Consider the following 59,131-nt stretch of genomic DNA (forward strand, 5'->3'; position numbering starts at 1 on the left):
AGTAAGAAAGGGAGTAATTAATTAGCATTGTTTTTCTTTTAATTAATGCAAGATTCAAGTCAAGTTTATTTTGATAGATTACAGCAGAATTTATTTCTATTCCATTAATTTTAATTTTTGAACCCAAATAAAGGGTTGAGTATATCAGCAAAATTCACGGATTACCATCCTCTTTCTCAGGTTGAAATTTGTCATCTACTCCCTCCGTTCCAATTTGTTTGTTGTTTTAGGCTTTTAGCTTTTGCTAGAAATTCTAAAATGGTTGATGTTTTATATATTCAATGCATTTTTTTTCATTTTCTTTCCTCTATACCCTTGTTGAATAATTAATTCAAAGTTTCTCAATAAACCAACCTACCACCTAAATTAACTATCCTCACTATCTCTATTAATTACTATCCCTATTTACAAAAATGTAAGTCATTATTCTGGTCAAGTTTCTCTCTTGTAGTAGTAACTCAAATTTTGAATTCACACTCTCTCTCTTATATTTTCAATGGAGAAGATGTGAAATTAGTAGTGCGAGTGTGGAAAATGAGGAAGGAATGATTGACATGAATGAAAATAAATAGGGGTATTTTGGTGAAAATATTAATCTAATGATTAGCTCTTAAACTGTGTGCAAATGCTAAAACAACAAACAAATTGGAACGGAGGGAGTATCTCTTTCTTTATATATTTGTATTTCTTTATATATTTGTATTAAGCACTAGAAGGGAATATATATCTATCTGTCTATCTATATTTATAAGTAAAGCACACTTGAAACACTACATTAAATACATTGGTAAAGATTGCATGTATTATAGTGCATTAAGTGATAACAAATTATATTTGTAATAAATATATTAAATAAAAAGATTAAAAACTAAAAAAAAAATTGTATTGTCAAAAGCTATTCAACTACCTACATTAAATATTCACAAAAAAACATATATTAAATAATAATAGTTATAATTTTAAAAAATAACTTGAGTTGACAAATATTAAGAATTATAATTAATTATAAATAATATAATTAGTAATTTAGATAAAATAGATTTAAAATTAATAAATATTTGTTATTAAATAATTATTGATGGTTAAGATTATCATAGAGTAATTTTTCTATTTAACTATACATATATGATGATAAATAAATTAAATATATTAAAAAACAATTTAATTAAATTAGAAGATATATATTAAATATGTGTTTTATGCATGTCATGTTAGTTATAAAAAATAATAGAATAATTTAATTTTAAATTTTTTGTTCGATAATAGTTATAATTTTGATTTAAAATATGTTTTCTAATAATATTTAATATGAGTTTATAACCTCCTATGAGATTTATTCTTGTTGCACTCATTTACAATAGACTAAAAATGTAATATGCAATGGTATTTAATAAACTTCCTAAATGAAATTATATTTGATATAGTCATATAGCTACATTCTTCAATGATAAAAAATAACAATTATTCTTAGTCAGCTTTCTGTTTTGCACATTATTATGGTACACGAGTTTAAGACTCTTTTTAACTAAGTCCTTATAATTTATTTGTGCTAACCACATGTATCATCTACTGAGGGAATCATGTTCTACTAAAGTGTAGTGAAAGTTAAAGGTCTATCATAAAGTGCATTTCTTAAGGACGGAATCTCAGAGATCGAAAGAATTAATTTTAACCATTGTAATAGACATTCATTAGGTTGAATGATTTGTGTTTTCAAATTGTCTTATGAGGCTAAAATTTATCATTAAGTTAAAAAAATATATGCTCTTACAAATTACAAACTGCATATTAACTAATTAGATACTCATTATGCAATAAATAGTATAATTTTTATATGTGTCACTAAGAATATGTTTCGACATTAAATTTTTATTAGCACACTTACCATAGACTTTCAACTGAAAACACAACTTTCTTGGCCAAACACATGAAAGAAAGAGATAAATACCACTTTATAAAAGTCTTTTTACCTTTATAGATGATTTTACACAAACACAGACTAAATTATTCAACTCTAATTATATATTTTCATCATTTTACTTAATATTGAGAGTGCATTACTATTTAAACATATAATCACCAAATAAATTTTTAATATTTTTTATTAAAGAAACATAAAATATTAAATATGTGTTTTGATATACTAAAAAATTAACCCAAGAGGGGTAGCTCAGTTGACAATGCAAGCTGAGTGTGTGTGAAGAGCTCTCAGGTTCAATCCCCACACAATACACTCTTGGGGAGGGATGAGGAGCCTTAATTGTGACTAAATCTTGAATCTGTGGTATATCCAAAGGGTGACCGGTACCAAATTCTTATACAAAAAAAATGAAAAAATTAGTGTACAATAAATTTTTTATTGAGCTTCATTAATGTAATTACATTACATATGTTTATCATATTCTTAATTATCTATTATTCAATAATTTTTTCATACTACAAAAATTATTTTTACAAATAATAGACACATAACTTAAAAACAAACCCGTGCAACGCACGGGTTTAATTTCTAGTATATTTGTATTAAACACTAGAATTGAATGTGAGGTGTGAATAAATAATGACTCTTAACAAAATTTGCAAAGCATAACAAAATTTGAAAATAGATCAAAGAAAGAATTAAGGTTAAAAAACATTTTTGGTCCCTGATGTTTCAAGCTTGTGTAAATTATGCCCCTACTCTATTTTTGTCGACGTTTCTACCCCTCATGTTTTCAAACAGTGCATCGTCTACCCCTCCGTCAGTCAGACTTTCTCATGAGAGGTTCCTGAGTAGATTAGAGAGATGAAGAAGAGTATATGAAGTTGATGATGATCAAAGACATGATATAAATTAAATTTCCTTGATGTATATATCAATTATGTATGTAACTGAACTAGTTAAATGCATGTTTTGCTACTTACAGGTCTTGAGTTTGAATCTCCCATGCCCCCTTTTCCAATTTCACTTGTAATTTCCAGGTAGCAGGTCAAAAAAGTCAAATCAGATTCCGTTAGCTTTTTAATGTCTGCCTGATGGAGGGGTAGACTGTGCACTGTTTGAAAACATTAGGGATAGAAACATCAACAAAACTAGAGTAGAGGTAGAATTTACACAAACTTAAAACATTAGGGACCAAATGATTTTTAGCCTAAAATTAATCAACATCGACGTTAACGTACAAGGAATACAGATCACAATAATCAAAATGACATTAAATTATTCCAAAATACAAAACTTTAAACCATTTCACACTCCAAAGCACTTTTTTGTTAGGGACACTCCAAAGCACTTAGCGAGTTAGCGCCATAGACACCGATCGAGTCCTATAAATTCGTATCAAATTCCACACATTTTCCACCTACACAACCAACATGACATCATCACAATCACAATCCTTCTGTAAATTCTCTCTGACACTTTTGCTGTTCGTTTTCATTTCATCACTTTTTTCTTCTTCCTATGCAACTTCTCGCTTGGCCACAACAAAAAGAACACACTATTCACCAAAACTACAAGCAGAAAGGCTCATAAGAAGCTTTAACTTGTTCCCTAGGGACACAGTTAACATCAGACTAGATGACGAAAATGATGAATTTATCCCTGGGAAGATTGTGGAGAAGAAATTTTCTTTTCTTGGTGATTCTGGTCCTTCAGTTGAAGAACTTGGTCACCATGCTGGGTACTATTCACTTCCTCACTCCAAAGCTGCAAGGTTAGAAATATCTTATGTAAACTCTGATAAATGTTTCCTTTTGAGGTTTGATTTGCTATTGAGTATTTCAAATAGATCACTAATCTATTTTGGCTATTATTATTGAATCTATGAGTTAAATTAAAGTACTTTGCAACAAAAAGAATTAGTTTTCTTCATGGGATGTTTAATTAGATTAAGTTAGACTAACTTAAACACTCATCATAAATCAAACATTCCGCAATCTTGTGCAGTATGTTTAATTTAGGTACAAAACTAACATACCACATTCTAGTTTGCATAATGTAGAATTGTATATGTTCCTACCAAAAACTAGTGATGGTGAGAGAGATTAAAAGTTAGAGTTATTTTAGTTTTTTTTTTTTTTCTTTTCAAAAGTGGGGGTGGGGTATGTAGTATCTCTCAACCACAAATTGTCCAACAAGTGATGCTTTTTTGTCAAGTCATTCACACCATCACATTCACAGGTAATAGTCGTGCATGAATCTCAACCATTCTAAATTTTGGTATTTAGTGTCAGGTTGTTTCCCAATTAATAAATTTATAATTTTTCATTTCTAATTAATTACTCCATAATATGTGAACCTGAATTGGAATGTCATCTTTGTTGTATTTGCAGGATGTTCTACTTATTCTTTGAATCACGGAACAGCAAAGATGACCCTGTTGTGATATGGTTGACTGGAGGACCAGGGTGTGGCAGTGAACTAGCTTTGTTCTATGAGAATGGCCCTTTTCATATTACCAGTAACTTGTCTCTCGTGTGGAATGACTATGGCTGGGACAAGGTAACACTTAAATCCAAAGACTTTGTTTAACAAACATATCTACTATCAAGTTGTTGCACCAAAATTGTTTGTTTTTGTCAACATGAGTTATTTTTCTTTTCCTGTTTTGCAGGCATCAAATATTTTATTTGTTGACCAACCCACCGGGACTGGTTTCAGCTACACTTCTGATGATGCTGATATTCGCCATGACGAAATCGGTGTCAGCAATGATTTGTATGACTTCTTGCAGGTACCCTACAATCCCTTCTTAATTTACCTGAATAGAAACTAAAGCTTGTTAAACTCTGGAAATGTTAGCTATGTTAATTCATGTGTCTACACTCAACAGCTTAATTAGTACGTGTTTGGATCAGCTTTGTCTAAAGTTGATTTTGATAGAATTGATTTTGGTAAAATTGAATATGATAAACTGTGTTCTTTGGAAAAGTGGATTTTGTTGGCTTGGGTAAGCTACTACTATCTCTAGCTTCCAGCATTTTTAATTTGAGGCTGAAATCAAATTTTCAAAATGACACCCAATGTTGACATCCAAAATTGATTTTACTTTCTTAGAATTGATTTTGAAGATCCTCAACGGGAACCAAACACACACTTAGTATATGTTTGAAAAAAAGTAGAAATCAACTTAAAATGACTGTTAGGCTAACCACCAATGAAATATTTTTCTTCCTTCTGCTTTTCCTGCATTGGAAGTCATAACTGATATCCAAACACACTCAACCTTTTCAGATGTTTGGTTCATGATATGTTATCAAAGTCTCCATAACTATGTGATAAGCTTTTAGGACAGTGTATAGATAAAATCCACTAAAAATCTTCTTGCTACATTGACAGGAGTTTTTCAAGGCACATCCTCAGTTTGTTAAGAATGACTTTTATATTACTGGAGAATCATACGCTGGACACTACATTCCAGCTCTTGCATCCAGGGTTCACCAAGGAAACAAAGAAAAACAAGGAATTTACATAAACCTCAAGGTCACATAATTTATACTATGGATATGAAAGGATAATCATCAATTCTTTTGTCAGGGTTCTGATATTGATTCTTGATCCTGTTCAATAACAGGGTTTTGCTATTGGTAATGGGTTAACCAACCTTGAAATTCAGTACCCAGCTTACACAGATTTTGCATTAGACAACGGATTAATTACAAAGGCTGAGCAGGAAGAAATCAACAAGATTGTTCCAAATTGTGTGCAAGCTGCGAAAACTTGCAGTACACAACTAACTCCGTTCTTTGCATGTTTTCATTTTCACTTCTCCCCTTTGTGCTAGTTACAAATTCATGTCATTTCTCTTTGTGTTGTTTGTTGATTTGTGCTTGATTTGTTAGACACTGAAGGTGGGGAAAGTTGCGATTCTGCGTTTGGTGTTTGTCAAGAAATATTCGATGATATCCTATCCATTACTGGAGACATCAACGTAAATAATCATGAAAGAACAATACCTTTTTTTCTTTTTGCATGTTCTGTTTGAGAAAATAGTTAAATTTGTGATCATTTTGCTGTTTGCATTGTTTTGATGTGAATTTTGCAGTACTATGACATCAGAAAGAAATGTGAAGGACCTTTGTGCTATGACTTCTCAAACTTGGAGACACTTATGAATGAGAAGACAGTGAGGGATGCTTTAGGTGTAGGAAACTTGGAGTTTGTTTCATGCAGTAGGAGAGTGCATGCTGCTATGTCGCAGGACTGGGTGAAGAACTTGGAAGTTGGTATTCCTTCTCTTCTTGAGGATGGAATCAAGGCTCTTGTGTACGCTGGTGAATATGATCTCATATGCAATTGGCTTGGTGAGCTTAAATAAGACTCTATTCATTTAAAACCAATTTGCTTTTGGATTGAGTAAGCTGTTTTGAGATAGCATGTTTGGTTGAACGGTTAAAAACTCTATGATCACTTCGTGCTACAAACTGGAAGTCCTAATAGTATGTTTGGATCGGTTTCAATTTTCAAAGAATCAGTTATGAAGTCCAAAAGCTAAGAAGCTTCTCTTAAGAATCGATTCCAGCTTCAGAATCAATTGTAAAGTGATTCCCTAACATGCACTTAGCTTCTGAATAAATGTGTCTAAAATTAGTGAAACTCTACCATTGATTCTAAAGATGGAATCAATACTGAGGAGAAGTTTTTGTTAGTAGCTTCCAAGTTTCAGAATTGATTCTAAGTAAAGAGAAATTAATCCAAACATGCTACGAAGATGTTAAGAATGTATTGTTGATGTAGCTCTACTCTACTCATTTGGCAGGGAATTCAAGATGGGTTCATGCCATGGAGTGGTCAGGCCAAAAGGAGTTTGGGGAATCCCCTACAGTGAAATTTTTTGTTGATGGTGCTGAAGCAGGGTCTTTAAATAGTTATGGACCACTCTCTTTTCTCAAGGTTTGTGTTTATAGTTGGGATGCATGACATTGTTAATTCTACTTTTGGTAACTTTATAGTTGGGACTTGTGATGTAACAGGTGAATGGGGCTGGACACATGGTCCCTATGGATCAACCAAAAGCTGCACTTCAGATGCTGACAAGCTGGATGGAAGGGAAATTGAACTAGTGAACTTTAATCTCTAGAAGATTGGGTTATGTAAACAGTAGAAAAGACTGTAAAATTTAATTCAAAATGAAAATGCATAGAAGTTTGGACTTCAAGACCTTATAGTCAATTCAAGATCAAAGCATTCAAGACCCAGTTGAAGAAGCCTACAGTTTCCATGTCCAATTCAAATACAAGTTCAAGTGACCAGTTAGAATTGCTTTCCTACAAGGCCAGTGTTCTGTTTGACTCTTGATGTGTCAAGTTATTAAGAGAAACAAGTTGTTGGCTTTAAACAAAAATGACTTGAGTACAAAGATGTTGTAGTCTAATGGAACCTTGAAGAGGATTTCCACCAACTTGTAAGTCAAAGCAAGCATAAGCATGAAGTAGAAGAGTTAAGTTATCAAACATAAGCAAATTCATGAAATACACAAAAGGCAAAAAAACCAGTAATCTCATGAAGTAATTAAGGAAGAGCACTATAACAGTAGAGCTTAATACTAATAGAGTATATGGCACATTCTGACAAAGCTGTAAGATTAAATAATAAGAGAAACCGGATTTAAAAGTAATTTAAAACTCACCAGTGTCTCCTTGAAGGGATTACAGTAGCCACTGGAAGCTTCACTGTTACGACTTACGACTGCACCAAGAAGGTGAGACATAAAATTATTTTTAAAAAATAAATTTAAAATTATTTTTTCACTTTTATTATCACTTTTTGACTACAAAAGTAGTTTAAAATAAAAAATTAATTAATTTGTCATAAATCAAAAATCTCAAATGAATTTCACTTATTTATAATATACTTCACTTAAATATATTAGATATATTTAAAGTTAATACATTTTTTGACATTATAACTTTAATACTTAATACATTATTTGTTATATATAAAAAATAGTAATTATCTAAAAAAATAATTGAAGTGAAAAAATATTAATCTTAATTTTAAGATATGATAAATTGAAAAGTTTTATCAATAATAGCTCAAGTGGTAAGTGTTAGGGGACATTGCGTTGAGTGGGAGAGGTCCAGGGTTCAATCCCTGTAAAATGCAATTTATCTTTCCGATGTACCAAAATTATAATTAATATTAAATACTTTTTAGCGACATTTTTTAATTTTAAAACTATTTTATTTAAATTATTTATTAATAAATATTATTTTAATATTAACAAATTTTAATTTGTAATATTTGTCAAATGCACAACTCAAGTCATTCAATGTTTTTTTTTATATCGGGAAGATAAATTGCACCCTCTAGGGATTGATCCCTAGACCTCCCCCATATGAACCCATATATCCCCTAGCTTTACCACCTGAGCTATTATTCGAGGACAAGTCATTCAGTTTTAAAAAAAAGTCAATTTTTTATTAAATAAATTTAATTTTAAGTTTATGAATGTTGTTATTTAATGTGAGTAGTTGAATAGTTTTGACAATACAATTTTTTTTTCATTTTTTATTATTGTTTAATATATTTATTAGAAAATAATTTTTTTATATTGCTTATTGTATTTTAATATAAAGGTACGAGAGCTTTATATTTTAATGCATTTAATGTAAAAACTCAAGTATCCTTTTGAATATATATATTGATTGATTTTTATTTTTTGCTCAAGTTTTAATTAATAATTCAAATTTAAATATTGACACTTTTTATTTTTGAATATAAAAAGCTGAAAAAATTTACAATTAGTAATTAATATAATGAATAATATAAATGATTAAATTTTTTGTTAATGTTCAAATCAAGTGAAATTTACTTATATATATTAATAAGAGTTTAATAGATTTGCACTTACAGTGTAAAATAGTTTTACACAGTCATCCAATCAAAGCATGCCACATAGGAGAGATAATTACATTTGACTTTAATTTTAATTAAAAGAATAAGATATTTTCTGATTTGGCGGAATTCAATTGAATATCTGTGTAAAACTATTTTACACTGTCAGTGCATATCCATTAAACTCTATTAATAATTGATATTGATATTGTCATATTGATGAATATTAAATGTAATTTTCTATAAACAGTACACCCCACATTTGATCATGGTTTTGTTCTTATCCTAAGTACCAAATGAAGAAACAAGAAGGAATAGGGCAGCTATGCTTGTATATACTGCCTGAATAATTTATAATTTTTTTAAAATGGAATAATTTATAAATGGAGTAGCTGTTTTTTCAAAAAAACAAAAGTTTTACAATTAATAATATAAATGATTATAAATAACTAATTAATATTCTCATTAATGTAAAGTTCATATGAGGGTGCTTTGATGAATATTCACCTTCTTCTCTCACATGATTGAGAGATCACTATCTGTCATATTTTTTGGGATGACAATGGTCCAGCGGATTGTCTTGCGGCTCTAGGCGCTAGATTACAGTGTATTGTAACGGAGTTGGAGTCCCCTCCTCTGGCAGTCCTGCATCTCCTTTTGGCGGACCAGGTCACGGTGTAGTTTTGTTGTTTAATTTTCCTACTTACCAAAAAAAATATTTATATAAAAGTGACATTAAAGTATTCTAAAAAAGTGTTAAAAAAATTATTCCGAAAAACGAAACGTTAAACCAAAGCATTTAGCATAGACAACGAGTCCTATAAATTTGGAGCAAATGCCACACGATTTCCACCAACACATTCAACATGGCATCATCACAAACCTTCTCTAGAATCTCTCTGACTCTTTTGTTGTTTTTCTTCATTTCATCACTTTGTTCCTCTTCCTATGCAACTTCTCTCTTGGCCACAACAAGAAAAACACACTATTCACCAAAACTACATGCAGAGAGGCTCATAAGAAGCCTTAACTTGTTCCCTAAGGACACAGTTAACATAAGAGTAGATGACAATAATGATGAATTTGTCCCTGGAAAGATTGTGGAGAAGAAATTCTCTTTTCTTGGTGATTCTGGTCCTTCGGTTGAAGAACTTGGTCACCATGCAGGGTACTATTCACTTCCTCATTCCAAAGCTGCAAGGTAAAATATGATTTCAAAGTAGCTTTTATATATGTAATCCTGCGTGAATCTCAACCATTCTAAAGTTTAATAGTATCATCACACTGGTTTAGAATTGATTAATTAATTTTATAAAAGCCTGCTTCATAATTCTCAATTGAATTTAAATGTGACATGTTCTTGTGTTTGCAGGATGTTCTACTTTTTCTTTGAATCACGGAACAGCAAAGATGACCCTGTTGTGATATGGTTGACTGGAGGACCAGGGTGTGGCAGTGAACTAGCATTGTTTTATGAGAATGGTCCTTTTCATATTACCAGCAACTTGTCTCTGGTGTGGAATGACTATGGCTGGGACAAGGTAACCACTCATACACTAATACAAGGTTTCAAATTGCAGTATGCAACCTCGATCGCGCCCACAATTGCAGCCACATCACCTTGTATTTGTCTGTCATGCAGCGGCAACTGCAATTTAAAACCCTAGACTCATAGTTTACACTTAAAATGTTTGTATTTTGTCCGTGACGCAACGGCAAGTGCAACCACAACTGCAATTTAAAACCCTAAACTTATAGTTTACACCTAAAATGTTTGTGTTTATGTCAACAAGACTAATTTTTTCTATTCATTTTCTGCAGGCATCAAATATTTTATTTATTGACCAGCCTACCGGAACAGGTTTCAGCTACACTACAGATGGTTCTGATATTCGCAGTGATGAAAATGGTGTTAGCACTGATTTGTATGACTTCTTGCAGGTACACTAAAATTCCTTCTTTACCTCATTCCCCTGAATGCAAACTTGTTAAACACTGAAAATGTTGGCTATGTTTATTCATGTCTATGCAGCCAACCGCTTACTTCATGTTTGGATCAGCTTTGTCTGAAATTGATTTTGGTAAAATAGAATATGATAAGCGTGTGTTAAAAGTAATGCGATTTATGTGCAGAAACTCTCACCAAAAAATTGAGTTTTGTATGCTAATGTTGTGAAATTCAGTTGTAAAATCTCATAATTGATTATGTTCAAGGCAAAAGCTACTATCCCTTGCTTCCAGCATAATTAATTTTGAACTCATGAAACAAATTTTAACTAACATTCAACATTTTCCCAAACACAGATGTTTGGTTCATCACATGTTATAGGAGTCTATAAATAAGTGATCTAGCTAAAGGTTTTATGATATTGTATAGATAAGATCCACTGATTTCTTCTTGCTACAATGACAGGGGTTTTTCAGGGCACATCCTCAGTTTGTTAAGAATGACTTTTACATTACTGGAGAATCATACGCTGGACACTACATTCCAGCTCTTGCATCCAGAGTTCATCAAGGAAACAAAGAAGAACAAGGAATTCACATAAACCTCAAGGTCCATAATTTATACTATGATTATGAAAGGATAGTTAGTTGTTTTGTCAGGGTTCTGCTATTGATTCTTGATCCTGTTCAATAACTAATAAGCAGGGTTTTGCTATTGGTAATGGGTTAACCAATCCTGCCATTCAGTACCCAGCATACCCAGATTTTGCATTAGACAGCGGAATAATTACAAAGTCTGATTACAAACAAATCATCCAGCAAATCCCAGATTGTCTGCAAAAACTGGAAACTTGCAGTACACAACTAACTCTGAGTTCTTTCCATTTTTTTTTTCATTCTCACTTCTCCCCTTTGTGCTAGTTACAAATTCATGTCATTTCTCTTTGTGTTGTTTGTTGATTTTTGTTAGACACTGAAGGCGTAGATTGCTACTTTGCGTTCGATGCTTGTCAGGGAATATTCGAAGATATCATGTTCGATAATGTGGGCATCAATGTAAGTAATCATGAAACAGCAGCAACACCCTTGTGTTTTTTGTTTTTTGCTTGTTCAGTTGTTTGAGAAAATAATGCAGTACTGATTTTGCTGTTTGCATTGTTTTGATATGAAATTTGCAGTACTATGACATCAGAAAGAGATGTGATGTGCCTATGTGCTATGACTTCTCAAACATGGAGAACCTTCTGAATGAGAAGACAGTGAGAGATGCTTTAGGTGTAGGAGACTTGGAGTTTGTTTCATGCAGTAGGAGAGTGCATGCTGCTATGTTAGACGACTGGGTGCAGAACTTGGAAGTTGGTATTCCTTCTCTTCTTGAGGATGGAATCAAGGTTCTTGTGTATGCTGGTGAATATGACCTCATATGCAATTGGCTTGGTGAGCTTAAATTAAAACTCCATTCATTGAGAAAAATATTTTTGGGCTAACATCTTCCGAGAACTAATTCTGACTCAATTGATATTTAATTATAAAATGATTTCCAAACATGCATTTAGCTTTTGAATAAATATTTGTCTTAAATTCTGTACAAATAGTGAAACTAAACATGTTGATGTGCTTCTATATTAATCACATGGCAGGGAATTTAAGGTGGGTTCGTGCCATGGAGTGGTCAGGCCAAAAGGAGTTTAATGCATCCTTTACAAGGAAATTCATGGTTGATGGTGGTGAAGCAGGGTCTTTAAATAGCTATGGACCACTCTCTTTTCTCAAGGTTTGTGTTTGTAGTTGGGATGTATTGTTGAGCATGACATTGTTAATTCTACTTTTGGTAACTTTATTTGTGTGATGTAACAGGTGAAGGATGCTGGACACTTGGTCCCTATGGATCAACCAAAAGCTGCACTTGAGATGCTGACAAGGTGGATGGGAGGGAAACTTTGAACTTTAATCTCTAGAAGATTATGTTATGTAAACAGTATAAAAGAGTGTGTAATAGTTGAATCTTCTGTCTAATGGCAAAATCAAAATGAAAATTCATAGATGTTTTGACTTTATTTTGAGGTTATTTTGATAAGCAACTGATATTAATTTATGAATAAGCAATTATACCTCTTGTTAATACTAAAATTTGGAAATAGTCAAGTATGGAGAAAGCTAAATATTGGTGTTTAAATAAAAGAAGGAAGATCATAAAGAATGAGGACGTAAGTGTTGAGGAAAGTATAATGTGGATATTCAAACAGAAGGATAAGCCTTGTAAAGGTTTTAAGGCCCAAGAATTATCTCAAAATACTAGTTTTGCTCATCAGTTTAAAGGCCAATTCGAATGGTAAGTGTTAGAGATAACTAGGAGTAATATCCTACGGGATATTCCTTTATTTTATTATTGATTTATTTTGTAATATGCCTTAGAATATTCTTAGCATATTCTGTCATTTTATTATTATAAATAATATTGTCTACCTCACACACAATTTGTGGTGAGAGTATCCAATCTTACATGGTATCAGATTTTAGGTTGAAACCCTAGCACAAACTCTCTTCCTGTGCCGCCACCTTTCTCTTTTTTCTTCCCTCCCTCATGCCTCGAAAACTGCTTCTCTAAATTCCGTGCATGCACCCGCATCAGCATCTCATCAGCACCAGCATCACGTCATTCAGCCTTGCTGCATCATCAGACAGCCTTGTGCTTCGCGCCGCAGCAGCCTTCCTTTCTCCCTCTCCGCGCCGCCAGACCAGATTCCTGCACTTCAGGCCTCGTGCTTCACGTGCCTGTCTTTTTGTGCTGCACTGTCTCCTTTGTTGCCCGCCACGCGTCCGGCACTCGTCAGCCGCTGTCAGTTCCTTGTCGCGCCGTCAGCCTTGGCTTCTGCCGACAGCTTCTTCAACCGCCAGACCTCGTGCTCTGTGCGGTCTTGTCTCCAGTCAACCGCCAGCCGTCAGTTTCTTTTTTTTTTGGGGATCACCACTGGTTTGACTTTAATTAATTTTCCCTTCAGCTTTTGACCGGCTTGAGTTCTTTGTTGACCAGGGAGTTACTTTTTTATTATTTTGGAAGTTTATTGCTCTCTTTGAGACAGGTGTTTTTACATGGGTTCCGATGCTACTCCTCCGACTTTTTCCATGAACACTTTGGTGCATATGCTAACAGTGAAACTTAAACCGGATAATTTTCTTCTCTGGCGTAAACAGGTTAGTGCTCTTCTTCAGAATCAGAACTTGTATGATATTGTTGACCCTACCGTCGATCCTCCGCCAGAATTTACTCAACAGACATTTGCACAAACTGTTGTTCAACCACAACGCACTGGTGCTCCTTCTCCAAATCCTCTTTATGCTGAGTGGCAGGCTCGAGATCGTAATGTCAACAGTCTGCTTCTTTCCTCCCTCACTGAGGAGGCCTTATCTGAGACTCTAAGTGCAACCACTGCTCGTGATGTTTGGGTTGCTTTACATTCTGCTTATGCCTCCCGCAGCAAGGCACGTGAACTACGTCTTCGTGATGAACTTCAACTCATGCGTCGTGGTTCTCTATCCGTTTTTGAGTATGGGCGGAAATTTCGCACTATCTGCGATCAGTTGGCTGCTATTGGTGCACCTGTGCCTAATGATGATAAAGTTCACTGGTTCCTTCGTGGTCTTGGCCCTTCATATGCAAATTTTTCCACGGGTCAGCTTGATCAGGTACCCCTACCTCTCTTTACTGACATTCTTTGTAAGGTCGAGAGCCATGCTATTTTTCAGGCTTCTCTTGAAGAATCACTGGCTCCTCCACCTGCTGCCTTCCATGCGAGCAATCAGCCCCGCTCTTCTGGAACTCAGTCTTCCCCTAGTGGCAACCGTGGACCTTTCGGTGGTGGTTCTCGTGGTGGAAATCGTGGAAACTCTAATGGTGGATCTCGTCAGCGTCGCAATAATGGTGGCTCTGGTCGCCGTGGTTCTTACACTCCTCGCTGTCAAATTTGTCGTGAGCAGGGCCACTATGCTGATAAGTGTCCGGTTCGCTGGGATCATTCTTCTGAGTCTGCTAATTTGGCACAATCATTTGCTGCGGGTTGTTCATTGGACAACTCAAACCGTTCCGACTGGTATATGGATACAGGTGTCACTTCTCATATGACTCCTTCTCTATCTTAGCTGACGGACTCTCAGGCCTATTCCGGTAATGATCGTGTTCTTGTTGGTAATGGGGCTGGTTTACATATTACTCATATTGGTTCTCGTTCTGTTTCACACTCTGTTCCTTTATCCAATGTTTTGGTTGTGCCTCAGTTAACTAAAAATCTTGTCTCTGTTAGCAAATTGACTCGTAACCATAATGCTAAAGCTATTTTTTTGGATGATTCTTTTGTTCTTCAGAACCGACAGACAGGAGCCGTTCTGGGAAGGGGCCGATGTGATAACGGACTTTATGTGCTTGATCAAGGATCGCAGGCGCTGCTTACTACCAGTTCTCCATTACCTCGTGCCTCCTTTGAATTGTGGCACTCCCGATTAGGACATGTTAATTTTGACATTATTCAACAATTGCATAAACTTGGTTGTTTCAATGTTTCCTCAATTTTGCCTAAGCCTATCTGTTGTACTTCTTGTCAGATGGCTAAGAGTAAACGTCTAGTCTTTTATGATAATAATAAAAGAGCTTCTGCAGTTTTAGACCTTATTCATTGTGATTTGTGGGGACCATCGCCTGTTGCTTCTTTTGATGATTTTTCGTACTTTGTTATTTTTGTGGATGATTTTTCCCGGTTTACTTGGTTTTATCCATTGAAGCGCAAGTCTGATTTTTATGATGTTCTTGTTCGCTTCAAAGCGTTTGTGGAAAATCAATTTTCCCGGTCGATCAAAGTTTTCCAAAGTGACAATGGCACCGAGTTCACTAATAACAAAGTCCAGACTTTATTTGCTTCCTCAGGTGTGCTTCATCGGCTTTCATGTCCTCATACTCAGAATGGATGGGTTGAACGGAAACACCGCCATGTTCTTGAGCTTGGTCTTGCTATGTTGTATCACTCTCATGTTCCTACTCGCTATTGGGTTGATGCTTTCAGTACTGCGGTATATATTATTAACCGTGTCCCTTCTAAGGTGCTCTCTAATCAGATTCCATTTCAGCTCCTATTTCATGTTGCACCCACGTATGCTAATTTTCATCCCTTTGGCTGTCGGGTGTTCCCATGCTTGCGTCCATACATGAAAAATAAATTTAGCCCTCGGAGTACTCCTTGCATCTTTTTGGGATATAGCAGTCACCACAAGGGATTTAAATGCTTCGATCCGGCTGTTTCACGGACTTATGTGTCTCGTCAGAGGCGGAACTACCACCGGGCGTGCTAGGGCCTTTGCCTGGGCTCCGCCAAAAATTTTTTTTTTTCTTTGGACCAGGTATGCTTTTGGGCCTAAAAAAAATGTGAAATTAGGCAAAATCTGAAAGAAGGAAAAAATACAAGGACCTAATCCTAAACTAGTACACTTCAGAAAAAGAAAGGGGGGAAATTTGCCTAGGCTTCCTAAAATTTCTGGTTCCGCCACTGTGACTCGTCATGCTCAATTTGATGAACTTTGCTTCCCTTTTTGATAAGTGTCATTTTTACGCATATTTGGTTATCTTTTTAGGCACTTATCTTACGTGTGTGCTTCATTTATTCATCATTTTAGTCCCCAAAGTAGTGGATTAAGTAAATACTTAATTTGATGTAGAAATCGTGTAAATATTGTGAGTTTTTTGTTTAATCTTTGGTTTTTGATGTAGGTTGGAGTTTCATGAAGATTTGAGCAAGAAAACCAAGTGAAGAAAGTTGGCTCAAGCCATCACTTTACAGTAGATTTTCAGCATAGTTCGCTTAAGCCAACTTGAGTTAGCTTGAGCCAACTGAAGGCGTTTTTAACTACTTCAGCATAAAGAAAGGTTCGCTTGAGCCAACTTAGCTTGGCTTGAGCCAACTAAGGTCGGCCAAAAACTCTATAAAAGGGCAGACCACGAAATTTTCAGGATCTCTTCCATTTTTTCCTCCCTAAACATTCATAGGAGGCTGGGCTTCATGGAGGAAGGGTCCCTGGGTCTAGGATTGATAGATTGAAGCTCCGGAGCGTGGCGGCGACCGCCGAAGGACCGTGACAACCTCTCGGAGGCGATGAAAAGCTTGGGAAAGCTTCTATCGCCGTGGGTGCTTCGCCGTTCTTCTGGGTTTCATCTCTTCTTCCTTATCCCTTGTACATGTTGTTTCTATTTTTGTATTTAGATTATTGAAACTTGATTCTTTGATTTGTTGTAAACTCTTTTCATGAATGTAAATGATAATCTTTCATGTATGGTGTTTCTTTCTATGCTTCATGCTTCTAATCAATCAATTGATAATTAAAAGAGTTCACAAATTTATAAATAGATCGGAAGGTTGATATGAATTAGTGTATGCTTAGTTCAATGAAGGTAGAACACCTATGTCTTAGGTCACAATTTGTGTGTTAAAGTTTTGCTTTATGTGCTTCAAGTATCAATGATTTGCGTTAGATTTCTGAGGACTAGCATGAGATCGGGAGATAAATGCAGGTCCGGTTCAAGAGAGAAACCACTCACTGAACCAATTGTCTTAAGGTGAGAATATCTTAGGTAAGAGCAATAGTGGATTTCCATGTGACAGGTGGGGTTCTGAGTTCTAACAGGAGTTTCCGGGTGAGAACGGAGATTCGCAAGCCTAGGATACCTTGTATTAGGATAGATTGGTCATTGGGAATGTCTTTGAGAGAGAACTTGAGTTATATTATTCCTTTTGGGTTTTCTAGATGGTAAGGGATTACGTCTAGGAATTCCAACTGATAGATTCACCTAGGCTAGGGATAGTTAGGTGGATAGCTCTCGGCATCATAAGTGAAATGAACTATTACATAAGTGTTTGAGTTGAAAACAATCAAAGGACTAGGTGACGACATATCTAAATACGTTTTCTTCTTTGTTACCTCAGTAAACCTTCTTTTACTGTTTTCTTTTATATTCAAAATCACAAAAACAATTTATCAAACATCTTTGTATCCGCTCAGATCAATGTTTAACTGGTGGAACTAATGTTCACACAATCCCTGAGGACGATAAACCCGTATCTGCTTTGCTATGATTGAATCATAAGGGTTTAGTTCCAAAGCAGTACTAACAAGGAAAAAACCTTTATCACTTTTGCAGGTTCTCCCTCTTCCCCTCATGACTTGGTGATCTCTACGTTTTATGAACCAGCTTCCGGTTCTCCTCCATCTCCACAACCTGTTGTTCCGGAGAGTTCACTACCTATTGGTTCTCTGCCTTGTCCATCTTGTGATGACTCCGATGTCCTACCTGCTCTGCCGGTTCCTCCTGACGATGCCCCTCCTTCGCCAGCTCCTCCTTCCCCAGCACAGCCGGCCACCCCTCCTGTTGGGCCTCAGGCTCCGGCTGCTTCACCGCCGGCTACTCCTCCTGCTATGGCTCAGGCTCCACTTGCTCCTATTGTTGCTCGTCCGCAGACTCGCTCTCAGAATGGTATTTTTAAGCCGAATCCGCGATATGCCTTGGTTCACGCTCAGCCAACTGGTCTTCTCACTGCTTTGCATACTGTTACTGAGCCTAAGGGATTCAAATCTGCTATGAAGCATCCTCAGTGGTTGGCAGCAATGGAGGATGAACTTTCTGCCCTTCATAAGAATTGTACTTGGACTTTGGTTCCTCGCCCTTCTACTACCAATGTTGTTGGAAGCAAATGGGTTTTTCGCACAAAATTCCATAGTGACGGCACTGTTGAGCGCTTAAAAGCGCGTTTGGTGGCTCAGGGTTTCACACAGATTCCAGGGTTTGATTACTCTCTTACTTTCAGTCCTGTTGTCAAAGCTACTACTGTACGCCTTATTTTATCTCTTGTTGTGCTTAATGATTGGCAGCTTCATCAGTTGGATGTCAAAAATGCTTTCCTTCATGGTCATCTTACTAAGACCGTTTATATGGAGCAGCCTCCTGGATTTGTTGATCCTCGTTTCCCGACTCATGTATGTCGATTGAACAAGGCCCTCTACGGCCTCAAACAGGCGCCTCGTGCTTGGTTTCAGCGCTTGAGCTCTTTTCTCATGCGTTATGGTTTTTCGTGTAGTCGGGCTGATCCATCCTTGTTCTTTTTCTACAAAGGACATATTACTCTTTATCTTCTTGTATATGTGGATGACATCATCCTTACTGGTAGTGATCCGTCCCTTCTGACTCAGTTTATTGCTCGCCTTAATGCTGAGTTTGCCATTAAATATCTGGGTAAGCTTGGCTACTTCCTTGGCCTTGAGATCACTTACACTGCTGATGGGTTGTTCTTGGGACAGGCCAAATATGCCCATGATTTGCTTTCTCGTGCTCTGATGCTTGAGGCCAGTCATGTTTCTACGCCCTTGGCTGCTGGTTCTCATCTTGTCGGTTCTGGTGTGGCTTACTCAGATCCTACGCATTATCGCTCTCTAGTTGGGGCCTTGCAGTATTTGACTATTACTCGCCCTGACTTGTCATATGCTGTTAACACTGTTAGTCAGTTCCTTCAGGCTTCGACTGTGGATCATTTTCAGGCTGTCAAACGCATTCTTCGTTATGTCTGTGGCACGCAACATTTTGGTCTTACGTTTCGTCGTACCTCTTCCCCCGCTGTTCTTGGTTATAGTGATGCTGATTGGGCTCGCTGCACGGACACTCGTCGCTCTACTTACGGCTATGCTATTTTTCTTGGTGATAATCTTTTGTCTTGGAGTGCCAAGAAACAACCTACTGTTGCTCGCTCTAGTTGTGAATCTGAGTACCGAGCTATGGCTAATACTGCTTCTGAGCTGGTTTGGTTGCTTAATCTTCTTCATGAGCTTTGTGTTCGGTTATCCGCGACTCCTCTTCTTCTTAGTGACAACCAGAGTGCTTTGTTTATGGCTCAAAATCCCGTTGCGCATAAGCATGCCAAACACATTGACTTGGATTGTCATTTCATTCGTGAGCTGGTTTCCTCTGGTCGATTAGCTGTTCGTCATGTGCCCACTTCTCTCCAACTTGCTGATATTTTCACTAAGGCGTTGCCTCGTCCATTGTTTGACCTTTTTAGATCCAAGCTTCGGGTTGGTCTTAATCCAACGCTAAGCTTGACGGGGGGTGTTAGAGATAACTAGGAGTAATATCCTACGGGATATTCCTTTATTTTATTATTGATTTATTTTGTAATATGCCTTAGAATATTTTTAGCATATTCTGTCATTTTATTATTATAAATAATATTATCTACCTCACACACAATTTGTGGTGAGAGTATCCAATCTTACAGTAAACCCTTAGGAGTAGCTTGAAATGCATCTTTGTAAACACCAGGTTCAAAACAGCTTATAAAAAAAAAAAAAAAACCAGGTTCAAAACAAGCTCTAGGATCAATGTAGACTCTCAAGACCTCAAAATCAGTTTAAGATCGAAGCATTCAAGACTCGCTTGAAAAAGTCCAAAGCCTCAAAGACCAGTACAAGTTCAATTGACCAGTTCGAATTGCATTCCTACAAGCCTGGTATGGATTGAAGCTTCAAGACTAATCCAAACACAAGTCATCAAAGCTAAGTAAAAAAAAAAAACCATTCCAGATACATTTGAAGAAGATCCAAGCCTCCAAGACCAATTGAAGACAAGTTCAAAAGCCAATTCTTTGACAAAAAAAAAAGCCAATTCAAAATCAAGGAGTACTAGAGAGCGGATAGCTAATGCATTTTGCTCTTTGAACAAGGTTCTATGGTCAGTTCGCGATGATGTCGAAGGCGTACTTTACTATGTAAACCTTTTTAGAAATGAACTTATGATGACTTATTTACTTTAATATAAAGTAAAGTTTTAAATAAAATGTTAGGCCTCTAGAAGCCCAACACATCCCTATCTATATTCAATTTTACCTACTGACCTTTAACTGTGTTGGCATATTTATAGATAGATTTATTTTACATGACTTAGCCAAAGGAACCGCCCATCCGGGCTTAGGTCGATCAACCACGTGACAACTCAAAAGACATCGAATAAGAAAGGCAACCCAAGGACAACCTTGCGCTCGGAAAGCCATTCATGAGACTTTCAATAGCCTGTAGAGGCAACAATGACGAACTACGAGTCTATAAATATATATATATATATATATATATATATATATATATATAGGGAGCATATCAGGTGAGAGGAGTGGTTTATAATGAGAGATGAGAGCACTAATTGGTAACCATTGGATCAGACTAAATGGTTCAGATTTATTCTCTCGTTTTAAAACTGCACGTGACTATCTATTAAACCTTCTCTCTCTAAACTCTTCTTCCTTCTCTCTGCAACTTTCTCTCACCCTCCGCCCCACTTTCTCTCACCCTTCGATTGTTAGCAATTTCTTTCTCATTCCATCCTATTTTGAAAATTGTCTCCACTTCCATCATCTTAACCATAGCTTTTCATCTCTGTTCTTCAAATTTATTTTTCCTCATAATTTCAAACACCTAAAAGAAACCAAGGCTTAGTGGCTTACTACCGTCTCTTCTTCACGCCACCACCATTGACTCCTGCATGTTGCACCTCCGCACTTGTAGACCCTTCCACCTCCAACCACCCACTCTCCCTTCCACAATCACCACCGATCACACTGGGTTCCACCCAAACCCACCATACAGCAACCCTTGCCCCTCCGACCGCGCCACCACCTCCTTCTTCCTCGCCGACGACACCACCACCACCACCAAAATCAGGAACTACAAGACTCCCGCCAAACACCGCTCATCGCGCGAGAGGCGCCGACACGGCTCCAGATCTGTCGCCATTTTTTTTCCTGCGACACCTCCACTGAGCTTCATAATCGCGGCCTAGTTTCAGATCCAATCCATTGCCCTGGCGCCGTCTAGTTTCCCGTCGTGGCTTGCCTCCGCTCCTCCATACCCACCCAATTCAGAAGTCAGAACCCTCCGAGCATCCATCGGAGGTGGATCGTCGCTGCTCGCAGCGGTAGAACAACGCCGTCACCGGGAGGGAGATTGCCGTGTCGTGCGGTGAAGGTGGAGCGAAAGAGGAGAAGAGAAGTTGCAGCGGTGATGAGAACGATATATTAGAAAGGGAGGAATTTGGTAAAACAGGGGGGTCACGTGATTGTTAAAATTGATAAACTAATCTTAACCCTTCAATTTAATCCAACGGCTGATAACCAATACTCTCATCTCTCATTATAAACCACTCCTCTCACCTGATATGCTCCATATATATATATATATATATATATATATATATATATATATATATATATGCTGCCATTTATTTACACATTACGTTACTAAATTTTGTGTTCTTCTTAGACTTTGAGATTATCTTAGCTCTCTCAATGATCTGAGTGTCTTTTACATGTATACCCTCTACCATGATCATGCAGCTCTGCTGCAATTGCAAAGTCAGACTATGTCGTACACCACCATCGGAGACGAGGAGAATTCCACAATTTCAATCTTGAAAGAACAATAATAGCTAGTATTCTTGTAGTGTAAGCGCTTCTTGTGTACGTGCTTATTCATAAAATAATTTGAGAAACATATTGAAGTAAGTTAAAAGTAATTTATAAATAAGCATAAACTCTTATTAATAAGCTAATCTAAATAACTAGGTTTAACACAATCCTATCCTATCCTATACTATATACTATTTCAGAAATTAAAAAGTGGCAACTCTGACAAGTGTCACCTCTCATTTAATTTTATGTCGTTCTTCGTACATTTTCTCTCTCATACTATAATTAGTATTAGATGATGTCATATTTATATTTTCTGATTTTTTAGTAATTTAAATATTAAATAATTCCATATTTTAGAAAATAATTAATGTATTAATATTGCATTTAATAGTTATTAATGACATTAAAATACTTAACAAAAGTCAATTGTAACTTTTTTGAAAATAACTATTGTATTAATTTGACATTTAATGACATTAGAATAATTAATAAAAGTCAATTGTGACTTTTTTGAAAATAACTACGGTATTAATTAAGATGTATGCTGACAAAGTTATTTTAAAATGATTATGTTTATTTTTTATATTACAAAATGAAAAAAAAAATATTGAATGTAAGATCTTATGTTAAAAATGATATCAAATGTGCCATCAAAAAAATTGATATCTAATAGTTTTAAATGATTGATTTGAAAATTAACTCAAATTTTTTGTATTTTATGTTTTCGTATATACACCTAGAAGATTAAAATGGTTTTGGTATATTGATTCAAAGCATCACAAATTAGAAAAAAAAGGGAATTAGAATGTAACTAGGTTAAAAAAAACTTAAATATGTGATATACGTATTTAAAAAAGAAAAACGAGAGAGAAAATATGAAAAAAAACCTGATGTATGCTGACAAAGTACTGTTATTCCATCCGTGAATATTGGTTTGAGATCAATACTAGTTAATAGTAGATATTTAAATTTCTTAAACATTTAGTTGGTGGTTTGAGTCCTGAGCGGTGTGTATGAAAAAAAGATTTATTTTAAAAGTACTACCAACTTAATTTGGTCTTAGAGATTCAAAATGATGATTAGTCTTAAAACTGTACATTGGTGGAAAAAATATAGGATTCTTAGTTACCCTACATGAATTGCCCACAACTATACCTTCATTTTGTTCATTTTTATGTATGTCCTTTGTCATATGCAATGTTTCATAAATTAAAAAACCGTATAATTAATTACCATTCATCTTATAGATGGTAATCACGGCAAAATTAATTACCATTGTCCGTTAATATTCAGAACCTAAATAAAAGGGTGGAGCATATCATGGCAAAATTCATAGTCAAAACCAAAATTTGCAAAGCAGAGCAAAATTTGAAACGGAAGTCAAAGGAAGAAATTAACATCAACGTAGAAGTGAATACAAATCACCATAATAAAATTATAACGCATACAAAATCACAATAATAAAGTATTCCAAAAAGCAAACGAAACGTTAAACCATTCATACTCCAAAGCACTTAGCATATAAATTCGTATCGAATTCCACACATTTTCTCTAAAACAACATGGCATCATCACAAACCTTCTCTGAATTCTCTCTGACTCTTTTGTTGTTCTTTTTCATTTTATCACTTTCTTCTTCTTCTTATGCTACTTCTCGCTTTGCCACCACAGCAAGAACAACAACAACAAAAACACACTACTCACCAAAACTACAAGCAGAAAGGCTCATTCGAAGCCTTAACTTGTTCCCTAAGGACCCAGTTAACATAAGATTAGATAGCATTAACAATGATGAATTTGTCCCTGGGAAGATTGTGGAGAAGAAGTTCTCTTTTCTTGGTGATTCTGGTCCTTCTGTTGAAGAACTTGGTCACCATGCTGGGTACTATTCACTTCCTCATTCCAAAGCTGCAAGGTAAAATATCAATACCCACCCTTCTAATTTAAACTATGGCATGTTTTTCATTTTGAGGTTTAAATTAAGTTTTTCAATTTTTATGCCTCCCATGTTCTTTCTAGAACCAAAATTATCAGTCAAATTCACACAGATACATTGTTCTGCATAGACAAACATTTTTCTGTGATTCAAAGAGGTTATTTAGTTGGCATACCTCTATATCTAGTTTATGGAAAATTGTGATCAGAGATTCTGATTAAGGAATATGGAGAATAATGCAAATATTGGCAATTATAATATTTTGATAAAAACATGTTCAAATAGATCACTAATTCATTTTTTGGTTATTATACTATTCAATTATGAGTTGAAACTTGAAAGTACTACTTTGGACCAAATTTTTTCTGGGCTTTTTAACTTATCTTTAGGGTTAAGATCCACTTAGAATGGAGTTATTTAAGGAAATTGATTCTCTATAATTAGTTGTTTCTGTACTATGAATCTCCTAATGTTTGATCGGTGGACTCAGAATTTAAAAACATGTATACTATTTGATTTTGATGAAAAATTAATTTGTGGTGACGATCTTTAATTAGAGTATGTGAATGTATGTGTCTCTTGCTCCAAATGATCTTGATTTGTTATTTTAACTCTTCATAAAAATCAGTCAAACGATTTGTTGCATCACTTTATTCTTCTTCACGAGTGACTATTGTGTTGGTTGGCTCACATGTTTTTGGGTCTTTTAAATTGGTGGTGCATGGTATTTTCAAAGTGACTTCAGATCCTGAGGAACCTTAATTTGTCCTACAAGTAATGCTTTTTTGACAAGTCATGCACATGATATCATTAATATATCATAGCTAATATAACTTCAAACTTATATCAGGATCTGCTTATTTTTTCTCATATTTTATTCTAGGGCTCATAAGTTATTTATACAAGTTTTTCCCAAATTGATTTTATTTTTATAATCAATTATAGAAGGATTTTAAACATGCACTAGTTAATTCAATTACTCACATATTTCCCAATTAATAAATTTGAAATTCTGCCTTAAAATTTAATTACTCCATAATTTGTGACCTGAATTGAAATGTCACATTATGTATTTGCAGGATGTTCTACTTTTTCTTTGAATCCCGGAACAGTACAGATGACCCTGTTGTGATATGGTTGACTGGAGGACCTGGGTGTAGCAGTTCACTAGCTTTGTTCTATGAGAATGGTCCTTTTAAAATTAACAGCGACTTATCTCTTGTGTGGAATGACTATGGTTGGGACAAGGTAACACTCATACACTAATAGGTTTCAAATTACAATCTGCAACCTCAATTGCGGTCTCAACTGCAATTTAAAACCCTGAATTTATAGTCTCAGTGAAATATAAGTTGTTACAACTAAATTGTTTTCTTGTTTTTGTTTTCATTTTTGTTTTCATTTTTGCAGGCATCAAATATTTTATTTGTTGACCAACCCACTGGGACTGGTTTCAGCTACACTACAGATGATGCTGATATTCGCCAAGATGAAGATGGTGTTAGCAATGATTTGTATGACTTCTTGCAGGTAAACTAGAATCTCATTTTAATACCTTATTCCCCTGAATAAAAATTAAGCTTGTTAAACTCTGAAAATGTTGTCTATGTTTACAAATAGAATAATAGAATATAAAACTAGTAATGCATATGCACCCAATAGGTTTGAAAAAATGTCTAAACCATCTTAGAAGGACTTTTAGGATTACAGAACAGTTCCTTCCTTCTATTTTTTCAGCACTAGAATACACCTTAAAGCTTTTGAGATGTTTTGTTCATATCATAGTATCAGAGTCTTTGTTCAAATTTTGGGATAATTGATTCACGAAGGTGTATAGATAGGATCCACTAAAATTTTCTTTCTACAATGACAGGAGTTTTTCAAGGCACATCCTGAGTTTGCCAAAAATGATTTTTATATTACTGGAGAATCATACGCTGGACACTACATTCCAGCTCTTGCATCCAGGGTTCAACAAGGAAATAAACAAAAGGAAGGAAATCATATAAATCTCAAGGTCTCACACTATTTCTTACATGATTTATACTGCAACTATGAAAGGATAAATAGATGTTTTGTCATGGTTTATTTGCTACTGATTCTTGATCATATGTTATAACAGGGGGTTGCTATTGGTAATGGTTTAACCGACCCTGGGATTCAGTACGCATCATACCCAGATTTTGCATTTGAGAATAAATTAATAACAGAGGCTGACAAAGAAGATATCAGCAAGAGTATCCCTAATTGTCAGCAGGCCGCGGATACATGCAGTAAACAAACCAACTCTTACTTCTTATCACTTGAGTTTTTTCATCCTCACACACACCCCTTTGTACTGGTTACAAATTTATGTCATTTATGAGATTGTGTTGTTTATTGATTTGTGTTTGATTTGTTAGACACTGAAGGTGGGGAAAGTTGTGATTCCGCGGCCAGTGTTTGTGAAGACATATTCAATAGTATCCTATCCATTACTGGAGACATCAATGTAAGAAATCATGAAAGAACAATACTCTTTTTTTGCATGTTCTGTTGTTTGAGAAAATTCTGGAATTGGTGCTGATTTTTCTGTGTGCATTGTTTTTATGTGAATTTTGCAGTACTATGATATTAGAAAGAAATGTGAAGGGCCACTATGCTATGACTTCTCAAACGTTGAGAATCTTATGAATGAAAAGAGTGTGAGGGATGCTTTAGGTGTCGGAGACTTGGAGTTTGTTTCATGCAGTAGTAGAGTGCATAGTGCTTTGGCGCAGGACTTGATGAAGGACTATGAAGTGGATATTCCTGCTCTTCTTGAGGATGGAATCAAGGTGCTTCTGTATGCTGGGGAATTTGATCTCATCTGCAATTGGCTTGGTGAGCTTAAATAAAACTCCATTCCTCTAAAACCCCATTGCTTTTGAATTGAGAATGTTGTCTATGACATAGTGCATGTTTGGGTAGATGGTGAAACATCACATGAGACCAAAATCATAGTAGACAGTCACAAAATCTAAGTTATTTATATCATGTGTATCCAAATACATGCACAACAGCTAAATTCTCTAAAAACCCTTCTGATTAGAAATAACCAATCTTAATAGCATGTTTGGATCAACTTCTATTCTTCCAAAAATAATTCTGATATCCAGAAATTACTTAGTGAAGCTTCTCATTAGAATTGATTCCGATTTCATAATCATGCACTTAGCTCAAGAGTTGAGGTTTGCACTACCCTTATAAAGCTTATCTTGGCTCTATCTCTAGCCAATGTGAGACTTCTAACACACCCCCTCACGTCCAGGATTGAACAGACTGGAACGTGGGATCAACAACGGGTGGCCCAAATATGGGTGGTCTCCACAACAAATGGATCTAGAATAGGCTCTGATACCATATTAGAAATTGGGAGGCCTATACTCAACCACAAAAGCTAGCTCAAGAGTTTAGGTTTGCACTACCCTTATAAAGCTTACCTTGGCTCTATCTCTAGCCAATGTGAGACTTCTAACAGAAACTAAACATTTGAAGATTGTTTTGTTGATGTGGCTCTACTGTACTCAATTGGGCAGGGAATTCAAGGTGGGTTCATGCCATGAAGTGGGCAGGCCAAAAGCAGTTTGGGGCATCCCCTACAGTGAAATTCATGGTTGATGATGCTGAAGCAGGGTCTTTAAATAGCTATGGACCACTCTCTTTTCTCAAGGTTTGTGTTTATAGTTGGGATGCAATGTTGAGCATGACATTGTTAATTCTACTTTTGGTAACTTGATTTTTGTGATGCAACAGGTGAATGGTGCTGGACACATGGTCCCTATGGATCAACCAAAAGCTGCACTTGGGATGCTGACAAAGTGGATGGGAGGGCAATTCTGAACGTTACAAGTGGACAATGTCTCTCTTAATGGAAACAATCTCCTCAAAACCATTTAGCATTCTCAGATATCATAGTGAATTAGTGATCATAAGCTTTTTGTGTAACTTTGCTGCTTCACACATATATAATATTTGGAGGGTGGTATTTGTTCTAAAGTTCCTGTTCTTTGATTGTTCATTTGATTTTATGCGAGCAAATGTCATTTGATTTTATGCAAGCAAATGTCAATTCTAGAACTAACATTCAAACAAATTCAAGTATGATGTCAAGTGATTGAGGAGAGATTCATTCCTTTGTCATGTCATAAAAGGAAGAGCTTAATATATTTTATTAAAACAAGGGTAATGAGTTCATGAGTTTGTCACCCATCAACTAAACCTTGCTGTTACTTAAAAGGCTTAATTGCACTTTTGCTCCCTGATCTTTCATCTTTGTGCGATTTACCTCCCTTATCTTTAAAATGAGCGAATTCCCTCCCTCTTCTATTAATATGTGTGATTTAGGCCCTTCCGTTAGTTAGCCGTCCAATTGCTAACGGTGGTTGCTATTTTTTTATTATTATTTTTTTATTTTTATTTCTGATATGGGGGTGTGGTTAGTAAAAGGGAGGGTGAAAATAGCAACCGTCGTTAGTAATTGAACGGCTAACTAACGGAAGGGCCTAAATCGCACATATTAAGAGAAGAGGGAGGGAATTCGCTCATTTTAAAGATGAGGGAGGTAAATCGCACAAAGATGAAAGATGAGGGAGCAAAAGTGCAATTAAGCCTACTTAAAATGTTGGATCCTGTACTGATATCACCAGCATCTTGCCAAATTAAAAGTGTGCACCATTTTAATTTTATGAAGACTTCGGTATGTAAATAGTAAAAAAAAAAAGTGTGCAGAATGTACCTCTCCAAATACTATGCACAGATGTTTAGACTGGATTGACATCCTCTGCAGTTTGATTTTCAACTGCAAGAACCTAAGCCTGTAAACCAGTTTAACCATGAACTGATCAAGTGTCTAGTTCATATGAAGAAAAAAACCAGTTGACATTAGAATCAGGAAGAACAGGTTAAATTGGTGAAATTGAATTGGTCAGAACTAGTTTTATTTTAAAAAGTTCTAAAAATTCTATATTTTGAAATTTATTTTTTTAATTTAATAACAATACATTTTATGTAAATAAAAGTTTAATGTCATACCCAAATGCATGGGTTGTTATTTTTATTTATTTTCATCTTATAAAATATACGATATGATGATTTAATATAATTTAAAATATAATCAACTTAATTTCTTATGAGAATAATTTTTTTAATTATATTATACAAATATTAAAAATTCTATTTAATTATTATTAGTTCAACCACAATTCAATCACTTATTTGTTGAGAAATGTTTACCCATTTTGAAAAATTATTCTCATGAAAAACATTATTAAACTGCGAATTGCTACCTTCACCGAATTTTTTACGCAAAACAGAAAGTAAAGTAGTTCATCACATTCTAATATAAAAAATTAATAGAAATTATTTATCAATTATGATGACTTAATTTACTTCTCATTGGCCGACCCAAAATAAGTGACTTTGTTTAGAATGAATGATTAGAAACTAAAATAAATTAGAAAAATAAAATAAAAATAGTTAAGAATTAAAATGTGTCTCCCTTTCCCTCTTTCAAGTTGTACTCCACCTCGCAGTCTTCACTCTACTGAGTTCAACCTTTCCATCATCAATCACGCTTCAATCTGCAACCCCATTCTTCAAAAGATAGGATCTTTGTTTTCAATTGGTAAGAAACGACGGAAAATTTAGGGATTCAATTATGCCAATTTTTGAAAAAAGTTAGGGTTTTGGTTGGAAAATCATCCCGTTATTCAAGTTTTGGGGACTTAAATCATTCCAAGTGTCTTCCTTTTTATGTATAGTTAATCAATATTTGATTTTTCTTTTCAGTGATTCAGTGGAAAACTTGTTCTTAAGTGGGAATTAGAGCTTCTAGATTTTCCTTTGTATTGGGGATTTTTTTTGGCAGACTGTGATCTTATGGAACTTGACAGGTATTCTTCTTAATCATGTTATATGTTTTGTTGGTTTTCAGGAACATTAGCTTATGTGCATGAGCAGGATTTTCTGTTGGTATTGTGAATTTTTTGGGGTATAGACTGCTATAGTGATTGATCATTTGTTATAATATTATGAACTGCTTGAATTTCTTTCACTTGGCATTTCAAGATTCAATGGCATTTCAAGATTCAATGGCAATGTTTGTAGAACCATGGATATCTGTTATAATTTAAGGTTTCAAGAAATGTGTTAACACAATTTATTGATTGACATAAATGCTTGAACTTATCTCTAATGCTTGGTCTTTCTGTTGTTCCCTGGGATTAAACTGAGATATGCAGCAGAACATATATTATAGATTTTATTTCATGATACACTTGGATTGTTTTACAGGTTAAATACCCCAACCACGTTTGAAATGCCGTTGGAGGTTTTGGGTCATGAGTTGCAGTTTTCTCAGGTATTATACTGTTTTTTGAAACTATCTTATTTGGTGTGTGCTTTGAAGAAGGTGTTGTTTTGTGTAATAGGCTAGTGGAACTTGAGTTATGTAATTTTAGTGAAAGTAAATTAATGTGCTGTCAAAGCCTCCTTCTTTTTCGCAAATTATAGATAATAAGATACATAACATATTCTTATAAGCAAGAAAGAGCTATCTTATTTCATACACCTCATGTCAGCCAAGTCAAAAAATTTGTTTGAGAAGAAATGCAGATTCTGCTAGTAATGAATCTCCTTCTGAAATTTTGAAATCATGATTGAGCAATGAACATGTAAAACTGTTATACGTTCTCTGAGATATTGTCATATAGCTTTAGCTTCTATGCAGTAGGCATTGACTTGATTATGATATTATTGGAGATTGACATTTCAATATTTTTTTTATTTCTTTCACATATATTTTTGTATAAAATATTAAAATGTCTGACAGTGCCAATTTTGTTTTCAATAGGATCCCAATTCCAAGCACTTAGGAACTACTGTATGGGATGCATCACTTGTGTTTGCCAAGTTTCTTGTAAGTTGTGTATCCTCACATGCTCCGGAAGTTCTGTCTTTAGTTCATGAATGGAAATTTAATTTGATCCTTAGTTGTAGAAATTTACTTCTTAGTTATGTTCTCAATTATTAAAGCATAGATGATACAGATGAGAACTTGGTTCAAGACCAAGTTGGAGAATGGTGGTGGTGGTGCGGAGGATATGGAGAACTTGGATGATGCACTTGAAGATGAGGATCTAACTGTGGATCCTTACGATTATAATGTGGCAGATTTGTTAGATTAGATAAAAAAAATTCATGTTTAAGTTTTATGGTATTTGCCTATTTGGATCTAAGTACTTTGTGGCTTATGTATAAGTGTTGTGCTATTTTGGTATATGGATTTAAGTACCTTGTTATTTATGCTATTTTTTATGCATATATATGATTAACTGTCCCCTTCCAATTAAAGGCATAATCCCGATTCTGACTACCTTGGATACAAGGACACACTGTATCATATGGGAGAATGGCCAGAACTCTAAACTACATTAATCTTTTAAAAGAAAGCGTTTAGATCACCTGTATCACCAATAGGCTATTTCGTTCTACAAATTTTACATTTAGTTTCTTTTTTTTTATGCTATATTACATTTAGTTTCTGTTGCTTTGTAATATTTCTAAATTACCATTATTTTAATTCATTATGATGTGTCTTATATTGTTTTAGGAACGGAATTGCAGAAAGGGAAGGTTTTCACCTGCTAAACTTAAAGGGAAACGTGTCATTGAACTAGGAGCTGGCTGTGGTGTTTCTGGGTTTGGTGAGATTCCAAATTATTGCTAAAAAATATATTAATTGAGTTGATTAACTTTGCTTATAGTCGATTCCACGAAATGAAAAAAAGGCGTTGGTTGAAAATTGATGTAGCCTTACCCAATATTTAGTTCTCTGGTAGGTAGGTATTAGGTAATGCCTATCTGATCTACACTTCCTTTGCAGGCATGGCTTTACTGGGGTGTGATGTCGTAGTGACCGACCAAAAAGAAGTTCTACCGTTGTTACAAAGAAATGTTGAGCGTAATGTTTCAAGGGTCATGCAAAAGAGTCCTGGTTTGATATGAAACATTTGAACCATCCTCACTTCAATTATTAACATTTGCACTTAATCTTTGATGAATCTGTTATGTGGATTTGAATGATAGTTGTATTTTACTGGAAAATTCATTGTTTCTAGAGTCATTTGGTTCAATCAAGGTTTCAGAGCTTCAGTGGGGAGACGATAGTCACATTAAAGCTGTTGATCCTCCATTTGACTACATTATTGGCACTGACGTTGTAAGTATTAAACAGGCCTCTCTGCAAACAGAGAAGAATGAACATCAGTCAACTCATTATCAAATTGTTGGAGTTTAAGTATTATTCATCAACCTGTGGATCATTAAGCTACTTTCTATTCTGTTGTATTCCATTGAAGGTTTATGTAGAGCATCTACTGGAACCCCTATTGCAGACAATACTTGCTTTATCTGGACCTAGGACTACAATCTTGGTATTTATTCAATTATTTTATTGTTCAATTATGCACTCCTTACGGTAGAGTTGGATAATTCACCTTTCTTTTTTTTTTTTTAATTTTTGCATGAAGTTGGGCTATGAGATCCGTAACACACAGGTCCATGAGAAGATGCTTCAGATGTGGAAAGAAAATTTTGATGTGAAGACTGTCTCGAAATCTAAGGTATGCTATATTTGTTCTATTGACATTCATACATCTATGTGCTGATTTCAGCTTGGTTAACTATTTGAAATTGCAACTAAATCTTCACATTCTGCAGATGGATGAAACATATCAACATCCGAGTATTCAACTCTTCATTATGGGATCAAAACTTTCGGCAGAGTGCAGAGAGAAATCAGGTCAGGCTACTTCTGGAAAAGATGATCTCGAAATTGGCATGGAGGATAAAAACAGTGAGGAAAATGTTGTTATAGAAGGATCTGGTCATGTTGAAGAAAATGTTGAGGATCATGCTAAGTCAATCCCCCAAAATGGAAAGCTTAGTGAGTGGGAAGCCAGAAGGTATGGCGCAGTGGCTGCAAGGATTTTGCGAAATGTAAAAATATCCTAGTTCTGAGAATTGCTCCCAGAGGTTTTTGGTCATATGAAATATGGTAGTGGTCATGTGTTTTACTAGTTAGAAAAGGCATTGGTTGTTGTGGCTGTTATTGCATCCATTATTTCATTAACTAGTCATATATTTAGATTTGGGTGTTTGAATCTTGTAGTTTATAACATAGGCCCTATCTTCCGCTCTCTCTCTCTCTCTCTTCCCCACTTCCTTCCTCATCATCTCTTCTGTCTTCTTTGTCATTGTGCTCCTCCTTTAAAAAAAATTATTGATGTTCGAGTTCTATGTCTATCACATGTGATTGTATCTTTTCTTACCAGTATTAAATTGGATAAAAGTGAATGAAACTTTTCTCATGGACTAGAATGAAAGTCTATTCACTTTGAACTCATGAGGCATCTAAACACACTTCTTCATTGAGTTTGTGTCTTTCACTCTTTCCTATTCAAACAAATTTTGTATATTGGTTCATACTTTTTTCTAAAAGGCAGTCCAGCTACACTCACGAGTTGATCTCTATTTTGGGGAGCATTGCAACAACCTATATGTTGTGTCCCATCAGCATATATATCTTGTCTAAAAAGCATTAATAGTCTGCACTATGATCATCTCAGATGTTGAACCATTTCACTTTTTTCCCCGTTCATCGTACCATATCATAATTGGGGTGGGCTTTTGTTGTTTTTTTGGTCAGAATTGAGCTTTTAACTAGTGGTGTTCGCCATCACATGGCCCGTTTTCCGTTTGGGCCTCAATTAACTGAATTCAGCCCACTATCAAACCAGTGGACAATGATTCGAAGTTGGTAAAGGAGATTCATGTTACTCTCTAATTCTCTATCATTATTTTCTTGGACCAAAAATTATTGTTTTTAAATATTATAGTTATAACATAAATCTATATTATAATCATTTTAAACATGTAAATAATTAAATATATAGTTATAATAACTACTCCAAAAAACACTTTAAAGTTTTATATATATTTAAAAATTGACATATCTAAAAAGTATATTAATAATATTTCATCAAGCCTTATTTTAATTTTAAAAACAACTTTACCGTAAAATATTTATTTTTAAAATGGGGTCCAACTGCTTAGTTTTTTTTTTCTGGTACATGAGCTAAAGAAAGGGAAAAAACAAAGGCTGGAGTGAAGGGATGCCGGCGTCGTCTTTAATCAGGATCTCTTGTAAGCCCATCGACGGTAGCTCATAGATCATCAAATTTTCAGTGGATACACAAAGGGGTTGTCTAAAAATCACTTAATTTGTACTCGTAGGATAATTCAAGTGGTAGTAGTTGAGAATATATGAGTTGGGTAGAGGTCGGTCCAGAGATAGATTCCTAGAGGGTGCAATTTATCTTTCTGATGTAAAAAAAAAATCACTTAATTTTTCCTCTATAATCTTTCCTCATATATTCATTCATCTCATATTCATCCCTAGGCAAAACTAAATCATTAGTCAGATCTGCTGGGTCTATTGCATATTGATTACATCACTTAATTTGTCCTCTACATTCATTTCTCTCATATTTACCTCTACGCCCAAATTGATCATTAGCCATACACTCATATCTGTCTATTTTATATTTAATATATATATATATATATATATATATATTTATGGTGTTTGCTATGGTACCTTAACCCAAATCAAAGTATGGTACCCAAAATGAGATAATTCAATAATAAAGAAGCATGTACAAGTTATAATTTTGATGTTATTTTATCGTAGTGATGCAACATTTCATTCATAGAGACATGAGATTTGTAGGTTGTGTTTTTTAGGCTTTGTTCACCCGTCAATCATGGTTATTTTACGCGCATCTCAACCATAATCGTTCATCTCTACAACTAAATCATTTTTCATTAAAAAACAAATTTCATGAGATGAAATTAATTGAATAGGAAAGTGAAATGCGAAAATGTAAAATTTACCTAAAAAAATATAATAATTATCTATTAAATTACTCAATGCGGGTACCATACCCAAAATATTTTATAGGTACCACAGAATTTACCTATATTTATTGCATATTGATTACATCATTCTTGTGCTTCTTAATTATGGCCTCTCCTCTCTGTTTTATTGTTTTGCAGTCTCTGATGAGCCCTGTCTAGTTTAGCACGAGAGCCCGTGTCCCTGCAGACAGAATATTCACTGATTCATATACTCCGCGCGGTATTACATCACTATTCACTATTCAGTGTTTAATTAATACATCAATATTAGTGCATAAATCAGAATCAACTTCAGAATAATACCACAGTCCACAAGTTCCTTGACGCGTGTTCCTTAAGTACGTACGGCAACCAAACTTATGTGCTAAAGATGGACACATAATGGTTTGTGGTGGTGTTGTCCCAAAAGAACAAATCGTGACGGTAACTTTGTACTACTAGTTGTTGCCTCTGGTCTGGTTATGCAGCATATGATGATATTACATTGTAATTGTAATTACTGACAATTTAAACAACGAACATGGTGTAATCAATGAATTAACGTACGTACTCTGCACTCTCTGGAGCTGCTCGGGAATTGTTATTACAGTTTCAAAGATTTTATCGTACCAAACTATGACCAAACGATGTGCCATTCCATTAGTTGCTTACATTTCATTCAATAAATTTCAATTCGTTGGGAAAACAAGTGTGAGTATGAAATTTTAAATTTTTCCTCTGCTTTTATCCCTCTGGAACTAGTAAGAAATGAATTATATATTAAAATTTTGGAAGACTGATTTAACAAAAAAATAAGGCTCAAAAGAGTTGAAGTTGTTCTACTCTTTACAAAAATATATATGTCGTGTCTCTAATTAATGTGTGATTTCTAACATATTACATTATACATTTCAAATTTTAAATACATGTTAACACTTGAAATATATCAGAGTTAATTCAGTAACTGTATGAGTTAGTTTGGACTGGTTGTTTCAGTGTTTTTCCCACCAGTTCCAAATTTAACCATAAGTAGCCCAACAAAGGCCTGGATCTCTTTTTTGTATGTCATTGACAGTTACTGCTTTGGTGGAAACTTGTTCATTCTGACTAGGATATATTTTTGGATAACCAGGGAAGGAAACATTTGCTTCTGCTTTTTGGTTTTCACCTCCATTGGGCTACACTAGTTTTTCTCATGTAGCTGGTTCATTTGGCTTGATTTTGCTAATAAAGAGTACGGCAATGATACACAAACCCCAATACTACTTATTGACCAAAAAAAATTGACAAAAAAAAACCCAATACTACTTAACACACAACATATGTATTTAGCGGTTATTTTTTACCGTTGCAAAACACGAAGGTAAAAGAAAAACAAAAAAAGGAGTGGGTGTAGGAAAGGTTTTAAAAGAAAGTTTACAAAATAAATGTGCCATTTTGTTGCGGATTGCATAGAGGCTTTCAGCCATTGGAAATAGATTTCTCTCTATTTTCTTATATACTTTACATATTGTAGAGATTTTTGACCGCCATAAGCTTGGCGCACAACAAACGTACTTAGGGTTATTTTTAACGGCCACTAAACACGAAGGTAAAGAAGAAAGAAAAAAGGAGTGTGTAGGAAATGTTTTAAAAGAAGATTTGCAAAATAAATGTGCAATTTTGTGGCGGATTGCACAGAAGCTTTAGGGCACTGAAAATTGATCTCTTTTTTTTTCTTATATACTTTATATATTGTAGAGATTTTTGACCGTCACAAACTTGACACACAACATGTGTATTTAGCGGTTATTTTTTACCGCCGCTAAACACGAAGGTAAAAGAAGAAAAGAAAAAGGAGTGTGTAGGAAATGTTTTAAAAGAAAATTTGCAAATGCAATTTTGTGGCGGATTGCACAAAGGCTTTACGCCACTGGAAATTGATTTCTCTCTTTTTCTTAAATACTTTACATATTGTAGAGATTTTTTACCGTCACAATCTGCAAATTATGGGTTGTCAAAACTATACTTTTGAGCACAAATTATTATTATAAGAAGTATTATTATTTTTCTATAATACCCCAATAAAAAGGAAAACTAAGACAACATGCATGCATTGGTGCAAGTTGCTAAGCAAAAATGAATAAGGACTTTAAGAAAAAGGAAAATGATGGTTAGACATTCCATTTTTGTGACCTCTATTTGAAATCAACCGCGTTTTGTACTATCGCAAATTGAAGAGTTTGAAGAAAAAGAAAAGTCTTAACTCAAGTTCTTAATTCATGCATTGAGAAGTGAATTTATTTTTAATTAAGCATAAATGACACTATTATGAATATGTTGTTGAATTTTAAAAAATTATACATGTGTGGTTATTTTTAATTCAACAAAAAATTTATGACGGTTTTTAACTGCTACATGATATAAAGGTTAACAATGAATTTTTTCATTGTAAAACATTATTTATTAATAAAATTAGCCCTAAAATTAGTCTTTGAATTACGATAGGTTAAACTGGTTGAGTGAATTAATAAACAATGAAAGAAAAAAAAGATATCATTTTCAAGAAATCATTAAAATTGGGGATAGAACAAGAGTCAGACTTAGGCCATTTTAAATTTTAATCAATCAAAACAGATTCTTCTTCTGACATATAATAGACGGACTGGTGATCATGAAAATTGCAGGGTGTTTTGGCAATAGCTGATGAATGAGGGGGCATGTCATGAGATTAACGTGAGGGAGCAGACAACATAAATATATATAGAAGTGGTAACTTGTCAATCAAGGCAGCAAAGAAAGACTATGTAGTTGCTTTCTAAATAGCCAACACCACCAAATCATTACCCTTTTTGCTTTGACTATCCTCTGCCTCATTTTTTCACTACTCCATTAGGATTGCTAGTTTCCAAAAATTCAAAGTTGCAAACCTATCTTCACCAACCTTGTCAAACAAATAGAAATTTGTAAAAAGTAGTAAGTACTAACTACTAACTATTGTTACTTTCTTTAATCTGTCACAAATTACATATAGATGCTAATAATAGTATGCTTAGTAAAGTTAGTGCCCCACTAACCACACTAACCACATGTGTAGTTGTTTGCTTACTTCATATTTTAATTATGAGTCGAGAGATTCAATCATCGCTCATAAAAATTGATCGCATATTGTGGTCATCCATTTTCCGCTTAATTCGAGTATTCCGACAAAGAAATTAATTATTGTTGTTGACGCCGGGCAAATCTTGTCATCGCACATACAAAAGTTTTTATATTGTTTCTTTCCTTGTATCTCCGCTCTGAATTATTGTTGAGCCAAATGATATGCTTAAAACAACTGAGTATTTTCATACATTTGACTTATAAGAGGAGTGCTAGCAACACTATTTTTGACATTCTCTTTGAGAACTTAAAATTCATGTAGATTCTGCCATATCCAGAATGTCATCCATATAATTTAGTGGATTCGACATGTTGAAAATAATGTATTGCTAGTATTTATTGTATGCTTATAAAAGCAAATTACAAATAAATTTGAACATGCCATCTTTTCCAAAACTTGATATCAAATATAAAGTTCTCAATACTCCATTACCTTATAATATTTAATTAACTTACACTTATACCACAACACAAGGAAACGACGTTTGGTGATGTAAAAACAAGTAGAGTTCTGCAAGGTCAATACAATGGAATTGGAAATTAATTAGCTTACCCCCTGCAGTGTTTTAATTTGTTATCTGCGTGAAGTGACTGATTCAGAATTGGTTTCCCTTTACAGAGTGCATATGCACGTGTGGTGGGAGTCTGAACACCTCTGTCGTTGGGGGGCCTCATCAGAAATCAGAACAAAACAGAGAGCGGTTTGGATCAGTGTTCAGAACCTTTTCTTTCACAACAGAGACAATAAAATTAGTACTTGTATTGATGATCACTTCAATTTACACAAAATTATTCAAATTATCCTTAATCCAATTTTAATTACTTATTAGATTTGAATACTACCAAAGTTGTGAATGAAAATGAAACAATAATATCAATTTGAATGACAACAAGAAATCAATCATGACTATATGATTTTTAAAAACAAACATTTAAATTATTGAAAATACAACACTATTTAACTATTTATGAAATCACATATTTTAATTGTGTCGTCACTGGATTGACAATGACATGTTTGTCCGTAGAATCCCAGTTTGGTTAGGAGCTCTTTGACTTTGCTATCCCCTTTCCCTCTCAACTTCACTTTCACAATACCCTAATAAACTTCATTTTCTTTTGAAATGCAGCCTATAAGAGTCACATTCACAACATATATATAAAAAACAACCCTGAGCTCTAGATATTGAAAACACAACTTAATTTTCATATAATAATAATAGTGCACTAATTATTCAGTGCCATAAGTCATTAAAACATACTGCTCAATACAAAACTAGTACAACTCTTTTTGCTATTTAAGATAACCAATGAGATCGATCCTACAATTATATGTTTTGCGAAACATTTGGTAACAATTGGTTAACAATACTTAATTGCATCATGCTTGCTTCAATTTGTACGGAAATTGTATATGCATACACGCATGCATCTATTGCTAGTGATACATGTATACATCAAAGTTACTTAAATCATTGGTGTCGGCAAATAAAATTTGACTAGAAATTTAATTTTGATGCTGTTCATGCATCTGAGAACATATCGAGGAAGAGGCTTCAGGAATCAACATATATATCATATGGAAGATATAATAAACGTGATCGAAGATAATATTCCCTAGTCATATTCATTCATATCTACATACCAACCAAACTTGTGAACTAAAAGTCTAAAACCTTGCCTACCTTCCTGATGACCAGCTGCTTACTGGATTCTTCCAATTTATCCTACATTCCTACGTACACAATTCAATTCAACCAGAGATGCTCAGGGGATTCTTAGCTTCATTTATACTCAGTCCTTTTCAAATTGTTAACCCTAACACGTTTTTTATATTCATGGTGTTTCTACGTGGCCTTTTCTCTTTTTCCCCTTTGCTTTCTCCCTCCCCTTGTTCTGTTTCTTTTCTCTGTTTCCTGTTTCTTGGGGAATTGACTTGTACTTTGTTACTCATGGGCACTTCTTGTGCTTTTAATAAAACTTTGGCTTATCTAAAAAAAATTAAATATGGTTGGAATAGACATCCAAAGAGTTGCATAACAGTATTTACAACATGTGAGAATAAATTTCAATGAGCGCTACCGCAGATACATGAAAACAGTTAAGAACAAGCATGCACATCAAGTATCAAGTTGACACATCCGGCAGGAAACATGAAGTAAAAGGCCATAAAAATCCTAAAAACTCAAGTTAACAATAACCAAGTTTACTTCTAAGCGGAGAAAAATTTATCCTTGTACACAACTCTCCCAAAATAGCCACTCATTTGACTCTGCTAGAGTTGCAAAGTGCCAAGTTACCAAGGAAGCCCAAATCATGCATGGTTTCAGCGGCACCAACAGAGGATAAACCGACAACTTTGAGAACATTGAGAGAAAATGGATGCTTTAAAGATTCAAACATATCTCAATTGGAGCTGAGCAGGAAAAGTAAGCATCCAAGGCAGAAAAGGCGTAAGCGAAAATATATATATGGCCGCAGAGGTGAAGAGAAATGGTGACCGTGGTAGGGGCACGTGATAGCCGAAGCCTGTAGGTGGTGGTATGCTACCAAAGGATATGCAGAGGGCAATGTTGAGGGGGACGTTTGACAAAGGCACGAATGGGGAGATAGGAGGCGGCAATACCCTAATTAAGACGTTATTCTTCACAACCAAACCAGTGCATTACACGTGAAGCGCGGGCTCAAATTAATATACTTGTGATTTAAGGTGAGTGTTTGGGCTTAGTATGTGTTAGTGTAGTAAAAAAACCTTAAGGTCATTAAACTTCCAACACTTACACTAATAAAGCTCTGGTTTTAATCCCACCAATGTGAGACTTCTTTTAACTTTCATCGCATGAGTTACAAATTGAAAACGTAAAATTTACTTGATTTTAGTCAAGTTGATAAAATTAATATTATCATTACACTAATGCTGAGACTATTACGTCCCACACAAAACTTTCCAGCTTACATTAAGAAAGGGGGAAGCATCGTTTGTTGTTTTCGAGTCAATTATGCACAATCTATGAGTCTATACTACAATTTATGACGACACTTGTCTTTTTAATTTGATTATGAATATGGTCAATTATTTATTACTTTTTGGGTAATCTATTATTCATACGTTGTCCTTAGCTGATGGCTCATTGTATTTTTCAATTTGAAAATTCTACAATTGGAAGGAAAAGACAAATTAAAGGAAATATATCTTCCTTCACAATTACTCCCTTCGGTTATATATATAAGCAAAAAAAATATTTTAGGTTCATTCATTTAATGAATGTATGAATACATACATTCATTAAATGAATGAACCTAAAATGTCTTTTTTGTATATATATGTGACCGGAGAGTGTAACTATTTGTACAAATGAGTAACTTAATTATCATCTTTTCTTTCATTAGAGGCTAAACTAAAAAAAAAACAATTTGTTGGGAGAGTGATCTTACAACTTAGGCTGGCCCCAATTCTAATCCAAAAACTAGATTAGAGATAATAGTTGCTCTATCCATACTTTTTAAAGTTTTTTTTACTATATTTGTTTTATCAACAATGTGAGACCTGAACACAATTTGGTTAACTGTGAAAATCTTCTATGCATGATCTCATTTACTGAGCAGCTCATATATTGCAATGGACATGCTTGAGTCAAATTGTAACATTTCTTCAAGCTAGTTTAAAAGCTTCATTAGTTAAGGTTTTTGTCAGCACCATCTTACATGCATTCAATGACATTATGGTAAAATTAAGACCAAGAAGAGACCATATCCTGTCACCAGACTGATGCTGCTACTTTTGAACTTATTGTCACAACTTTACACAGCATCATATTATATCACACTTCAAGGACTACTGAAATATTTTGGGCGCAGAAGCAAGAGATTTACTCCAGTTCATAGCCCCTAATAAATCTCATAGACATGCATATGCCTTTATATTCTCCTGCATAAATCCATTATTATATTTTCTTTTATGTATATGATTGTACTTTGCGGTATTTTAAATTAACAAAGTTAAAAAGAAAAATCTTGAGTATATCCATGCAATTTACAATTAAATAAAAGATGGAAGAAAAGGATTTGGTAGTTGCAAGAAAGATGGAACAGATTGACTTTACACAGGTGATTAAGATCTTAGTTTCTTGATATGGAGATAATGATTGTCTTATAATTGTTTGATACAAGTCAGCGATTATTGTCACAGTGAATTAATTAACAAGCACATTATATTTATATAATTATCAATATGATATATGTGTGTAACAAAATGTAGGCATTATATGAATGCTAATTACAAAAAGTGATTTAAAAAGCAAGCATATCTTCCTAGATCCCTACCTGCCAACGAGATAATTTTGTTTCTTTATGACAACCACGATGACTTTATTCGTCCACATTCAATGATTTAGCTAAATTAATCAATTAATAATAAGGGACTGTGCAACGCACTAAAAATATAATTGTAAAATATTAGTGCTATTATATGAAACATTACTACTACTCCATGGATTCAATTAATTATAGAAAAATCTTCTCTTTTTGAAACATAGAGGAAAGCCTCATTTGGAGTTGTACCTACTTTGTTAACCTTGACCTATGGTTGTATTGCAATCTAGTTCTATGTGAAAATGGAAGAAAAGGGAAAGATCAAGCCTGTCCATGGATTCAATTCGTTGAATTTTATCCCAAAATGGTCAGCATATATTAATTAAACCTGAACTTGTAGAAGTATTTGAATAAATTTGGATTAAATTAATATTGTATTTAACTATAATTTTAAATTAATATTGTATTTAACTATAGTTTGATTAGAACTGAAAAGAATAACTCTAACCACGATTTGCTATCTCTATTTTCTATATGCTATATGGGATTCTGCCATAAGTAAGCACTTAATTTGCTTCGAATCTAAGGGACAAAGAGAAGAAGCGTAAAAAAGCATCCAAATGTAGATTCATCACTTATAGTATTTAATTAAGATATTATCTCAACAGTTTTCATAATAATTAAGGGCATGTAGAGAACTATATATATGCTGTTATCTGTCTAATTATATTGTATAATTTTCTTTTATAATCTAATTATTAAACGAATTAATTAAAGAAAAATGAAAAATTAATGAGGTAAAATAATTTACTTTGGCAGCCTAGGGAAGGATGCCACCAAAGCACCTCCCAAGTCGCTGAGGAACGAGAAGAGGATCAATACACAACAAAGAACGAAGAGTAGCAATTCGTGCAAGAACGCATTCAACAAAGAAAGAACTTCCATAAAAAACGATGCCATTCTAAGCTTCCCAAAGACATAAATAAATGTAATAAAACGCTCTAGCACATTTGGATCAAATTTGGAAAAAAAAATCAGCACAAAATCATGAAAAATCAAGACACAAACCTATCAAAGACCAAACCAAAAACTCCTCACAGCAAGCCGGGCAAAACTGAAGGAAATGCTCTACGGTTGCACTATAGAGCCACAAATTGGACAACTCCAATTAATCAAGTAAATAACAAAAAAATGAACCGTAAAAAAAAATTCAGAATATCTTTTTCCATATAGACAGAACATTAACTAATAGAATAATTATAAAATAAAAAAACATTCCAAAGCACTGTACTTTCCAGGAAATGCGGGGCTCCACAAATCAGGCCGACAAGCATTTCTTATTATATTATTATTTATAAAACGATGAAATTTAGATCTTTTTAGTATAATCTTATTATATAATTGTATTCCATGCTAAATTGATTATTTTATTTTATTTTTACATTTTTGCTAAACAAACTTAATCTCTTCAAGCAAAGTGTTTTTTTTTCCAACACGCCTCAAGATTTCACTCCACTTATTAATTTTTCTAAACAACAAAATTTGTGTTAGAACATTATATTGTATATATACGTTCACTAAATCAAAGTACTTGGCAATTTCTTTTAACCATTAAGTCTGAGAAAATGAATTTATACTTGAAAATGATTTTGTAAACATAAGTATTAAAGAATTATTTTTATTTCAATTCTTTGTCTTTATTGATGTCGCATCTCATTCAATTTCATGTTTCACAAATAAAATCATGTGATGCTTATAGAGTTATCTTATAAAGGGGGATTGATTATCAAATATTAGGTAAAATCATCGTAATTTTAGGTAGACCAATAATACTTTAATATGTAAATTAACAATCACATATTATATTTAAATATTTATTTATAAATAATAGCATTGGTTCATCATAGTGAAATCCTGAATGATAGTTCAAGTGGTAAGAGCAGGAGGACATGTAGGTTGGGGGGAGGTCCCAGGATTAATCCCTAGCGAGTGCAATTGATCTTTTCGATGTACCAAAAAAAATCATTGTGAGATAAAATTACCCTCATTGATGATTTTGACTACGCGGCACAAATTTATTAGTGAAATGAGAAAATATGGTTAGCTCAAATGGTAAGAGTTAGGAGAATGAAGAGCAAAGAGTCCAGGATTCGAACCCTGAAGATGGACTAATTTATTAATATTACTAACAACTAACATTTACCTATAAAAAAGTAAATCTTAATTTCTGAGTCCGCTATAAGAGATGAAACGTTAATGTGGAAGGAGAGTTATATATATAGCTCTCAACTTTTATCTAAGAGGTAGTAACTTAATTGTTTTACATTTTTTTTCTTTTAACACTCTGAATGAAGGGTTAAAATTTACGTAGATTTCATCAAGTTATAAGTGAAACTCATATAATTTAATGAACCATACATAAATTTTGACCAATTTTATGTTAATGTCTTATATCATTTGGTAACAATTTGGAGGATCCTAAAAATTGACCATCTCTTGCAAGCAAAATACTATCCCTAACTTGAAGATATTAACACTGTAACTTCAAGTAAATTAAGGGTAGTGTTTGTCCTGACCGAGAGCAACAAATTTAGGGTTTCATAATTTATGCATTGAAGTTAATTGTTTGGGTGTTTTTCATGTTTATGGAAAGATGAACTTTTTTGCTGACTTTTTAGCAAAATTAAGGTTGTCATATACTCATAGACATGGTTTTTTCGGGACCACCCTTTGGCAATTCTTGACTATTTTGTATCCGTTTTATGGACTGTAATTGCTATATTGATCTTAAAAAATCGTTTCTGTTGTTGAAAAGGAAATTAGGATTTTTTAAAACAAACTCTTGAACATTAATGTATATCACATTACATAATGGATAACTACTATATATAAGTAGGCTCATGAATTCCAGCACATCTTTATGGTGTACGAAATCAAGTAGAGTCTTACCTGAGTGTCCCTAGGTCTCTATTCCTATATGTGTCGCCAAGCAACATGAGTCTCCTCAATAGGAATGTTACAATGTGACAGGAAAATTCTCAGAATTGTTTAGCCAATTTTCACAAAATTTCTGGCGACAAAGGCTTGCTAGGTATGAATATGATGCATCATTTCTCAAAAAATTACGTTGCACACAAGCTACCATAGCATTGATAAGTCATTCCCAGACACCTGATCAAATGAATCTAGTGGCAAAAAAATACGATTCATACTTCATAGGGCCCATCCAAATATGAAACGTTATGATCATACTCATGACTCATAATATGTATGCAACAGTACACAATATACCAGATCCTCGATCCACAGTAAACAGTTCATGCGCTTCTCAAATAATTCCAATAAATTAAATTGGAAAGAGTGCCACCAGAAAAGTTTTATCTACTTTAGCACATTATTAATATCAATTTATTTAATTTTGTTAATTAGACATCTATTTGACTAGAAAAAATAGTAACGAATCATAAGAGTGAAATTTCAAAAACACACACATATTAATTTCAAAAAAAAAACACACACACACATATTGAGTAAAATTTCTTCTTTTCGATATACTCACGATCCGAGATGAGCTTAGAAGCTTCACAAGTAAATTCTCAGAGTAAACTCAACTGATTCAATTGTGTCGTAGGTTTTCTTTTTGTGACAAAGTTATGTGAGATCCTTTTGGGATGATAAGGGATGTGCAAGTCAATGATTGATTGTTGAGTAGAATAAGCAGTTCCATGTGTCTTTTCAACGGGTGGAATTGATTCGGCACGATTTTCAAAAATTTATATAGTTGATGAATTACAGGGTTCAAAAGGTCGTCATTATGCACGCCTGAGAGGTGAAAAATCATCTTTGTCTCTGATTCAACGCCTTTAAATTAAGAGAAATCATTTCTCCTTCTCCTACTAGATCTTACGCATTTTCTAAGTCTTTGTTTGGAATTTGTTACTTCCAAGATCGTGCACACAATTCGTTCATCACTTCCCTTCATCAAGATCATCACTTCCATTCTTCAGATATGTAAGTTCCTCAACTCTTAGTGTTATTTCTTCATTTTTAAGCATGTTTGCATGTTAGGGTGAGGTGAAGGTTAAAACTTTTTTGTGTTGCCTTATTGGTTGCTCCACTATTAATTATGGCTAGTGGTGGTCTCTCTTCCCACCATCATGTGCAGTTGGGATAGTTTGAGATGTTGGCTTAGAGCCATGTTATTATATGTGTATAGTAAAGTTATGACTTTTGTGCTCATGGCTATTTTGGATCCTTGAGATTGTTCTCTAGGTTGGAGGGAAAGTCATTTCTTGCTCGAATCAGCCTCCAACGTCTCTTCTTCCCATGCGGATTCAATCTCTTGATGGGTCCAGAGTGCTCCTCATTCCTCAAAGTCGTCGCACAAGACCCTTTTGGCCTGTTGACCCGATATTCAGGGCGAGTTTTCCTTTTAATTTATAGTCATTTTATTATGTTATTTTAGTCATTTTATATCACTTTATTCTTAGTTCATGCATGTGTGTGTTACTAGGCTAGTTTATGATTTTTATCAATTTATTAGGTATTTTTACCCTTTTTTGCTGAGTTTGGTGTGTAGGAAGGTCCAAGCTTCTAGCAAGATGAGCGCTAGCAGAAAGGTATTGTCGCACCATATAAGAATGTTGCCATGCCACACTCAGGCCCGATGTAAGCACAACTCGTGATGGTTTTTTAACGTCGTTTTGGGCGTGAAGCGTCAGGTTATGCAATGAATTCACTTAAAAACGACTTGAAATCTATTGTTGAGATCTTTTGCATTGGGGAACAATTAGAAACGCTAAGGGGAGCCGCTCTTAACACTTTGGAGGCGTTGTTAGATGAAATGATTCATCACTTGCAGGAACTTAAATGATTTAAATAAATTAGATTTGCTTAGAAAGGAAATTGGATTGTATTGAGGTGTTCATATTATCAGAGGAAAAAAAAATCATTTTGCCGATTATTTTACTAAGCAGAGTTGTAATAGCAGGATAGGTTTGTGGTTTATTGGATAATTGATGGTCAAATTCAGGCGAGTTTTGATAGATTCACACTTTAATTCATTTTTCACCTTTATTTTATATCTATTTTTCTCTTTTTTTTATCAATCAAATCATTTATCACATATTTATTTTTTTTTTATTTCTTTCTATCTCTCTCTTCCTCCGCCTCTTCACACCAAAAAAATGAGGTATGAAGAAATGATTATTCAATTGAGATCCACCCTTCCAACGCATCATACGGATTTAGTGAAGTACAGAAGTATTTTTATTGTCCACACCTCAACTTTCAATATGGCTTGTTACTTTTTGGAAAGAGCCAGTGTAGAATATTCATTCATTACCATATAATAATAATTAATAATGTAATAATAAAGTAAGAGGTAGAAAACAAGGCCAAAACGTCATTTTGGTCCTGCTGTTTGGAAAGTGTCACAATTCTGGTAGCTGTACCCATCAATTCACTAGAGTCCCTGCAGCTTCATGCTCTGCTGTATTACTCTTTCTTTCTGCATTCAAACATTGGATGCTCTCCTTTTGAGAAGATCATGAATAAGAGAATGAATTTGTGCAGTTTAATACTATGGTTTTGTTGCCAGAGTCTCCAACGTTGAAGATTGGAAAGTTCTCTCTGACCCTCATCACTCTTCTTGCATATTAGTAATTATTAACACCCGTTGAATAATTAATTAAAATCAAACTGAACTAAAATTTTATATTTAATATGTAATGGTCTGTCCTTCTCTACATTTGACTTGTGTACAGGCCTCTCTTTCTCTCTATCTCTATGAAATGATAAATAAAATAATAATTTCTCCCAAACCGAGGTCTCTTATTTATAAGGCATGGTATTTGTATATATATAACACAAACCACCAAAGTTTCATCTAGATAAGAAAGTGAGAGTTTGGATCATCAAAGACAGGTTTTGAAATTGCAGGGGAAAATACAAAGAGAGAAATGGGAAGAGCTCCTTGTTGTGACAAGGCAAGTGTTAAGAGAGGACCTTGGTCACCTGAAGAAGACTCAAAGCTGAAGGAGTACATAGAGAAGCATGGCACTGGAGGGAATTGGATTGCTCTTCCTCAAAAAGCTGGTAACTTGAAAACATCATCATGATTTCATAAAAAATGTTTCAATTTTGTAAAGTGGAAACACTTTTTTATATATATTTTTAGTGAGATCTCATGTATGTGATTATGAATATGATGCTCTCAGGTCTGAAGAGATGTGGGAAAAGTTGCAGATTGAGATGGCTTAACTATCTCAGGCCCAACATTAAGCATGGAGATTTCACAGATGAGGAAGACAGAATAATTTGCAGCCTCTATGTTAACATAGGAAGCAGGTACAACACTTGTTCCTCTACCATTAAATGCAACCAGTCCACAAGCTGTAGTTTTCAGCACTTTTTTCTTACCATGAAACTAAGGATCTTTCTTTCCAGAATATTTACATGACACCTTTTCCCCCTCTTTTTCCACTTCAATCATCACCAGTTTCATATGCTCCAATGACACTCATAAAGTCTATCTACCTATTTGAAAGAGAAAAAGGGCAATAACTAGAAAGAGTGCTTGATTGCTCTTTAGAATCTGTCTATACTTGAATAGCACTTTCCACATGCATGCCAAGTTTAGATCCAACACACCACCATCCACTTACTGCATATCTGTAGACTCTTTCAAGAACTGTGGTGAAGCAAAAATCACGCTAGACACAGAAGTAACATCTTTTAACTTTGGTTTTTTATCTATCATGATTTCGACTTCATCATGATTTTCGAATGAGTTTCTAAAGCATTTCATAGCATGCATTTAGTTATGGTTAATTTAGGCACATATTTTGTTTTGTCCATGAGTGGAAGTTTAAACTTAATTAGCTTCTATAACATGATTTGCAGGTGGTCAATTATAGCTGCTCAATTACCAGGAAGGACTGACAATGATATCAAGAACTACTGGAACACCAAGTTGAAGAAAAAGCTCATGGGGTTGCTTCCAATATCTTATCACAGAGGAAAATCTTCATTCCCATCTTCCATTCAAAACCCTTCACCTTCTCCTTGTCACCAATCAATGTATAGAGACTACTCCTCATACATCCCAACAAATGCATCATCCTTCACAGGCCTTGACCCAATTTCACTCCATTCAAGCATTTATGCAAATCCAAGGTCCACAACAACAACCTCATCAGTTTCTCTCCCCTTTTACCAAAACCAAGAGGCCATGCAATACTACTGCCCTGGGAGATCAGAGAACATGCTGATGTTTGGGAGTGAAGGAAGTTGCAGTTCCTCTGATGGAAGCTGCACTCAGGTGAAGGAGATCAAGCAAGAAGAAATGGGTTATTACAACATGTCAAGTGGGTATGATCATGAGTATAATAATAGTTTAATGGTTAGTTATGGTAGCATTAATGGTGGGGGTGAAAAAGTGAACCAATATGCAGAAAAGTCATCAGGGGGAGGTGGCTGTTGCTCTGACCAAACAACACTGTTATCACCTTTAGATTATGGGATTGAAGATATTCAGCAATTGATTAGTAGTAGTTGTGGTAGCAGAAGTGATTTCAATGTTGTTGATGAAAACAAGACTGAGGAGAAGGGCATGTACTACTACTATTACTGACTACTACAACTTATGATGAGTTTGACTGGGGTAATTAGGGGGTATGTTGGTGGGAATTAGATTCAGATTCTGGGGTTCTGCGTTTCTTTCATGAAATGAATCATTTCTTTATTTTGACAGTACATGGGTTGAAGTTTCTTAATTTTTTGTGCATGTCTTCTCAGAAGTGATGATGATGATGATCATGTTAATTAGATTTCTTGAGTATAAACTCCACAATCAGATGTAACTGTTATGAAAATAGTGAGTAAACAAATCACCAGCAATAGATTAGAATTATTTTACAAAAGAAATTACCAATTTTTAATATGGTTTATCATTGAGCTGTCTGAGAAACTATCATGTGGGATTAGAATTATTTTATATCTTTGTCTATGTGTCTTAAGAAATATATGGATCACATATTAAAATGATTTCAATGTAAACATATGCTAACTATTACATTTTATAAAAGCATAGTTCATGATCAATTTTTAATATGATCAATTGTATGAGAAGATGGAATTTTGTTTTACAACAAACCTTTAGTTTTTCTTAATAATAATAATAAACAGAAAGCAAAGATACATGGCCAACAAAAGGAAAACTGTGATGCAAGCAAAATTTGTTGCCTTGTGTGGAAGTTTGGGGTGGGGGACATAAGCTGTAACAATAATTTAGAGTTAACAAATATAATATTAGTCGTTTTAAACAAGTTTCTTTAAATTAGTGCGATGGCTATACTATACTAAGTATAAGGCGCCAAAAGCCACGAAATTTATGTCTTAGTTTGTGCAAAACAGATGCCATTATTGTTGACAAAGTGACCCCTCTTTTCAGCTATTATGTCAAAAAAATAGTGCTCCCCTGGAGTATATACTTAATTCTTAAATAGCATTACTTAAATTAAATTTTCAATAACTAATTAACTACATTAACAATGAAAAAAAGAGTTTTGCAGATAAGTCCAATTATAAAAGATAAAATGGTGATATATATGATTCCAATTATAAAATGCTGAAATATGATTTGATGTCTTTATAATTTTACACCGTTTATTTAATTCTTTTAAAATAACTATTTGTATTCTTTAAATTTAAAGCAATTTTTTTAACGTCAAAAAAAATTTTAAGAATTTTTTTCATTCAAATAAAAAATTAAAGCAATTTTATCCACTCAAAATGGAAGAGTTCTATATCTTTTGATGATTTCTTCTATAACAATATTTTAAATTTTACATCTCAATCATTTATAATCTAAACAATGAATCCTCTCATTTCAAAAGTACTGTAGCAATGCCCTTAAAATATAATTAAACTGAAATGTAATGAACAAATTTATCAAACTTTGGTCCCAAAACGTTGTAATCACTTTTATATTTTGTCAGGAAGGATTTGTGCATTAGAATATATAGCTGTTTTAGGTCTTAATTAACCATATCCAGCTGGTGGACTCTGATTGACCATTGTCTGAGACCCATCTATAAAACTAGTCATCACACACATCATCATATGTCTTACTACTGTTTTATTCTTCCTTAGGATACATTTTATTCTTCCTTAATTTCCATGTTCTTATTAAAATACAATTAAGTTACGTTCATACGCAATGGTAAAAAAGCAAACCAAACATAATTTGACTTATGCAACGTTTCATTTGTTCTTAGCCGTCGACGACTTACTCTAGAACTCTAGAAAGTTAGTTCTTTCATTGGTTAGACTTTAACATATGAACCTACAATATGTTACCTGCATGAGCTAGCCATGATATGATATACATCACTTTAAGATATGTGTGATTCCCTGCTTAAACAGAATTGTATTTAAAAGACAATATCCATAAACACCAAAATATATCTGCGTTCTTACATTTCTATGTGTAAGACTAATTCATAACGATAATAAATTTGTAAATAAAAGTGGCTGGTCGCATTGAAATTAATTTGAATTAGATTTGAACTTAATATTACAAAATTTAATATCAGTTCACAGTCTTAATTTACTTATTTGCCTTCAAATGGTTATTAGTGGTATCCAATGAGTGGAAGTTGAAGTTTTTACAAGTGCTAAACTTTGGTCGAAAATTCAATCTTTAGAAGTCGCACTCTTAGTTTTACAGCATACTACACCCAAGGTAAAATTATGAAATTAATTAGTATACCAAAAGATAAACGTTTAATATACATGACTGTTTATTCAAGATTAATAGTATAATTAATTAGGCATGCATCTACCATTGAGCATTAATTGTCTTCCAACAGTGGGTCAAAGCTGCTGTGGGCATTGACTTCCTTGTAAGAATGAACAGAACAGAGAAGCACTTGTTTTGATTTTCAACGAGTCATAATCATCATGAGTTTCTCGGGACTGGTTGCACCTCTCAAAATCCTGTCTCTTCCGACCACTATACCAGAGAAGACAAGAGTATCGGAGGAAAACTATAATGCACAATCTGTAAAGTTTAATTTCAGAAGAAAATTCCTGTGATATATTCTGTGGTTTGATGCAACTCTGATGTCACTATTTGGACATAGCCGTATTATCAAATCATATTATAAGTAGATATGATGAGTTACATTACATATATTTTTTTTCGGTGGAAATGACGAGTTACATATTACGAATTTTTTAGTAGATGGATTAAATTTGTTAAAACAAAATAAGCGTTTTGAACACTTCTTATTTTAAAATATCCACGTGCTTTATATTCATTTCAAAATTACAAATAGTTTTCTTTTGGTGTACAGGAAAATTAAATACATTTAAAAATAGCAAAGTGATCTGTACCAAAAAAAATATATAGTTAAGTGATTAAGTGTTAATTCAGTGCAAGTTTTCATAAAAAAAAAATCCTTCAAAAAAAGAATTCAGTGCAAGTCCATCTACATTTTGGGTCATGACTTCCCCATGGTCCTCAAGGTGGTTTGGGTAGTTCACCCTAAAAAAAAAGGTGGTTCGTGTAGTAAAAAAGAATTTGATGTTGTTATTAATCTTTTTTTAGGTTTCCTAGGTATACTATAATCATCCCACAACCGGCAGTCAAATTCCCTCGAGGCTATAAGATTACATTAAGCAGGTAGGTCACTCTCAACAAGTCTTTCTCCATACACCGTTCAGTGATCGAACTCTGAGTTAGCTTAAGGAGCACAACTCTCTACCAATTGTACTAAACCTTGTTGATATATGATGTTGTTATTATGATCGAATGATACAAATCTGATTCTGATTGTCCAAGTAGCACTGGGAAATCATTTGATTGTGTGTAAGAAAATTAGCTAAACTGATTTTTTTGTTTGATTATTGGTGGTTCTTTTAATGAGACTACAAAATGTGGGATTGAATAAATTTCATCATAAATTTTATTTTTTTGTGTACCAAAAGCATAGTGGTCTACAAGGGGAATGAGCTAGTAGCTGAATTTGAGTTGGCATTGAAACACCACCAACTTATCTTTCGCCTGAATCAAACCATAGCTAGCATACTATTATCCAAACATGCTCCACAAGACCACAACAACTGATATAACACTTATTTTTAAGGTCTAAAGTGCAATGCAGAACAAAGACAGAACAACTGATTGAATATAATAACAGCCGTTCCTACATTCGGACGCATTTACTCACAGAACTTCACAAGCCGTTGTTGATCTGATGAAAAAGTGAAAAAGAGAGTGAATGAATGTCCAAATAAGCAGATCATAAAGAACATGGAGATATTCAGCAATACAACAACTATATCCAGTTTCTCTTCATATCTAAACTTTAGCAACCCTATTGAACAGAATCCAAAAGGAGAGGACAAAATAGATGCCAGCATTGTATGGGAAAAGACATTGTTGTTTCTAAAGTAAGACAGTTACACCACCCTAAATGAAGTGTAACATGAACAAAACTGAATGATCCAAGTCTACTTAAGAGGGGCTTAATTTTTTCATTTATATCCTTATATTTACTATGTAGTGAGAGGGACATCCAAATAAAAGTCACCCTACAAATCAAAGTGACCTATTGTTTTTGAACTACTATAGATATTATAAGATAATTTTTTCATATTCCAACAAAAGGCAAGGAAATAGAAGACCACAACGTGTACCTGAAGGTCTTATCTTAAGCAGTTTGTGTTACAGCTCCGATTGATTTTCGATCAAAGAGTTCAATCCAGTATCCATCAGGATCCTTGATAAATGCTATCCCTTTCATTTTCCCTGCAGAATTGAAAATAAAGAAAAACTTGAATAAATGGTGGGAAAATTCCTGTCGTGTGGTTACAATTGTGACAGAATTATAATTATGTTATGTAAATTACACAACCTACTAGAGCTATTATTGTGTATATGACCACACAATCACTTACACTTCATAGTTAAAAATAAAAAGAGAAAGCCTAAACAGAGAAATTCCACCAGCTCCACCAAAGAAAAAAAGAAATTCATCTATCTCTCTCAATGAAGTAAAAGGGGTTGTTTCCTTTTCTATTTTGTTACAAAGGCAGGGAAGTTCATTCAACAAATTAAAAGCATTCTCTGGGTAATACCATTTGAATCCCAAGTGATTCAGTTATGGACAACAACCATTAAGCGAATTAAAAACTAGCCTACTTAATTCAAAGTTTCAAACCCATGTTTCCAGAATTGGATTCCCTCCTTGAGTTTTTAACCATTTCCAACATATATTTTAAAGTCTATCTCCAATTATCTCTTGAAATATCTATAATCATGGATACAAACATGCAAACAAACAAAATACATGGGTATGCAGGGAACGAAAACAATTCAGATAGTTGTCAACTGTATAACATAAGGACACCAAACACAAAGCATCCACATCGGTTAGAATTCAAGATGATATTCATTGCATAGCATATAGGAAATTCTAGAATGAAAAGGAATTGAGAAAAAAAGGTTACCATCGTCTGGTTTCTTAACAAACTCAACTCCCAGATTCTGAAATCTTTCACATGCTTTGTAGGTATCATTAACAGTTATGCCAATGTGTCCTATTAGCAGAAAGATAACCCCCAATTAGAATTCAATTTCCTATTGATCCCAGTAAGACAAAAAACAGTAAATATATCGAGTAAAGAGTTGCAGTAAGAAAATAACTACAACCATGGTAATTACATGAAAACTAATAGTATAAAATATAGCCAGTAATGTTACTTGCTAGCTCTGTAATGTTAGTTGTAACCGAATTGTGCCTTGACTGTTATATTCAGTTAGAATAACAGTTAAGAGAGAGTTTAGAGGGAATGAAGTACCCTAGGATATAAAAGGAGATAGGATAGTGGGTAAGAGAAAGGTAGGAATTAGGAAATCAGTTGGTACTTGTGGATTGGAATACACTCTTCAAATCCAGGGGTGTATTTTTTTGTTTTATATTCTTTCTTTCCCTCTGTTTTTCAAGTTGGAAAATCAGATGGTGTTCTTCAATAAAATTCATCTTTCATTCATTTCTTCTTTCCATTTCTTTCTCTCTTAGCTTATCGGAGACTTATGATTAAATTGATTTGTCATGTTCTAGATTAAAATGATTACACTGACCTCTATACATTATTTATATAATATTTTAAGCTATTATTGCACTGTATGTTTGAATCTTACTATTCATGGTTCAAAAGTTAGTTGGCGATTCACTATATTTGATCAAGGAACCTCGACATTTGGAAGCAACATTGGTGATTGGACCCTAACTAATTCGAATCGAGCTAGTTGCACCAAATTAAGAGGGGCAAGGCTTTCCTAGTTCCTCCATTCACAAGACTTGAACTAAATGGGAACCAAACTCCTTGCCACTTGGACCAGCAGGCATTGGTGGGTAATTCACTATTTGAATGATAACCTTCAATCTGGACTTAAACAATGCAAATCATATCACTGAAACAACATAGGAAATGCTTCCAATTTACACTTTTGACAGTTCTTGTTTACTACAAACATTTCAAAAAGTAGGGCTTACTAAATTCACCATTTATAAAACCAATGCCTCATATGATCGTTTCTGTTTAAAGGAGGCAAACTCACAATACTATGGTGTTGCTGCGTATGAGAATTTTTTTCATAAAATGCATCCACAACTAAATGTATTTCATGAAACATATACTCCTCAAAGCATCAAATAAGGACCTAAACTCTATAACTACATAACAAGGCAAGAATAATAGTCAGGAGCTTTCCATATAACAAATCCAAAGCATAAAACAGCAAACCAAGGAAGGACAAAGGCTATGGAGTAGAATCTGTATCAAATTCAATGAGATATGACATACCGAAACCACGAGGTTCAGAATTGCCATTGTGGTACCCTTTGAACTCTGGATCACTTTCAGTACCCCAATTGCTGTACATTACTTTATCGTTAGATAAAAGCCACTTGAGCTAAAGAAATATGACAATTTTATATTGCTTACTGTGTCAGTTCAATTGTAGCCTTCTGAGAAAAGGTCCAAACAGTCCTATCAATTGAATTACTTGGAGCTGCTGTTGTATCCTAAACAAGAACAGAACGTCATAAAAAGATTAAGGGCATATGCATATCCATTGAAATAAAAACATTCAGGATTTAAGTGTACATAACTACATATGAACTCAGATGAAAAGCATGGTTTAGAAGAGATTTCATATTGCACATCCAATAATCCACATCATGCAACTAAATTTTCACTAGCAAATAACAATACATATCATACCTCATACCCCATAAAGTACAAGCTGAACTTCATCTCAGGAAAATCCAGTCTCTTAAGCAAACTAAACAAACCAACAAACTGCCGTCAGCTTTCATAAATAGGTAGCAATGACCATAGTAGACCCAATAATACAAAATTACATTTCGTCACATTCATGAATTTCTGAAATCAGACCAAATCAACTGAATATAAGAGCGTCACACGAAATCTATTAAATTAAGAACTTTTAACCTCCCCCCCCCCCCCCTTTTTTGCATATTATTTGCTTCATCACGAAAGAAGCTACATAATGCTCACATCACAATCTATAGAAAAGGTAGCCTCAAAAGTACCAAATGTTCATTTATACTCATTTTTCTTAAACATCAATGAAAAAATATCAAACATTGAAAAAGTATGAAAATTTAAAGGACCCAATATCAGTGACATCAAAAACTGAAGTCAAATTTCAATCAATAATAAGTAAATGAATAAATAATCATATTAAAAGAATGACTTACGACATGCCCAGAATGCGAGAATAAAAATCAAGGCTCACTTTGGGGTCTTTGATTCTATACATCTGCAATTGAAACAACACTAACAAAAATCAAAACTTTTCAATTCAAACAATAATAACAAAAAAATGGGTATGCACAAATATGAACAAAGAGTAAAATGCTGACAGTTTGTTGCATGAAGTAACCCTTAGTAGCTTCATCTGGAGTTTCATGGAGACCGGGGTTGTTAGCAGGCGATTCCTTCGGTTCCGCAGCCATTGACAGCAATCGGAATCGACTAGGTTTCTGCAAAAAGAGTGGAAATCAAAGGTGAAAACTCTGCCATGGATTCAAGAACAGTGAAACTGTGAAAGCGTGTGTGAATTGGGAACCTGAGTTGTGGGATTGGGGGTGAGGGAGAAGGGAAATGGGATTGGATGATGAGATGGGTAAGGTCGAAGCTTGGTGGTGAATCGAAAGCGAGAAAGAAAGTGAAAGGTGGAAGTTGCTGCCATTTGATTACCTGGATTGTGATTTTGAAGCAGATGATAGAAAGTGAGGTGAGAGACAATCATATTAGCATCAAACTATTTTAGGCTTAAATATTTCTTTTTGGAAATATAACACTTTATTTTTTTATTTTAGGATTTAATATGAATGGAAATAAGACTGTGGATGTATCAAAACTCTTTTCTCTTATGGTAGTTGGGTATTTGGCTCAAACAAGATGGGTGGGGGAGGTGTGCTCGGCCTTCGTGACCATGCTAGGCGATACTTAACTGGCTTTGTGAGTTCTTTTAGGAAGGGAAGTGTTTTTCATGCAGAGCTTCATGCAGTTTATGTATGTTTTCGCCATTTGGGTTTGGGATATAAAGGTGTTGCATGTTACTCTAATTGCTTGGAGGATGTAGAGATTCTTGTGCATAATAGAGATGTCCAAAGTATTGGTTGTGGGGCTTGATATCAAAGGTTATGGAGGTTATTAGTTGAGATTTACTTGTACCTATCTCTCACATTCCTAGATAGCGTAATGTGGTGGCAGATGCTTTAGCAAAGCCAGCCTTTCGAGAGGACATTTCGAATATAGGTTGCAAGGCTTCTTTCGAATATGGGTTGCAAGTCTTCGATTGCAGGATTGCATAGCTTCTTCGATTTTAGGGGGTTACAGAGGTGAGGGAAAGGATTTGCATGGTGGGTTTTCTGATTTGGATGTCTGAGATTCGACCTAGAGAGACGGAGTGCTTAATGGATCTGGAGGTTTCTAAAGGGTAGTGCAGATCTAGGTTTGAAGGTTGGGCTTGGTGCAAATATGGATTTGGGTGCTATGAGGTTGGGTCTTTTTGTTGTTGGTGATGGACGAGCGATGACTCAAGATGGCAGTGGCAGCCAGGTTGCCAGTGGCTCAAGATAGTAGCGGCAACAAAGTTGTCGGAGACAAATGAGAGATGGTGAGAGAAAAGGAGAACAATGGAAAATGAAAAGAAAAAATGGACAATTTTGTAATTTAGGTGTGGAATAGTAATTGGACCACAATGATCCAATTTGATTCAAACTCTTCGTAAAAGCAACCACAAGATGATCCAACTACAAAGACTCGTGTTATGTGACAAAATACTTATACAACAATTACAATAAATTTAGCAGATTTGCTATAAATAGCTACAACTATTGCTAACATAATGACAAAATATTGCTAAAGCTAAATTATTAATGACAAAATATATCAAATAGTGATTATTGA

General features: G+C 34.3%; 5 protein-coding genes and 1 pseudogene across 6 annotated transcripts; 5 read left to right on the top strand and 1 right to left on the bottom strand.

Annotated features, from left to right (window-relative positions):
* The first annotated feature begins 3,252 nt into the window (after positions 1–3,252).
* On the top strand, positions 3,253–7,382 carry LOC130747231 (serine carboxypeptidase-like). Its single transcript, XM_057600100.1, has 9 exons — positions 3,253–3,695; positions 4,315–4,483; positions 4,596–4,715; positions 5,321–5,464; positions 5,556–5,706; positions 5,824–5,912; positions 6,027–6,285; positions 6,741–6,874; positions 6,955–7,382. Exons 1-9 carry the CDS (start codon positions 3,355–3,357, stop codon positions 7,042–7,044), a joined length of 1,497 nt encoding a protein of 498 aa, XP_057456083.1. The 5' UTR covers positions 3,253–3,354; the 3' UTR covers positions 7,045–7,382.
* Positions 7,383–9,684: 2,302 nt separating this feature from the next.
* Positions 9,685–12,809, top strand: LOC130742988 (serine carboxypeptidase-like). Its single transcript, XM_057595098.1, has 9 exons — positions 9,685–10,019; positions 10,191–10,359; positions 10,640–10,759; positions 11,232–11,375; positions 11,471–11,621; positions 11,736–11,821; positions 11,944–12,202; positions 12,406–12,539; positions 12,623–12,809. Exons 1-9 carry the CDS (start codon positions 9,685–9,687, stop codon positions 12,707–12,709), a joined length of 1,485 nt encoding a protein of 494 aa, XP_057451081.1. The 3' UTR covers positions 12,710–12,809.
* Positions 12,810–23,790: 10,981 nt separating this feature from the next.
* Positions 23,791–28,204, top strand: LOC130747233 (serine carboxypeptidase-like; annotated as a pseudogene).
* Positions 28,205–29,683: 1,479 nt separating this feature from the next.
* On the top strand, positions 29,684–33,369 carry LOC130747234 (uncharacterized). The gene is made up of 10 exons (XM_057600103.1): positions 29,684–29,831; positions 29,996–30,099; positions 30,500–30,566; positions 31,059–31,124; positions 31,818–31,911; positions 32,091–32,201; positions 32,326–32,426; positions 32,566–32,640; positions 32,737–32,829; positions 32,927–33,369. The coding sequence occupies exons 2-10, from the start codon at positions 30,086–30,088 to the stop codon at positions 33,218–33,220; spliced, it is 915 nt and encodes a 304-aa protein (XP_057456086.1). The 5' UTR covers positions 29,684–29,831; positions 29,996–30,085; the 3' UTR covers positions 33,221–33,369.
* A 14,681-nt stretch (positions 33,370–48,050) lies between these two features.
* Positions 48,051–50,368, top strand: LOC130747235 (transcription factor RAX2-like). The gene is made up of 3 exons (XM_057600104.1): positions 48,051–48,712; positions 48,835–48,964; positions 49,520–50,368. The coding sequence occupies exons 1-3, from the start codon at positions 48,577–48,579 to the stop codon at positions 50,247–50,249; spliced, it is 996 nt and encodes a 331-aa protein (XP_057456087.1). The 5' UTR covers positions 48,051–48,576; the 3' UTR covers positions 50,250–50,368.
* Positions 50,369–53,563: 3,195 nt separating this feature from the next.
* On the bottom strand, positions 53,564–58,071 carry LOC130747236 (lactoylglutathione lyase). 2 transcript variants are annotated; one of them, XM_057600106.1, is made up of 9 exons: positions 57,914–58,071; positions 57,577–57,696; positions 57,412–57,473; positions 56,912–56,972; positions 56,633–56,712; positions 56,492–56,562; positions 55,133–55,222; positions 54,320–54,431; positions 53,564–53,874 (listed from the first exon to the last, which is right to left on the bottom strand). In XM_057600106.1, exons 2-8 carry the CDS (start codon positions 57,667–57,669, stop codon positions 54,334–54,336), a joined length of 555 nt encoding a protein of 184 aa, XP_057456089.1. In that variant the 5' UTR covers positions 57,670–57,696; positions 57,914–58,071; the 3' UTR covers positions 53,564–53,874; positions 54,320–54,333. The 2 variants fall into 2 exon arrangements, with proteins under 2 accessions (XP_057456089.1, XP_057456088.1); XM_057600105.1 differs by having other exon boundaries at positions 57,783–57,954.
* Between the last annotated feature and the right edge of the window lie 1,060 nt (positions 58,072–59,131).

This window comes from Lotus japonicus, chromosome 3 (genome assembly GCF_012489685.1).
Source record: "Lotus japonicus ecotype B-129 chromosome 3, LjGifu_v1.2".
NCBI classification, from domain to species: Eukaryota; Viridiplantae; Streptophyta; class Magnoliopsida; order Fabales; family Fabaceae; genus Lotus; species Lotus japonicus.

Excerpts from the sequence above, each read along its gene's own strand:
- LOC130747231 (XM_057600100.1), top strand. The coding sequence starts at position 3,355 with ATGACATCATCACAATCACAATCCTTCTGTAAATTCTCTCTGACACTT. Across the intron at positions 5,465-5,555 it reads GAATTTACATAAACCTCAAG|GGTTTTGCTATTGGTAATGG; the intron begins GTCACATAATTT and ends GTTCAATAACAG. Across the intron at positions 5,707-5,823 it reads GCAAGCTGCGAAAACTTGCA|ACACTGAAGGTGGGGAAAGT; the intron begins GTACACAACTAA and ends TTGATTTGTTAG.
- LOC130742988 (XM_057595098.1), top strand. The coding sequence starts at position 9,685 with ATGGCATCATCACAAACCTTCTCTAGAATCTCTCTGACTCTTTTGTTG. Across the intron at positions 10,760-11,231 it reads ATTTGTATGACTTCTTGCAG|GGGTTTTTCAGGGCACATCC; the intron begins GTACACTAAAAT and ends CTACAATGACAG. Across the intron at positions 11,822-11,943 it reads TCGATAATGTGGGCATCAAT|TACTATGACATCAGAAAGAG; the intron begins GTAAGTAATCAT and ends TGAAATTTGCAG.
- LOC130747234 (XM_057600103.1), top strand. Across the intron at positions 31,912-32,090 it reads CTGTGGTGTTTCTGGGTTTG|GCATGGCTTTACTGGGGTGT; the intron begins GTGAGATTCCAA and ends CTTCCTTTGCAG. Across the intron at positions 32,830-32,926 it reads AGACTGTCTCGAAATCTAAG|ATGGATGAAACATATCAACA; the intron begins GTATGCTATATT and ends CACATTCTGCAG.
- LOC130747235 (XM_057600104.1), top strand. The coding sequence starts at position 48,577 with ATGGGAAGAGCTCCTTGTTGTGACAAGGCAAGTGTTAAGAGAGGACCT. Across the intron at positions 48,713-48,834 it reads TGCTCTTCCTCAAAAAGCTG|GTCTGAAGAGATGTGGGAAA; the intron begins GTAACTTGAAAA and ends TGATGCTCTCAG. Across the intron at positions 48,965-49,519 it reads TATGTTAACATAGGAAGCAG|GTGGTCAATTATAGCTGCTC; the intron begins GTACAACACTTG and ends CATGATTTGCAG.
- LOC130747236 (XM_057600105.1), bottom strand. The coding sequence starts at position 57,905 with ATGGCAGCAACTTCCACCTTTCACTTTCTTTCTCGCTTTCGATTCACC. Across the intron at positions 57,474-57,576 it reads GTTACTTCATGCAACAAACT|ATGTATAGAATCAAAGACCC; the intron begins GTCAGCATTTTA and ends TTTCAATTGCAG. Across the intron at positions 56,563-56,632 it reads GCTACAATTGAACTGACACA|CAATTGGGGTACTGAAAGTG; the intron begins GTAAGCAATATA and ends AGTAATGTACAG.